The sequence below is a fragment of the Lissotriton helveticus genome, chromosome 8 (assembly GCF_964261635.1).
Source record: "Lissotriton helveticus chromosome 8, aLisHel1.1, whole genome shotgun sequence".
In the NCBI taxonomy this organism is placed as follows: domain Eukaryota; kingdom Metazoa; phylum Chordata; class Amphibia; order Caudata; family Salamandridae; genus Lissotriton; species Lissotriton helveticus.
Window position 1 is genome coordinate 1210098672 of NC_136069.1, and position 72089 is coordinate 1210170760.

Sequence of the window (72089 nt, forward strand, 5' to 3'; positions counted from 1 at the left end):
GGTACACTCCCGAGTTAAACCTCCTACGGAAGGAGTGTAAAAGAACGGAGCGCTACTGGAGGAAGGATAAATCAGTAGTCAAGAAAGAAGCCTACCGTACCTCCTTAACAAACTACAAGTTAGCCCTCCGCAATACCAAGAGCTCATTCTTTCAGGAAAGGATAGAAAATTCCTCCTGCTCCACTAAGGAAACTTATATTATTGTAAAAGAATTACTTGAAACACCAGGACCCGCACCAAAGAATCCGCCAGACCCCAAGGCAGCTGAAGAGAAATGCCTTAAACTGGCTAAATTCTTTGAGGAGAAGATTCATAAAATTCTGACGTCACTTCCACCCATTGACATCAGTGAGGAAGGTTACATTAACTCGAACCCCACCACTCCCCGTCTAATCTCTCTCGGACCAGTCACCGATGAAGAGGTTGCAACCACGCTATACACTATCAAAAGTGGATCCCCCAGGGACCCGGTTCCCCTACGCATCCTCAAGAAAGTGGCCCCCACTATCGCCCCCCCACTCACTCAGCTCATCAACGCCTCCTTGCTCCAGGGAAAAGTTCCCCCCAGCTGGAAAGCGGCTGTTGTCAAAGCACTACTTAAAAAACCCTCCCTGGACCCCTTGGACTTGGCCAATTATAGGCCAATCTCTCTCCTCCCCGGAACCAGTAAAATCGCTGAAAAGCTAGTTAATAAAAAGCTTTCGCAGTTTCTGGAGACCAACAACCTGCTCAGAAGCTCGCAAACTGGATTCCGCCCAGGGCAGGGCACTGACATCGCCCTACTGGCTGCAGTGGAGGAGGCCAGAGCCCTTTTGGACGCAGGAGGATCAGTGGCAGTGATCCTCCTGGACCTCAGTGCGGCCTTCGACACCATCAACCATCGGGCTCTAATCCAGCGACTCAAGAACATCGGTGTTGAGGGCACCGCCCTGAGCTGGTTCAAATCATTCCTTGGCCACCGCTCCTTTCAGGTCTGGGAGAATGACATCCGCTCCCCCGAAACCCCCCTCCAATGTGGCGTGCCTCAGGGCTCAGCTTTAAGCCCGACATTATTTAATGTCTACATGTCCCCATTGGAGGAGGTTGTCAACCCGTTCGGAGTGAAAATCATCAGCTACGCTGATGACACTCAATTAGTGGTGTCTCTATCCCACCCTGACCAAGAACCATCGGACCTCTACAACTGTCTTGCTGAAATTCAAGGTTGGATGAATAGCTCGTCATTAAAACTTAATGGCTCTAAAACAGACATTCTCCTCCTTGGCCAGAAGGGGCTCTCCCTCCCTCAGAATATCTGGCCCCCCTGCCTGGGTGAACCCCCTGCTCCCAAGTCTGAGATTAAGAGCTTGGGAATTTGGCTTGAAAAAGATCTGTCTTTCAAGACTCAAGCCAAAAAAACAGCTGGGACTTGCTTTGGGCTCCTCAAATCTATCAGCAAGATTTTGCCCTTACTTCCTCCTGTCTCCCGGAAACTGTTAATCCAAGGCCTCATTTTATCAAGGCTAGACTACAGCAACACCATCTATTTGGGAGCTCCCGAGGCAACCCTCAATAAACTGCAAAGAATCCAGAACGCTGCGGCCCGGATTCTAACCAACACCCCGGCTAGATCTTCAGCCAAACCAGCCCTGAAACATCTCCACTGGCTTCCAGTGAGAGAGTGAGTGAAGTTTAAAGCTCTCTGTCTGTCACACAGGCTCTTACAGGATAAAGGCCCTCCCATCTTAAAAAAATTCATCAGGCCCTACAAAGCCTCAAGATCCCTCCGATCTGACCATGAATACCTCATCACTGTTCCTAGAGTGAAGAAGGTGCGCATGGGTGGACGGCGCTTCTCTGTCAACGCTGCCCGCCTTTGGAATTCCCTTCCCCAGGATCTTAGGACGGAACCAGATTACCTCCGATTCAGGAAGCGACTGAAAACTTACCTGTTCCCCTGATCTTTTTTTCCTCCTTCTCTCCCCCTGTTACCCTCTGGTGTGTCCGGATCTTAGCGCTGGGATACTTACGGGTGACTACGCGCTTTACAAAACCTAATAATAATAATAATTTAGGGGGATATTCCTGTCAATTACATTTGTGTCACAATATTTAAGTTCTCATATTTCTGTCTCCAGATTTTTATAACATTATATTTTGTCAAAAATCAACATTTCATGTAGGTAACTGGAGGATCACATATGGTTCCCTGACATAACATCTCCTTGTCCATATATACAAATGGTATCCCAATCACAAAATATCTGCATCCTGTCAACTGTGGCATGTGGACACCTATCCGAAAAGGGGTTTTTCTTTTTTTTTCCAATGTTAATTACCTTTATTTACAAACTCTTCACCAACTCCATACAGGAGGACATAATGTTAAAAAATCAATGGCACACAAGTGTTTACTCAAACTATTATTATTATTATTATTAAGCGTTCTTATATAGCGCTTGATTACCCGTAGGCATCTCGGCGCTTGCCTTGGGAACCCGTCCTGGTTTTTCCCTGTGATGTACCCATGCAGGGCATCCCCAAGGTGAAAGCCAGGCATCCCGCCGCAGGGGGCCGTAGTGGAGATTAAGCAAGCTAATGCCCAGAGCTGCAGAGTGTGAACCTGTGACTCGAGTAGGCACCGAAACGAGAATTATCAAGTCCGTGGATATTTTGGGCTCAAGACCCTGCCGCGTCGGGAATTGAACCCTGGTCCTGGGTCTGACCTCTGCTTCAGGGTCTGCCACCTCTAACCAGTGAGCCACACTTCTCCACAAACGAGTATTAAAATTAAAATACATTGGAAGCGTGTTGATAGGCTATCAGGTTATCAGCCGTGCAATATAAACCCGACTGGCTGATTGATTGATTGGAGGCAGTTTTCTTAAAGAAAAGTTACAACATACATATACATTTTTTCAAACAACTTTATTGTCATTTTAATATTACATATGGAACATTATAAGGAATAGTCCATACAGTATCTTACTCAAAGGGTATATTCAAAGCAGATATAAGCCCATTCCATATACTATCCAGTATAATACACAGTTATATGACAAAGAATTTTTTTACACTATTTCTCAAACCCACTCCCTGTTATGAATCTCTGTTCTACTTATCTCCATATAATTTTCATATCAGCCAATATAATCCTTTAACTCCACCCTCCCCCTATTGGACATCTGCATTACCTCTTATGTCAATGTGGTCTCCGGTCTGTCCAGCTGAATTACGTATGTGAGTCTTATATGGTTCCGTGTCTCTGCAGTCCTTATCTCTATCTACATATCGGGGGAACCTGAAGTCAGCAATCATTGCTGACCATGCTCTGATATCGTCCTCTAGTTTGTTGTCTCTATGGACTTGCTTCATCCTTCTTTTTCTGCTGTTGACCACTCACACATATCCTGCAACCAACCTTCTTTCACCCTTTGGGTGTGCCAACTTCAGCCATTCAATCGCAATTCGTCTTTTTGCTATTATTAACCCCAGACACCCAAATTCCTACTCAGCTTCCAATTTTTGGGTGTGGGGAGAATTTCTAGTAGTACTGTCTGTATCTCTCTGGGGATCTCCCGTCCCGTGGCTACCCGTACTTTCTGCAATACCTCCTCCCAAAATGTTACCATCAGCAGGCATGACCACACCGCATGCAGGAAGTCAGCCTTCGCTTCCCTGCATTGGGGACACCCACTGGATTGTTCTGGATATATTTTGCCCAGTACTTAAGGAGTGAGGTAAGCTTGATGCACAAAATTATACTGGATTAGTTTAAATTGAGAGTTGAGCACCCCAATTTTGCCCCTTCATATACTCTGAGCCACTATTTCGCCGTCATGTGTTCTCCTGTTGCCTCCTCCTATCTTGCCTGAATGGGGAGTGGTTTCCATGGTGGGTCATCTCATATTGCCTGGTATAGGTGATTTATCATATGTCACCCTTGGGCCTTGTACAGCATTACTTGCAATGCTCTAGTTATGGGGGGGCTCAACTGGGAATGACTGCCATAGCTCGCTGGCCACGCCGGAAATCTTTGCGTGTTGTAAAAACTGGCCTCTGTCCAAATCAAAGGTGGCCTCCACATCTTCCCTTGTCACAAACTGGCCATTATGGTTCGAATCCCCCTTTGAAAGGCATCCCCCGTCCTTCCATTTGTGAACTGACATTGATTCAGCGATCCTTGCACATGGCGGTATTACCCACAGAGGTGCATGCGGTGCATATGGTGCATGTCTGACCACCTTTCTTACTGTGATTTCCCACACCTCAGCAAGGTGATGGATAATGTAAGGAGAGTCCCTGGGGACCCCTTTACCTCACATTAATATTTCCTGCAGGGGGCATGGCTTGAGGCACCAAGTTGGCGGTCGCACTCTAAGAGTGCTCCAGACACCTCCGTCATCCGCCTCGCATCCCGCTGTCTGCGGCTGTCATCCGTGCTCAATACCTGCTCGCAAGGATCTCCTGGAGGGCACATGTTGCTCCGGTGCACCTGGACTGTAGATTCCAGGCTTCAGGCGCCTTACTGGGATCTGGACTACACGAGACCATGGGGCCACAACATGGTAGACGCCACCAAGCTCCTCAGGTGACCGCAGGGCATTCTGCTGGGAGGTGCTGGTTGGCGTTTCACCTCCAGAACTGCGGGACTCGACAAGACGCGGTGCCTGGCACCTAAGATCTGCTCTGGCCATCTGCTGACCTTCTTGCTGCTGCTTCGGATCTTCCTCGCTGGTCGCACACCCAAGATGGCGGCCTCTGGCGCACGCTGACGGTGATCTGAGGGGCCTGCTGCCCATCCTGAGGCTCTGCATGCAAATACCCTGGCCCGTGGAAGGCGCCCGAGGTGCGGGTGGCAGCAGGCTGCAGAGCGGCATTACCGGAGCTGAATCTCTGCGCAGACTCCAGCCACTGCAACCGGCACTGAGCCTGGGGACGAGGGACTACCAAGTGAGTGGGGATGGGTCCGGGATCAGCTGCTGAGTCGGGCAGCTGGGTGGGCAGGAGGTCGTGCTAGGCCTCTCGGGCCCCCCCTTCTGTGTTACCTCTGGTGTTGTGGTGTCCCTAGGCCCAACCAGACCATGGCTCATGAACCTGTCCTGTGTCTGGAGCCCAGCCAGGTGTGGTGAGCTTGCGTAACGGGGGGTGTGGGTGCCATTCGGCTGCACAATCGGGCAGCAGGGTGACCCCCGGGTGAAACACGCCATCCTCCTTTCGCCCTCGACTTGAGATTCCTCCGTTCCCTACACTGGGTGTGCGGGAGCTGGGAAGCCAGCACGGAAGAGAAACTGACCCTGCCAGGGCCGGCAACCAACATCTAGGCCGAGAAGACGTATTCCCCAAGACCCTGTTCTGGATTCATGGGGGCTGGGTCCCCATTCTCCCTCCTTTGGCCCCCACTTCGGCGGCAGTGTAGGGTTCAGCCGGTGCACCCCTGGTCCCTCCCTATTTCCTGTAGTCACCTCTCTTGGGCGCACTCCCTATGATGACCAACACATCTTACCGAGGGGTGCCCTCATAGTCTGGGTCACCCTGCGCCCTGTCGCATCCGACAGGTGGGGCTGAGGCTGTGGCTGTAGGCCCTCTGTGCTATCAATGGTGGTAACTGGTAGGGGACACTAACCTCTTGGATGGAGGGTGGGATCGGCTGCCTTGGTCGGACAGTGGGAGATCCCAGGATCGGGCCCCCCCCATCCCGCACCTTGGAGACGTCGCCCACAGTCAGTGCCGGCCTCATAGCCCTGGTCTTCAGGAGGGCCTCATCGTGCCTCTACCCAACACTGGAACCATCATGGTGGGCACCTGTCGCCCCTGTCCTTGAGCCTGAATTTTACCTCCCACATTGGAGGGCTTTGCCGGCAACTATAGTGCCTGACATCACCCCCATCTGCCCCCCGTGGAGTGGCTTCCAATACTGCCTTGTGGCCTTCAACCCGGGTGCGGTTGCACACTCCTCTTTGAGGCATCTGACTGTCTTTGGTCTCATCCTCCTGGCTCCCAGAGCTCGAACTGGTGCGCATCCCAATGTTGACCATGGGGAGAGATAAGGCCTCTAAATCTGTGACAAGCGAAGATCAATCGGTTCACCACATCTGAACATGACCCTTCTGGGCAGATGGATGGAGTCCCCCCCTTCCGGGCAAAGACCTGGCAACCATCTTACAGGTGATCAGCGTCTCCCAGGCTTCGGTGGAAGGGAAGATCGTGGAAGTCAAGATGGACGTATCCCTCTTCCTCCGCAATGCCACAGCTTGTATAACGGAGGCTGAATCCTGCATCTCAGTGGTGGAGGATGATATCCTTCAACTGAAAGAACGAGTGCCTCCTCCATGCTCACAGACCAAGGAACTGCATTTACGGGCCAAAGATGCGGAGAACCAGGCACGCCGCAACAACCTCTGCCTAGTGGGGTTTCCTGAGGGGGTTGAGACGAACCAGGTAGCCACCTTTGTGGAGACCTGGTTAAATCATGGATGCCCAGGGAAGCCCTCTCGGCATGGTTCGTGGTGGAGAGATCGCATTGATCTCTCGCACTGAAGCAACTGTCAGGGCTCCACCTTGCTCTATTATACAGAAAATCCTTAACTTCAAGGACCGAGACGCTATATTGCGCAAGGCACGCTCCCAGGGACCTCTCAAGTTCCAAAATCACACTATTATGATTTTCCCGGATTACACTAAAGAAGTGTAAGAGCAACGTCGCTCCTACACCGAAGTTAAAAAGAAAATGCGATCCTTGGGTCTGAGATACCAGCTTCAGTTACTCACACACCTTCATGACATTTTTCAAGGAAAGTGCAGTTCTTTGACTCGCCCCAGGCAGCCTGGACCGGGCTTATGGAGGACCGTCCTCTCCTGAAGTGGAAAAACTTGTCCCCCAGGCCATCTGGCTCTCAGTCCACAAGGCCTTGGTCGCCAGGGCACCAGCGCGACAGTGCACACAATCTCGCAGGAGGCACCAGTCCCAGGTAGCGGCTTCCCAGGGGAGGGGGTAAGGGGAGGGACCGGGATAGTTTTTCCCATTGTTGTTGTTTCTTATTGTTTGGCTGTACCAGACATCACAAGACATTTTCTGATAATCTCTCATGGGGTATACAAGGCCACTTCACAAGCACCCTTCCCCATAGGTGTGAACCCCCATGTGTACCCACGACTTTGAACGCAGCTGCACACTGCCCCTATGTACACCAGCTGCCATGACTAACAGACCCATCCCAAGGGCCTCCCTTTATGTTCTGTCCTGGAAAGTCAACGGCCTCCTAGATCAACTTAATTGGATGGCTGTCTTATGATATGCGCAACTCTTCAGTATAGAGGTCCTCCTACTTCAGGAAATGCACTTGCTGGGTAATCACTGCCCCTTCCTGGCTCGCTACAGTTATGACAGAGTGTGGCACTCTGACTTAGCCCGGGGTTCCCGTGTGGTGGCTATCCTGTTGAAACACAACCTTCCCTTTGAGCTCACATGAGTTATTCATGATCCCCAAGGAATGTCGGTGGCTCGCTGGGTGGTAATCCCATGAATCTCATATCCATGTACTCACCCCCCTCGATGCACACGGCGACCATGAAACATTCCACTGACTTGCTGACCTTCTTGCCCCTGGGAGTCACTATCATTGGGGGCGACTTCAACACTTTCTCCTCTCTAGCCCTTGACACAACAAGCACCTCATCCACCCCTAGACTTGCGCAAGTGCAGCAATTAACAAACTGGTCTGAGTCACTAGGCCTCAGCGATGCATGGAATGTCGGTGGCTCGCTGGGTGGTAATACCATGAATCTCATATCCATGTACTCACCCCCCTCGATGCACACGGCGACCATGAAACATTCCACTGCCTTGCTGACCTTCCTGCGCCTGGGAGTCAATATCATTGGGGGCGACTTCAACGCTTTCTCCTCTCTAGCCCTTGACACAACAAGCACCTCATCCACCCCTAGACTTGCGCAAGTGCAGTAATTAACAAACTGGTCTGAGTCACTAGGCATCATCGATGCATGGCGTGTCTGGCACCCTCACAACAAACAATTCACTCATACCTCTGTGGCTCACCAAATGTAGGTGCGCATAGATGCGATTTCTGTCCTGTCACCTGACTGCATCATGATTCAAGTCATCCGTATTCTCCCCAGGGGTATTTCAGATCATTCTCTGGTGCTTCTTAGAATAGGCCCCCCTCCATACACAGGACATCTACCCCCTTCAATTGGCAAGGCCTCTGCAAAGAAGAGAGGCTAATGCGTCTATGCCTGGAACCCCACATAAGGTCTGTCACCAAATCCTTCAGCATTCTGAAATAACGGGCCCGTATTTTCTATAGAGAGTTTTGTAGTGCATAGAGGCATTTCGGCAGAATGCTCATCTTGGTGATCGAAACCCTGTCCATAAGGTAAAAGGGGTAAGTCCCTCCACAACTGTATGCAGCCACAGATCCCGTCCACAACCTTTCCTATAATATGCTCTAGGAATCTTTTGGCCGTATGTGACAACTTGATCCCCAGGTATTTAGGGGCCATTGACATCCAGGGTAACCCCACAGCAGGAAGCAGGTCAATTGACTGGTAAGCTATTCTCCCCATTGGCAAAAATGTTGACTTCTCTTGGTTAGCTCAGAGGCAGACACCCAGGCAAACTCTCTCAGGACCTCTAAGAGTATGAGCACCAATCTGATCAGCTGCCTGCTATACACCAACGTATCATCAGTGTATGGGGAGTGGTGTTACCCACCTTACTCCCCCATGTGCTTAGCCGATTTCTGAGCATCACTGCTAGTGGCTCCATGGCCATTGCAAATATAAGGGGTAACAGAGGGCAGCCCTGTCTGGTACCCGTTTCCAATAAGAGCGCTTCCAATATTCTGTGCCCTACTTAGACACTGGCCCGAGGAGATGTATATATATATATATATATATATATATACATTTCTTTATTCGGCTTTACACATTGGAAAACCATAAAAGCAACATTTTGATAATACACTTTCATGTTATAAGAGAGTAAAAAAGTAATCGTGTTACAGTTTAAAATTCAAACAGAGTCAAATTAATACATTTAGAATAAAAAATCGTATTATTCCATTGCATCATCTAAAACCGTATCCAGCATACATTTAACAGATTTTTCCTGTGCTTCATGATGCATTTTAAAAAGTTCAGGACGTGAAAGCACACAGATTCAGATTCTAGCATTTGGAGACGAAGCATTACAGGACGACATTGTCTAAGTCCCCAGTGCCTTAATAAAGGGAGTAGCCATATTTTCCGATGTGCAAGGTGGAATTTACAAAACAATATTGTGTGTAAGTTAGTCTGTTTTGATTCCTCGTCACAAGGACATACAGGGAGAGTTAAATCCCACCTATTTCCGTCGTAAAAAGCTACTAATCTGAAAAAGTGGTCTAGCCTGAATCTTGTCAATAACATCCTATCATACGTACTAATCTGCAATGTTAGATAGGGCTGGATAAGGTATGAAGCCTGAATCATATTGGCGTGGAGGACTGAAGGTTTTGTAGACTCAGATGTCAATCTCAAGGACTCTAGGTGGCTCAGTGCCAATTGTTTCAGCGCTCTCTTTGATAGATCAATAATGCCTTCGGGTTGGAGGTAGTACTTCTGCATGCCAAGGTCCTTAAGGAAATTTCTAATGTACCTAAGCCATGTTATTTTTATAGTTTGATCAAGAGCCATTGAATCTGCTACAATTGTCTGTGTCAGTAAGTTTTTATCGGAAGTCCAAATACGCTGCCAGAGCAGTAATGGCTGGATCTTTATGAGATCCTCTAGATAGGGGACGCCAAGTTCCAAATGGGATGCATAGATAGAAGTGCATCTCCGTGTTGCTAGGAGAAATCTAAAAAAATAATTTTCTGCCACCTGGAGGGGGCTAACATCTACATGACCCCAGACACCCGCCCCATATAGTGCAATCGCCTGACACTTTGCACTATACATTTTTAGTAACTCCACTTGTGCCCTCCTCCCCAGTCTCTGAGAGAAGCTCATCAGGGCCACTGTAGCTCTTTTAAAAAGGTGACACCTTGCCTCTACTGTAGGCCTCCAGTTCAGCTTTTTGTCAATCATAATGCCTAGATACGGGTACTGGGCAGTTACCTCAAGTTTTTGATCTTTGAGATAGATGCTCTTCACTCGTTTTTTCCCGCTGCCTGCTACCATGACAAATGTTTTTTTAACGTTCACATGTAGGTCCAGCTCGCCCATGTAGTCCGTATACCTATTCAGAGACTTCTGTAATTCACACGGAGTGCGAGCCAGAATGACAGCATCGTCTGCATAAAGTAGAGCGGGAATCAGGCACTTTTTTACCCGTGGCAGGTCCTGGGCTCCCCTCAACATCTCTTCCTCAAGGCCGTTGGTATACAATGAGAATAAGAAGGGGGCCAGGACACACCCCTGCCTGACTCCACGCTCCACACCAAACGATGCTGTCAACTCCCCCTTTACACCAAAACGCACCCTCGCAGAGGCTTTAGAGTAGAGTTCTCTCAAGAAGTCTAAGAGAGGGTGATCCACTCCCATTTGTCTCAGAACTGTCCAGAGTTTAGCGTGCGAGACACAATCAAAAGCAGCGGACAGGTCTACATACACCATATAGACCTTGTCCTTCTTCGCTTGGGTGTATTTTCCCACTATCAAGCTAAGATTAAGGGCCTGCTCCACCGTACCAAACCCCTCTCGAAATCCGAACTGGAGATCGGAGATGATGCCTTTCTCCTCGGCCCACTGCTGGAGTCGCTCGAGGACTACCCTGCCTGCAACTTTGCCCAGAGAGTCCAGCAGTGAGATGGGGCGATAGCATGTGACATCCTGGCGATCCCCTTTCTTGAAGATTGGGACCAGGATAGAATTGGTCCAAAATTCTATCAGTCCCACTTTTGCTGCTGCGCTACACACTCTAGTAAGAATGGGGGTCCAGAGGTCTAAATTGTATTTAAAAAGATCCACAGGGACCCCATCTGGACCCGGAGCTTTCCCATTTTTGCTTACTTCTAGTGCAACTAATACCTCAGAGATGTTAAAATGCAGGGATATTGGGTACTCAATCGTTGGGTGTGTGTTTTCTGTCCCGACTGATGTTACTGTGTTTCTAAAGCTTTTGGAAAAGTGGGACACCCATATATCTTCCCCTATGGCCACTTCTATCTTGGGGCTGTTATCGTCTGTTAGATAGGGAGATCTAACTGTTTGCCAAAATGCCTCACTATTTTTGGAGAGGGCACTAGTGTGGAGGTCATCCCATAGCTTCTGTTTTAGTTCTTGTACTCTTAATTTGCATGCCCTTCCATATTGCTGTCTAGAGAGTTGGATCTGGACTGTATCTCTAGGTGTTTTTTTTAGAGCTAGCTTTAAGTTGGTTAGGGCCACTGTACAGCTATGGTTAAACCATCTTTTGGTGGTTGTATTCGAACTTCTGGGATTTGCTGTAAGAAGTCCCTTAATTTTCTCCAATATTTGGATAAAATTATTTAAGACAACCTCATCCGTTTCTAGTAAATCCAAACATTTAATTATGTTTGGGTAAGCCGTTTTTACCAATTTTCCGGTAATTTCAGCCGGGTTTAGCTTCCCCCATTTTAATGTGTATCCATTTCGTTTGCCTATCTCCAGTTTGTTCTGGGCGAGGGTTTTCTCTATGGTTGTAATTGAGGGTTTGGACTTATTTAAGTGAAGATCCAGCCTCAGGGCAGAATGATCACTTAATGTGTTATTTAGGACCTTGAATGATCTAGCTATGCGTAAGAGTCCGGATGACAGGAGGATGTAATCAACTGTCGTTTGGCATCCCCTTCCCACGTAAGTTGGTTGCAAGAAGTTTGAATCTGAGCTTGATCTATTGGCTATTACGAGATCTAAGTCCGATACCATGTTGTTCACGGCAATCCCCACCTTAGTATGGACAAAATGGATTAGTGGAGCATCACGTTCGTCCACTATCCCACATTGATTTTCTCAGCATGTGGGCATGGGTGCAGATTAAAATCCCTTCCCCAAAGAAGATGGATTGCCCCTTTTCGTGTCCTAGATTGATGGAACTGAATTATTTTCTCCTGGATGTTGGAAAGAAGGGTCAAAAATTGTCCCTCTTCTAAGTTGTTATAAAGGTTAATTAGAAGAATAGGGTCCTTGTTCTTAAAAGCCAGGGAGAATAGTTGGAAATTTGGATCAGACTCGACTATCGTGACTTTTAAATGGCTCACAGTGTTTGCGATGTACGTGGTCAGCCCTCCCTTCGGTCTGCCTGCGTTGCAGGTCAGAGCTGGAATAAAGTATGTTTTGTATCCCAAGAGGAGGAGTTCCGTTGTGGACCATGTCTCCTGAAGGCAGATAATTTTCCCCTGTTCCAAAAAGTACAGAGCCGTCCCATCCTCAATTTTAGGACGGAGACACGCCGCATTCAAAAGACAATGGGTAGAGGCGGTGGTTCTAGATCAACCGCCGCTTCTTCGTTTACTGGGGACAGTGTGTTTATTTTTGGGACTACTTGGGGTGGAATGAGGTTTGTTGATTCGGTCGCCGTTAGTGGTCAATCGACCATTTCCAGGCCACTAAATCTATTCCTCGTCGGGATATTGAACCAGGTATCCCAACGAGGTGGCTCTCTGTGGGCCGTTCTCTGCGTATATGGGCCCCAATCATTCCATCCCCCTCTCCTGTAGCGTGGTCCTACTGTATGCCAGGAGCTATCATGATCATGGCGACAAGGGGCCACTGTTTGTCTTATATTGCCATGATCAAAGGGCCGGGGGGCTGCTATTTCCCAGGGAATTTCATGATCGTTAAGGGGACCGTTGCGTTGCCTTGCAGGATATAAAAAAGAGAGTGGTTTGGTGGTTATACCTCCATTTACACTCGAGTACTCCCAAGAGCAAATATAATCTACTACTCGGGGGTCTTCGAATGTAATGACAATGCAATCTCCCGGAATTGTTTTTCTGCCGTTTCCCACCCATGTAGTCCTATGTACCATTAAAATCCTAGAGGGCCAGGTTGATGGAATAGGGCGATTGATCTTTAACCAATGTTGGGCCTTATTTTGAAATGACCACGTAGGTTCTGTATTGTAATCCACCAACTCAGGGACACCTGTCATTACTACCACGAAAGGAGATGCTTCCGGTGGCATCTCCACAGGAAATCTAGCTTCGGGAGGTCCTCTCGGGCCACCTCTGTTTGATACTTGGGCCAGATGTTTTTGAGCTTGGGTTTTACAAAACGGGGTTTTAGCTGCCGGGGGTTTAGGCGCCGTAGTTTTTTGCACTGTTTTTTTGGGCGCCAATGTCTTAGGCGCCGGTGTTTTAGGCACCGGTGCTAATACTACCGGTGAGTTGCCCTGTGATAGAGTTATGACGGCGTTAGTGGGGAGTTTCGCTGGTCTGTTATTATTTGTTATTTCGGGAGCTGTTGGTTTAGATGTTAGGTTTGACGGTATGGATACGTTGTTTTGTATAGCTGGGTGGTTGGGAAGAGTCTGTTTTTTATCGTTATTTCCCCCTGTTTTTTGTGCCCCCGGGACTTGCATAGGCTTTATGTGTTTTGCAAGGTTAGATAACTGATTCTCTATATGCGCCAGTCTTGCTTCTACTGGCTCAAATAAAGATGTCAGTATGTCTGTGATGTTATTTAAAAGCTGTGAGTTAGTACTGACAGTTATTTCATTACTACAGGGTAGAGGGATGGGAGATTCTAAGCTGATGAGGTTAGAAGAGTCATGTGCTGAATGGTTTATGGTCGCAGGGACTACTATCTGTTCCGATCTGGGAGGTGCATTCTCTATCATACTAGCCGTATCTCCGATCTCAATAGTGTTGGAACTATTGTGGTCATTTTTTCTTTTGCTTATGGCACCCTCCCTTCTCCCTCTTGCTTGCCTTATTTCATCTGGTGTAATTTGGGGAGGGAGCTCTGGAGTCCTTTCTAGATCTAAGCTTATCTGGGCGTCTGTTAACTGGGAAACCGACAAGTCCACATTGTTTGGTAGGCTGTGCCTACCCTCACAAAGGATCCCTTCCCCAGGGTTGGTGTCTATTACAGGGGATCTTACATCCACTAGATAACCCATAGAAGATCTCTTAGCGTGTTCTAAGTCCAAGGACACCCTACCTTCCATTAAGGTAATACTTTGATCGATAAATAAGTCGGCCTTGGTAATAAAATCGTCATGGGTCCTAGTAGTTTCCCCCCGCCCCCTAAAACCTTGGTTTTACTTCCTCTAGTTAATACCATTATTCTTGCTAAACCGGTACTGGGAGTTTAATAACTTGTTTAAGCAGGGATCGATAAAGCTAGGTCTTTTAAAACCTTGCAGATGCAGACTCTATAGGGAGACAATACATACAATGTCCAAATGGATTACGGAAGGTGAAGATTTAGGGGGATGGCTCGGTCCGGTCTCTCTCGTCCTCGAACGGCCTCAAACGGCCCACCCTTTGCCCGGGCTTCACTCCGCGCTTCGTACCGCGCGCGTCCCACGTGCGCGGGTATGAGTCGGATTTAGATTGTGTACGCTGGGGGCGTGGCTTCCGGAGAGAGCGGGCCAGGTGTCTCCGATTGGCCTCGCAGGGACTCCTGGTCAATGGAGTCCCTGCTCTTCACGCTCGCAGCCCCGTTGAGCCGCCGCAGCCCACGCTTGCAGACTTCGTGAAGCGGGTCCCGCGAAGCGGGACCGGCGAACAGTAGCAGCAGATGAGGAGAGGTGGAGAGGGTCAAGGTGAGTCAGGAACACCTCACTCCAACCGCTCGGTGCAAAGTGCAAACAGGTCCCACCAGATGGGCTGGGGAGGGCTGGTAATCAAAGGTCCAGGGCGCTGGGGGTGTGGCTTCCGGGGAGAGCGGGCCAGGTGTCTCCGATTGGCCTTGCAGGGACTCCTGGTCAATGGAGTCCCTGCTCTTCACGCTCGCAGCCCCATTGAGCCGCCGCAGCCCACGCTTGCAGTCTTCGTGAAGCGGGTCCCGTGGGACCGGCGAATAGTAGCAGCAAATGAGGAGAGGTGGAGAGGGTCATGGTGAGTCAGGAACACCTTGCTCCAACCGCTCGGTGCAAATTTGAAACAGATGTATATAGTAATTGTATCCATTTGAGAAAACCCGGTCCCACTCCCATATTTTTGTAATGTTGCCCACACACAGGGCCAGGCAACCAAATCGAATGCTTGCTTGATGTCTGAAAGAGCTGAGGCCTGGTCCTCCTCTGCTAGTCCAGGGTTGTGCCAGACAGGTGCAAGCAGTCATAGATTAAACATGGTGCTACGGTGTGGGATGGAACCAGACTGACCCAGGTGGATCAGATATGTCATATAAGGGAGAAGTATACTCGCCAAGATGCCACTCAGTAACTTTACTTCGAGATTTAACAGCGATATCGGCCTATATGAGTTCAGCAACTGTGGGTTCTTGATTCATTTTTGAATCATTATCACCAGGGCTTATTGCATGGAAGCCATTAAACTTTGTACCTGTTGGGCTTTATTATAAACCTCCAGCACCTGATCAACTAATATTGATGCAAAGTGTTGGTATATTTCCACCTGGAAACCATTGTTCCCGGGCGATTTTCCTGCTATCAAGCATTTAATAGCCCCCAGTATCTCTTCTCTTGTGATCGGGCCACCCTAACCTCCCCACCTCCTGATCATGATGGGGTAGCTCCACTGCGGACAAGAACTCATGTATTGCCTCACTCGGAGGCACAGTGCGCTTGCTATAAACCATAGCCAGGTGTCTGGCAAGTATCCCAATAATCCCTGATTGTGTTTATTCCAGTTTCCCATCACTATTCTGAAGCTGCAAGATCGGCACTGTGGTCGTTTCCCTTTTCAGCAACCTGGCTAGCATGGCCCCAGATTTGTCCTCTTAACAATGGAGGCGTTGCCTATAAACTGTGTAATCATATTTTTCTAGGCACTTCCATGACTCCAGCAGTTCAACTCGAGCCTCACACCACTACCCCCTTTCTGTGGGGAGCTGGGTAACTCTGCCTTGAGCTTGGCCAGCCTATGCTGCTGAATATCTATATCTTTCTCTAGCTGTTTCCATACCGCCATCATATGCGCTGCTTGAGGCCGAACCCCAGTTTTCATCACAGCATTTTGCTAAAGCAATCAATACAACTGCCACAAAGGGGGGGTCCAATAGTGTCTCCGTCCTGAGCAGCCGGTTTAGGTCTATGACCCTCCAAGTTAAGCTAGACTGGTGAGAGGTGAGAAATATACAGTGCTTTATATAATATCCTCTTTGATTCAAAGGTCAGCCCTGGTGAAATCAAACAATATTCCATACTGCTAAACGTATTAGTTGCTGGTGTGTGGCATGAAAATGTTCTCTGTCCGGGGTTATGCACCTTCCATATAGCCGTGAGTTGCATGCCTAGCAAAATATTATTTAGTGTCTCAGTAATGCGTGGTTTGGTGTATAGTCGGGAAGCTCCTGATCAATTTCCCATTTAGTACACAGTTTACATCTCTCAACATTAACAGCACTGCCTTCAGGTACGGCGTAGCAGCCACCATGATGGAAGGGAAAACATTTGGACGGTCGACATTGGGAGTATAGACAGTTATATTACTCAGTTCCCTCCCTTCCAAGGTCCCATGCAGGATCACGTACCTCCCCTCTGGGTCCTCCAGATGATGCAAATGCTTGAAGGGGACACCGGGCACCACCCATATAGGAACACCCCTTTTAAATCCTGAATAAGACCAGGCATACAGATGTCCCCTCCACCTATGTCTAATACATCGAATTGAGTCCCTCCACACACGAGTTTCCTACAAGAATGCTATTGATACTTTATACTGCTTTAAGTAGGCATAAACCCTCCTACGTTTATAGAATGCTGCCAATCCCTGAACATTCCAAGTAAGAATTTTCAAATAAGTAGAAACCATTTCCAGCACATCACATTGTTCTCTCTGCCCTACTCCACCACCCCCCTTACATTCTGACTAAAAAGGTGGACCGCATGGGTCGTGGCCAAGCCGCCGACCGACATGACTGCACTGGCTTGAAGCTCCGCTGTGAACCACGCCTGATTTTCCCACCAGGGGGATCTGATTGAGATCCTGTGCCCCAGCACAGGCATGTCAAGGGGGTCAGAGGTGAATGGAGCAAGCTCCAGGTTGTCGCGGTACGGATCAGCACCGTGGTACGTCATTAACGTGGTTGCGGCCTGCGGCCATAAATGTAGCCAGGGCCTCAATTTAATGGAAGCTGTGCCATGCCCAGGCTCCTCATGAATTGGATGGCACCAGCATGTAGCGGGGTAAGGAGTGGCTGAGGGGGGTAACTGGAACATATCGCTAGCCTCTCAGGCACTCCATGGAGGCCCCGCGGTGACAGGGGCCGTGGGCGAGCCAGGGGACCAACTGTCACGCTGGGCGCTGCAGGGCGCAGATACAGGCTCCCCCCTCAGTCCCACCCCAGCAGTCACATTACAGGACCACTGCCTCATCGCACTGCACTACGTGGCAACTGAAGTCAGTGAAATACCCCCACACTTAATGAAAATAAGGCGGTGAAGCCCAGACTGTGACAGACCTTGGTGGCTTGCCCAGCAGATTTGTAGGCACAGTGACATTAGTGTGGGGGGAGATCTACGCTGCTGGTTGGACTCTGATCCTTGCCTGTGGCATGGGCCGGAAGGACCCCAAGCAGAGGACCCCCTCATTTAAACCACCACCAACTAGCAGGACAGCCCAGCAAGGAAGCATGGCAGAGGCAGTTCTCACACCTGTTCCTGGCGCTGCCGGGTTGGACACGGTGCTGACGACATTCAGGGCGGGTTTCAGGGTGCTGGTTACTCGATTCAACGCCTTGGACAGGAGTTTAGATGCCATGGGCACTTGGCTTGATAATCATGAAGGCCGCCTAAAAACAGCTGAGGGCAGGATCTCAGACCTAGAAGATGTTTCCACCCAGACAGCCAAAAAGATGGAGTGTATGGAGAACCTTCTTAAAACTGTGGCAATTAAGAATGAGGACTTGAAAACACAAGGGCAGCGGAATAATATAACTATAATGGGTGTGCCCGAGTCCACGAACACAGGGCGGCTGAACCGGTTCCTGGAAACTCCACTTAACTACTTGTTCAGGATTGAATCCTTCACCACTACCTTTGTAGTGGAGCGTACGCACCAGTTTCTTGGTCCACGGGCGAATACGGGGTGTCCTCCGAGACCGATCATAGCCTTTTGCTCAATTTCAGGGACAGGGAAACCGCCCTCAGAATGTCTGCATGGCTGAAGGTGAACATAGACGGCCATTCCAGAATATTTGACTCCCCTCATGAGGCCTGAGAATTTTGTCAGTCTTACTCTTAGTCTGGGCAGCAGCGCAGTATGTTATGTTATGTTATGTTACTATAGTTTTGTATAGCGCAAATCACCACTGGTCTCTAAGCGCTTTTCACAGAAAGAAACATAACACACTGCCACGGATGGGCAGCCCGCAACCACAGAACAGTTTAAAGTGTAGGTGTAATCTTTTTAAACAGGTGGGTCTTTAATGCTTTTCTGAAAGACAGTAGCACTGGCTCCCCTTGCAAGGTTGCTGGTAGCTCGTTCCAGATTTGCGGAAGGAGGACCGACAAAGCTCTGCCACCCTTTGATTTAAGATTAAATCTCGGTGGAGTTAGTTTGCATGCTTTGGAGGAGCGCAAGGCTCTGCCCGGGATGTACTTTTTCAGACGATCTTTAATGTAATTAGGGGCTTCTCCATAGATAGCTTTATGGGCAATGCAAAGGCACTTGAACTGCACTCAATGTTCAATGGGCAGCCAGTGCAACTTCGGTAGCAGGGGCGTCGCTCGGGTTCTCCTCGGTAGGGAGAACATCAACCTGGCCGCATCATTCTGCACTACCTGTAATTTCCTCAGAAGCTTCTGCGGAAGACCCAAGTAGAGAGCATTTCCATAGTCCAACCGCGAGATAACTGTGGCGGACACAATGGATTGCAGCGTTGGAACCAATAGAATGGGTACAAGTTTCCGGAGGCCTATGCAAGAGCCTGTCACCGCAGAAACTTGGGGGGCCATGGAAAGATCTGCATCAATTTTTAGTCCTAGGCTTTTCACTACTGTTCCCGGGGTTGGCACCTCCCCTAATTCGGGGGGCCAGAAGAGTTCACCCCAGGGGCTGTCTTGCGTAGTGATAACAAGCACCTCAGTTTTGTCTGCATTAACCTTCAGGAGATTGTTTGCCATCCAGTTAACCGTGAATCTAAGAAAATTCTTTACTGAGTCTTGCGCCTGGCAGGTGTTATCAAGTTGGACTAACAATTGAGTGTCGTCCGCATAGTTAAAAACTTGACAGTTTCTATGCGTAAGTTCCTCCACTAAAGGTTATAAATAAATAATAAATAGCAGAGGGGACAGTGCAGATCCCTGAGGTACGCCACAGGTCACAGAGCTAGCAACGGAGAGTTGATCTCCCATTTGCACTCTCTGAGTCCGGCCAGCTAAGAAGGAATGAAGCCATTTAAATGCTTGCCCCGTAATTCCCAAATTCGATACACGGTTTAGCAGGATAGCATGGCTGGCAGTATCGAAAGCTGCTGACAGATCCAAGAGAATCAGGGCACAAGGCTGTTTATTATCGGCCCTGATTCTCAGATCGTCAACAACCGAGGCCATCACCAGCTCCGAGCTGTGCGGTGATCGAAACCCTGCCTGTCTGAAATGGAGGAGTCCATGTTCCTCCAAGTAGCAGGCCAGAGTATTCAAGACCTGCTTTTCCAGGATCTTTGCTAGGAGAGGTAGTTGGGAAATGGGCCTATAGTTTTTTAAAGCCTTAGTGTCTGATCTACTTTTTTCAAAAGGGGGATGACCCTGGCTTCCTTCAGCTTCACTGGCAGGTACCCTGAATCTAATGACTCATTTAGTAAATCCAGCAGCTGCTTTTCCAGGCCGGGCAAGGCCATTTTAAATATTCTCGGCGGACAAGGGTCCATTCTGGAGCCTGATTTTAACTGATAAGCAATTGTCGCCAAGCTCCTTTTGCCAAGGAGTGGAATGCTGTTCAAGTTCCAGGCCAGAACCTGGGGCTTAGATGTCTCTAACACTCTGAGGTCAGCCGAGGCTCTGGTAATGTCCATGATGATATCCTGGACTTTCTGAAGAAAGTACTTCTGGAAGGTATCACAGTCCGGACGATCATTTATTGGATTTGTCCCCCCATCTGCGTGAGTTCCTTCAGAATAGCAAAAGTCTCCTTTTGCTTATTCCCGGCTCGGCTAATTCTGTCCTCATAGAAAGCTGCCTTCCTTAATAGGATATCAGCCTTGTATTTAGACAGGAGAGCTTTATAGGTTTCAGACTCTGCAAGACTATAGTTAAGTCTCCACCTTCTCTCTGCTTGGCGCAGAGCTTGTTTTTTCTCTCTCAGAGAGTCATTAAACCAAGGGGCTCCTTTCCCTTTCACTCTGGTCCTCTCCATCCGTTCAGGAGCTAGGGTGTTAATTACAGCCTGAAACCAGGACATTAATGCTATACTTTTTTGGTCCAGGACCCCCTCACTCAAATTTGGAGATGGCATGGAAAGAAGCATCGAGATCAGAGCTTCAGCCTCCACCCTCTTCCAAGATCTAACCTTCCTCCATAGGGGAGCTGATAAAGAGGGAAGGCAGTCACATGGGATCCCAGCATTTAATCAGAAAGTGTTCTGACCACACACAAGGGCTAATATCAGTTATCTCGACCTGAGGCATAGATGACCACATCACATCAAGGGTGTGGCCTTTAACATGGGTGGGGCCTGTGACCAATTGTGACTGGTCCAAAGATGACAGGTTGGTTTCAAACCCAGCCTCTATAGGGTCTCTAGGCGACTTATCCCAGTGATAGTTGAAGTCCCCGACCACCAGGAGATATTTATATCTAGTACCTAGATCCGTAAAGAGCTCCAGAAAGGCTTCATTAAAATCTGGGGAGCTTTTCGGAGGGCGATACGCTACTAGCAGCATAAAGCAGGAGGTTTTAAGGGAGATTTTTATTCCCAGAAGCTCTGCACTGTCACAATTTTCTGCGACAATTTGGGACACCATGAGAGTCTTTCTAAATAGGATTGCAACTCCCCCACCTCTGAGATCCCCGGAACGGTTGTACCACATTGCGTCAAATTCCAGCGGTAGTGCAGCCAGAATGTCCGGGGTAGATGATGCCCCCAGCCAGGTTTCTGTAAGGGCTAGGATATCAATATCCCCTTCCAGGAGGAGAGAGAACACTTCGAGGCCTGGTCGCCCCCACGCTCCTCTGCTGCTCTTTGCCTCCTGCTGCCGCTTCCTGATCCAGATTCCTGCTCGGGCGACCCAGCTTCTTCCCGCCACTGCCTCCCTGTGGCCCCGCCCCCCGCCAGCCCATTCGCCGCCCCGCCAACCAGCTGATCCGCCCACCCGGCTCCTTACTTATGATGCCCTCGCGTACGCGCAGCGGGCGCGCCGAATGTGCGCCGAAGGCGCGCCAAAGGTAAGCCCGTTTGCGCCCGTCCGCGCCTGGCCACGCCCAGCGCCAGGACCCCTGGCCCCCGACGGACCTACGACGCCGCCACCCTCATCGCACTCAAACCCGAGCGAACAAGAGCCTGCCACCGAGCCACCCCGAGACGCACCCACGGACCCTTCACCTGTCAAGCCTGCAAGTTCACCTGCCTCCGGACCTGCACCACAGCTACCAAGCCAAGCACCCACAACAGCCACCTCAAGTGCATCCTGCTCAACACCCGCTCCATCCACAGACACACGCCATCGAACTTTGGAACCTGCTCGACACAACCTCACCAGACGTCGCCTTCCTCACAGAAATCTGGATGAACGCCTCCTCAGCACCCGACATCGCCATCGCCATCCCAGACGGATACAAGATCATCCGGAGAGACCGCGCCAACCAGATTGGAGGAGGCATTGCCATCGTACACAAGAACACCATCCGCATCACGACCGACTCCAACGACAGCTTCGCCGCCGCCGAGCACCTCCACTTCCAGATACACACTGACCCCAAGACGACCCTCAGAGGCACCCTCATCTACAGACCCCCGGGACCATGCATACAATTCAGCGTAGACATCACGGACTTCATCAGCCCGCACGCCCTCCCCTCCGCCGAATACATCCTCCTAGGGGACCTCAACTTCCACTTGGAGAACAACAAGGACAGCAACACCACCGCCCTGTTGGTCAACCTCTCCAACCTCGGACTCAAGCAACTGGTCAACACCCCCACCCACTACGCCGGCCACACGCTTGATCCCGTCTTCTCCTCCAGCAAGCACATCTCCTTCAGCCACTCCACCGGACTCCACTGGACCGACCACAGCTGCGTCCACTTCAGCTTCAGAAGAACCACGACCCACCACCACCCGCAAAAGGTTCCTCACAGAAGCTGGAGCTCACCACCTCCCTCAGCCAGAACCCACCCGCCAGCACAACGAACCCCAACGAAGCAGCCCGCAACTTCACGCAGTGGCTGACCACCTGCGCCGATGACCTCGCGCCACTGAAGAACCCTCCCAGCAGACCCAGAAGCAAGAAGGCCTCCTGGTTCACCGACGAACTCAAGTACTCCAAGAAGAACTGCCGCACCCTCGAGAAAGCCTGGCTCCGGGACCAGACCACAGACAACATGACCGCCCTCAAACACGCCACCCGCAAGCACCACCAGCTCATCCGCACCACCAAGAAGAAATCACTGAAGGAACGACTGGACAACAATGCCCATGACAGCAAGGAACTCTTCAGCATCGTCAAGGAGTTCTCCAATCTCAGCACCGGCAACAACGACATCACTCCTTCACAAGATCTCTGCGACTCTCTCGCCTAGTACTTCCACCGCAAGATCACCGACATCCACGACAGCTTCGGAGCACCTTCCACGCACCCAACCGTTGAACCAACGCCCCCCACCACCACCCTCCGCACCTGGACCACGGTGACCACCGAAGACACAGCCCGCACGATGAACACCATCCACTCCGGATCTCCAACCGACCCCTGGCCCCACCACGTCTTCAACAAGGTCGACTCCATCATCGCACCCCAACTCCGGGACGTTATCAACTCCTCCTTCAACACCGCCACCTTCCCGGAGAGCTGGAACCATGCCGAGCTCAATGCCCTACTGAAGAAACCAACAGCGGACCCCACCGACCTCAAGAACTTCCGCCCCATCTCGCTCCTCCCTTTTCCTGCCAAAGTCATCGAGAAGACCGTCAACAGACAGCTTGCAGCCTTTCTCGAGACGAACGGATCCCTCGACCCCTCGCAGTCCGGCTTCCGAGCCAACCACAGCACCGAGACCGCCCTCATCGCAGCCACGGACAACATCCGAGCCCTGCTCGACAACGGGGAAATAGCGGCCCTCATCCTCCTGGACCTCTCTGCAGCGTTCGACACCGTCTGCCAGCGCACCCTAGTTCAACGCCTCAGCAACATCGGTATCCAAGAAAAGGCACTGGAGTGGATCATCTTGTTCCTCGCCGGAAGAACACAAAGAGTCCGCCTCCCCCCGTTCCGATCCGAGGCCACCGAAGTCATCTGCGGCGTACCGCAAGGATCATCGCTCAGCCCAACCCTCTTCAACGTCTACATGAGGCCTCTGGCAGCCATCGCACGCCAACACAACCTCAACATCATCTCCAATGCCGACGACACTGAACTGATCCTCTCCCTCACCAGAGACCCCGCCACCGCCAGAACGATCCTACATGAAGGGATGAAAGACGTCGCCGAGTGGATGAAGAACAGCCGCCTGAAACTGAACTCAGACAAGACGGAAGTCCTCATCCTGGGACCATCGCCCTCTGCCTGGAATGACTCCGGGTGACCTCCCACCCTGGGCACTGCTCGCAAGCCAACAGACCACGCACGCAACCTGGGCTTCATCCTGGACTCTTCCCTCTCGATGACCAGACAAGTCAACGCCGTCTCCTCATCGTGCTTCAACACCCTGCGTATGCTCCGAAAGATCTTCCGCTGGATCCCGACCGAAACCAGGAAGACGGTCACCCAGGCACTCGTCACCAGCCGACTGGACTACGGGAACACCCTCTACGCGGGAACCACAGCCAAGCTACAGAAAAGACTCCAGCGCATACAGAACGCCTCCGCCCGACTCATCTTGGACATCCCCCGACGCAGCCACATCTCCGGCCACCTGAGGGACCTGCACTGGCTCCCCGTCAGCAAAAGGATCACGTTCAGGCTCCTTACCCACGTACACAAGTCTCTCATCGACATGGGCCCCAAGTACCTCAACGACCGCCTGACCTTCTACACGCCCACCCGCCAGCTGCATTCTGCAAGCCTCGCCCTCACCGCCGTACCACGCATCCGAAGAGCCACCACCGGAGGAAGATCCTTCTCATACCTGGCAGCCAAGACATGGAACTCCCTCCCCATCCACCTCCGGCTGACACAAGACCATCTTGCCTTCAGGAGACAACTCAAGACCTGGCTGTTCGAGCAGTAGCGGACCCCTCCCCCAAGCGCCTTGAGACCCTTCCGGGTGAGTAGCATGCTATACAAATGCCATGATTGATTGATTGATTGAGATGGTGCTTTTGCAAGGAGCGTGTATTAAGCACAGCAATTTTCAGGCCCTGGGTCATATACATAAGGGGCCGTTTCAGGACCCGTGTAGGTCCTTCCACTCTCCTCATTAGTGACTCTTCTCTTAGCTTAGCTAGTGTGGTGTTGTCTAGCTCCTCTTCGCCCGTTCTTAAGGCCAGAAGTGTCTCATATGGGTAGATATGGAGATGAGCAGGGGTCCTGGCCCCTGGGCCCGTCCTGGCGCTGACGGGCGCAGACTGGCTTGCTACTGGCACGCCTCCGACGCGCCGGCGGCGCACCCGCTGTGTGCACGTTCTGCGCACTTGCATTCTAGATCTTTAAGTGGTGCTTGTCAGGAAACCCTGCAACAACTAGTACGCTAACCAGGATGGTGTCCTGGAAGCATGCCGGCGTCCCTGGTCCCACACCCAGGATGGCGGTCAGAAGGCGAGGGAGCGTGAGGGATCACCCAAATGGTGAGTGGTGTAAATCAAGTTTTTAAAGTGCAGGCAATGCGAATGTGACTGTACTAAAATTTGCTTTTAGATATACAGAAGCCCACTAAAACGGGCAACCCCTGAAGTGATTAACAAAATAAACATTTCAGCAGTCCTATTGAGAGACTAAATATACTATTAAAAATGCAGAAGTCAGAGCAGCATTTAAAATACACAAGCGGTGTGTCAGTACGCGGCAGCGTGATTAGCAATTTCTATGTGGGCGCGCTTGCACTCTTACTCCTTAAGTAGTGCTTGTCAGGAAACCCTGCAACAACTAGTACGCTAACCAGGACGGCGTCCTGGAAGCGTGCCGGCGTCCCTGGTCCCCCACCCAAGATGGCGGTCGAAAGGCAAGGGAGCGTGAGGGCTCACCCAAATGGTGAGTGGTGTGAATCAAGTTTTTAAAGTGCAGGCAATGCGAAGGTGAGTGTACTAAGATTTGCTTTTAGATATACAGAAGCCCACTAAAACGGGCAACACCTGAAGAGATTAACAAAATAAAAATTTCAGAAGTCCCATTGAGAGACTAAATATACTATTAAAAATGCAGAAGTCAAAGCAGCATTTAAAATACACAAACGGCGAGTCAGTACGCGGCAGCGTGATTAGTAATTTCTATGTGGGCGCGCTTGCACTCTTACTCCTTAAGTAGTGCTTGTCAGGAAACCCTGCAACAACTAGTGCGCTAACCAGGACGGCGTCCTGGAAGCGTGCCGGCGTCCCTGGTCCCACACCCAGGATGGCGGTCGGAAGGCGAGGGAGCGTGAGGGCTCACCCAAATGGTGAGTGGTGTAAATCAAGTTTTTAAAGTGCAGGCAGTGCAAATGTGAGTGTACTAACATTTGCTTTTAGATATACAGAAGCTCACTAAAACGGGCAACCCCTGAAGAGATTAACAAAATAAAAATTTCATGAGTCCCATTGAGAGACTAAATATACTATTAAAAATGCAGAAGTCAGAGCAGCATTTAAAATACACAAGCGGCGTGTCAGTACGCGGCAGCGTGATTAGCAATTTCTATGTGGGCGCGCTTGCACTCTTACTCCTTAAGTAGTGCTTGTCAGGAAACCCTGCAACAACTAGTACGCTAACCAGGACGGCGTCCTGGAAGCATGCCGGCGTCCCTGGTCCCACACCCAAGATGGCGGTCGGAAGGCAAGGGAGCGGGAGGGCTCACCAAAATGGTGAGTGGTGTAAATCATGTTTTTAAAGTGCAGGCAATGCGAAGGTGAGTGTACTAAGATTTGCTTTTAGATATACAGAAACCCACTAAAACAGGCAACACCTGAAGAGATTAAAAAAAAAAAAATTTCAGGAGTCCCATTGAGAGACTAAATATACTATTAAAAATGCAGAAGTCAGAGCAGCATTTAAAATACACAAGCGGCATGTCAGTATGCGGCAGCGTGATTAGCAATTTCTGTGTGGGTGCACTTGCACTCTTACTCCTTAAGTAGTGCTTGTCAGGAAACCCTGCAACAACTAGTACGCTAACCAGGACGGTGTCCTGGAAGCCTGCCGGCGTCCCTGGTCCCACACCCAAGATGGCGGTCGGAAGGTGAGGGAGCGTGAGGGTTCACCCAAATGGTGAGTGGTGTAAATAAAGTTTTTAAAGTGCAGGCAGTCCGAATGTGAGTGTACTAACATTTGCTTTTAGATATACAGAAGCTCACTAAAACGCGACACCCCTGAAGAGATTAACAAAATAAAAATTTCAGGAGTCCCATTGAGAGACTATATATACTATTAAAAATGCAGAAGTCAGAGCAGCATTTAAAATACACAAGCGGCGTGTTAGTACGCGGCAGCGTGATTAGCAATTTCTATGTGGGCGCGCTTGCACTCTTACTCCTTAAGTAGTGCTTGTCAGGAAACCCTGCAACAACTAGTACGCTAACCAGGACGGCGTCCCGGAAGCGTGCCGGCGTCCCTGGTCCCCCACCCAAGATGGCGGTCGGAAAGCGAGGGAGCGGGAGGGCTCACCCAAATGGTTAGTGGTGTAAATCAAGTTTTTAAAGTGCAGGCAATGCAAAGGTGAGTGTACTAAGATTTGCTTTTAGATATACAGAAGCCCACTAAAACAGGCAACACCTGAAGAGATTAACAAAATACAAATTTCAGGAGTCCCGTTGAGAGACTAAATATACTATTAAAAATGCAGAAGTAAAAGCAGCATTTAAAATACACAAGCGGCATGTTAGAAAGCGGCAGCGTGACTAGCAATTTCTATGTGGCAGTACCCCATCACCCCTATCATAGAACATCCCGGATTCATGTACCAGTGCGGATATGTTTACGGCTAGTTACGGTAGCAGATTACTCCTTTATGGTCAAATAAGCCTGGGTGTAGTGTTAGTCGCACTAGTTGGCCTAGTTCACTGCTCAATAAATAAATGGGGCAGTTAGCAACCCCCCGACTGAGACTGAACTTTTTACATATTTCATGACGCTCATGCAAATGTGGTAAAAGCAGCATGCCGTTGCCACCACCTAAGTGTGGATGCACATTTTTGTGATATCAGAATATAGATCATTGTTTTTGATTCAGTCGCAATTCAACTTTTGCAATGTGGATTGAGTTCTTCCCCCTCAGTTGGATATGGGAGGTGGGAGGGGGATGTTGGGTTGTCAAACTACACGTGACGATATGGATTAATTAATATAGTCAAATGTAGTGCAGGTCGGGCAGCTTAGATGCAGACAAGATTCACTTTCAAGCAAATGTGGTCCTCATGACGTGGAATGTTAGGGGCCTTAATAATGTCAGCAAATTTAAACTAGTAACTAACTATATGCAGCGTCATCAGGTGGACATTGCCTTCATACAGAAAACTCAGTTGGCACCCTCCGTGAAAACATCTCTGGCAGGTAACTGGGGGCTCATAGGCACTTTGCATGATATAGCACATATGCGAGAGGAGTGGCAATATTAATCCATAAGTGTGTGCCCTTCGGTTTATCATGATCCGGGGGGGGCTACTTGTTGCTAAAGGGATGTCTGGTGAAACATTCTATATTATTGGTCAACATCTATGCACCAAACGTTGACGATCCATACTTTTTCAATTTTATTCATACATATATTGAAAGCATGGGGGCAGACCAAATTTGTTTTGGTGGAGATTTTAACTTGCTACTTGATGCCACTCGTGAATGCTATTAGATATGCTTGAAAGCCAGGGACTGGTTGATGCTTGGGGGCATCAAAAACCTGATCAGGTTGGATACACACACTACTCAGCACCACCCAATACATGACCCAATTGGACTACTGGTGCCTCTCAGCTGGGGCTACACTCTGGATTAGAGATGTGGTATATTTCCTGCGCACACTATTGGACCAATCGTCTGTGGTGATGCAACTGCAAATCCTGCATGCTTGGGGGGTGGAGCATCCATGGAGGTTCTCTGATATGGCTCTGAGGGGCAGGGCATTCGTGTCTGAGCATCAGGCACAGCGATCAGCAAATATTTCACATTAAAGGAGGGCACAGTGACATACAAGGCCACGCTTAGGGAGGCATTTAAGGCTTACGCCAAGGGAGTGTGCATATCTAAAAGTGCAGGTGTGCTCCCGGATTTGAGTTGCACTATTGCACATGTAGAGGCACAACTGGCAGATCTCGATCGGCAGGCTGCTCTACCACTGAGTCCCTCCAGTGTGCAATGCCGCGTTGCCCTCCTAGATGAGTTTCGGGAAGCAGCTGACCGCGAGGCCCAGTATCTTGGAAAATTTGCGACTACCAGGTGCTGTGGGGAAGGGGAACGGCCGGGAAGGACCCTCACTAGGCTAATGCAGCCGGCCCACAGGTCGACATATATCTCTGAGCTTCTGGGGAATGAAGGGGCACGTTAAACTGGCAATGTGGGAATCCCTAATGAGGTGCTCACTAACTATAAGGAATTGTACACCACCAGGGCTTCAGTTCAACAATGCAGTTTTTTTTTTCAAACCTTGAATTGGAGGAAGTATGGCCCATTCCAGATCCTGTATTACCGGACAATTTAAGATCAGATAAACGAGGCTTGTTACTTCTGCATAATCTAAGAATTTTGGAGCTTGTAATGTTAAATGGCAGATTTAGATTTCATGGCGGTATCTTACCAACTATTTAATTTATGTACACAATTTAAGGTATTTTTTACAAGTATGAGTGATCATAGTATTTTAGCTGTTAATGTAGATATAGAGATCGAGAAGCATGAACTCTGGAATCAGAGGAATGAAAAGGTCTTCTTATACAATTGCAATAATGGGCACACCTGCTGGTCAAATAATTTGCTTCCAAATTTTAAGAGGGTCATTGAAAATACTGCTTTTATTTGTATTTAAGAAACCCCTATTCACAGGTTTGAGAGAATCTTGGTTGCAATTAGAACCTTTGGAAGAAAAAAGCAAGTTAATAGTTTTGTACCATTAGTAATTATAACAAGAGAAATATTAAAATTGAATCGTGAAATTAACACTTTAATTAGAGATCAATTTAGGCTGCCCCCGATACAAAGGCAAAGAGAAATTATTAGACTGAAACAAGGATCGTAGAAGGGTTAAAGACTCAAATTGGGTTAGACTTCGAGAGGTTGCTCTTTCTGGAGATACTAGGAAGAATTGGGCACTGATAGCAACATTTTGTGATGGGAGACAGAAGTCAAAACCTATTTTGATTCCAGAAGCAGAATGGTCTACATATATGTTTCCCAGCTGTATGCCTTAAATCCTGCAGTTGGGCAGAATCAAGAGGTTAGCTCTGACCCGACCGTGGGGAGCGATTATGTGCACCATTATGCTTAAAATAGAGGGTTACATCAAAGGGGCAAGATACTCTAGCACAGTGGGCCCAGATGACGTACCAATACCCATAATAAAACAGGATGCTGAAGTGTGGGCGAAATTTCTGCATCCGCTGTTTGTCCATTGTTATACCCATGGTGATACTCCACAATCCTGGAAGGGAAGTATAATTGTTCCACTATACAAAAAGGGTCCAAAAAATTCCCCTGCCAGTTTTAGACAGATCTCTCTCCTAGACGCAACTGGGAAATTATTTGCAAAGAGCATCCTCACTTATCTGCAAGATTGGGAATTCGGAAATAATGTCATTCCCCTAGAACAAACAGGATTTCGCAAACATAGTGACACCTTGAATAATATCACCGCCTTACAAACCTTAACTGAAAAATATCCAGTGAGTCGGGGAATGCCGTTATATGCAGCTTTTATAGATTTCTCTACAGCATTCGACAGGGTAGATCGGGGGAGGTTGGGGAGAAAATTGGTCAGCATGGGTATACCAGGGAATCTTTTAAGATTAGTTATTGCTTTCCACACAACCACTTGGACACAGGTTTTATTAGGGGGAACACAAGGCCTCTCGAGAAAAATAGTAACTAATAATGGGATGAATCAGGGGTGCCTTTTGGCCCCTTTACTTTTTTCTATATACATGAATGACTTGCCAAGAAGAGTGGGGCTCAGCAAAAAGGGGATTCACCTAAATTAGGAAACTTAAAGCTGAGCTGTGTACTATATGCAGATAATAATGGATTTAACCCAAATCGGACTATAAAGATGACTTGCTGAGTTGATCAAGTATACAGAAGAGTAATATTTCAAAATAAATATTTTAAACAGTAAAGTCATGATTTTTAGTTATCAAGGATGTAAGGTCAGAAAAAACTTGCATTGGTTTTTGGGAAAAGAGAAACTGGAAGTAGAAAAGTTTACCCGTATCTAGGAAAAATATTTAAAAACAGTTGCTCCGCTAGCAATCATATCGACCACTGTAAAGGCAAAGCTAGTTCACAAGCCTTTGCAATTAACCGTTCGTACACACACTGCGGGAAAAGACACTTCTCACATATCATATCAGTCTATAAAATAAAGATAATGTTGATCTTAAGATGTATTTTTATGTGGAACTCTTTGGAGTTCCAAATCACAATAAGTAAATTGAATTGAATTGGAAAAAAAATTATAAAGAATTGTACACCACCAGGGCTTCAGAGCACCCATCGGCATATAGTGAATATTTAGACGAGGGCTTCATGGTCTAGATGGAAAAAGCACACCAGGAATTCCTGGCGGAGCCATTCTCGGTAAAGGAAGTGTTTGAAGCATCAATGCACTGGATGGCAATGAGGCGCCTGGGTTGGATGGGTTCTTGGGATGCTTCTACAAGAAGTACAAAGATATTCTTGTTCCATATCTTATTGATGTGTATCTGGAAGCAATAGAGGCCAGTGTGTTCCCACCCACCTTAAGAGAGGCTGTCACAATCCTACTGCCAAAACCTAGGAAATATCCGCTGCTTTGCGGTTCTTATAAACCATTGTCACTTTTAAATTTTGATAACAAGATCTTAGCTAAAATGCTGGCCACTTGGCTAGCCCTCATTGTAGAAAAGCTGATCTCATCTGCCCAGTCTGGTTTTATCACCCGCAAGTCAACGTTGCACAATTGCTGCACGCTATTCACCTCCATAAATTGAATGTTGCTGTCCTACTTGATGCTGAAAAAGCTTTTGATTAGCTTGAGTAGCCTTTCCATTATGTGGTGCTGGGCTGCTTGGGAATGCCGGATCGGTTCTTGGTGGTTGATAAATTATTGTATGCTCGTCCCATGGCCTGCATGTGTCTAAAAGGCACAATGACAATGGGTTTCCAGCTGATGCGGGGCACACAGCAGGGGTGTCCACTTTCCCCCTTGTTGTTCGGATTGGCACTGGAACCACTGGTGCGCCATTTGCAGGAGAGGCATAGTCACTGGGGCCTACAGTTTAACACAGGGACGCTGCTCCTCACATTATATGCGGATGATATCATATTATATGTAAGGCAGCCAGATGATAACATGGTGCAGATTCTGCGTAAGGTGAAGTGATACAGCACTTTATCTGGCCCATGTATTAACTGGGGGAAATCAGAGGTGTTCCGACTGACAGAGGTGCCCTATGCTGAGCTGTTTGAGTTCCCCTTGAAGTGGTGTGAGGAATCTGTCAAGTACCTAGGGTTCAACATACACAGGGTGAAAGATCATATTCTTCAGTTAAATTACGGTCCAGTAATGGAAAGAGTGGGACGAAATATAGAGCAGTGGCTTACACTGCCATTGTCCATGGTGGGAAGAATAGCAATCTTCAAAATGGTAATCCTCCCTCAATTTTTATATTTGTTACAAAATATTCCCATTTTGCTCTATAACAGCTTTATCACAGCTCCTAGAACATTGTTGATAAGACTGGTCTGGGGCGGTAAACAACCCCGTGTATGTTGGGACACACTGATGTCACCCTATGAGAGAGGTGGACTGGAGGTACCGAATTTTCAAGTCTACTATCTGGTTGCGCAGGCAAGTTTTGCCAGGCACTGGTACCACTCCGGTAGGAGCATTCCCTACTTTAGGCCAGAGGCCGATGTGGGGCTGGCTGCTCCCCTCAACACCCTGCTCCCAATTGGGTTACCGCGTGAGCCACAAGAAATTCAAAAACTTTCTACAACTAGCTGGACATGGCACAAAGTGTTGAAAATAACTGGAGCATGCGTATTATACTTGCCAGCACTCCCGCTAGCGGGCAATGGCTGGGTTCCTACTGTGCAAGAGACTCTTGTGAAACATACCATAACCAGGCTCCATTTGGTAAAGTTTGGAGATTTATTTCCTCAGGGCACTTCTTTTCCCGCACTGAGGACCCCCGCTTTTGTTCTGCATAGATTGCAGAGGACACTGTTCGCTCAAGTGTTCAGTTATCAGTTAGAACCCCCTGAGTTTCCACTGTTGATTGGTATTATTAAAGTGGGAGACGGCGCACACATTGTGGCCAGAATGTATAGGGCTGCGGTCTCCCTGCTGCAGTCACGAGACACTGGGGTGCGAGCGGCCTCGGAGTTAGACCTTGTGCATCCTATTATGGGTGCACAGTGGGGTAGGTGCTGTACACAAATATGTTGGGTCTCCCCTAATCATCATCATAAGTTACTACACTTTAAATTCTTATGGCGCTCCTATAAGACTCCCAGTGCACTACAAAAGATAGATCCATCCTGATCACACCCCTGCCTGCGGTGCCAATCCCAAGATTCCCAAACAAATACTGCAGGTAATCTAAGTTGCCCATAGTCCATCTTTCAACTGCGTATACCGGTTCTGTCTGCGGCTAGTTAAGTCATTTGTTTTCCACTTTTACATGGGGCATATGTAGTACTATTGGATATCTGAAACTGCTTCTTTTGGCGAGAATTTAATATCAAAGAATATGAAACTTCATCTGCAGGTGTATAAACTCTATTTTATTTGAATGATCAATGGCCCACGTCCATGGAATAAACATAATGGGTATAATCATAACTTTTTCAATTATTATTTCTAGACTCACAGTTCAAATGTTTTGTACTTCATAGGTACAGTTTCTCAATCCTTATTTATGGTAAACTCATGTGTTTGAGTAGTTCATAAAGTTATACTTTCCTCCATATAAATACTAGATCTTGACATCAAACAGAGATGGTTGTAGCCAGCCAACATGTTTCCCGGGGACCATCCTCTTCTTCATGTCTGAAAAAAATGATTTACCACTGATCTCAATGATAGTATCCTTGTCTTTTCAACAATATGAAACCATCATTTAGTTTGACTATGGTCCATACTTGTTCATCAATATACAGTCTGTTAACAAAAGTATTGCCTGATAATGAGATCCGTGGTCACCTTTATACAGTCTCGGGGGCCCATTAGGATGTCGGGTGGATTGCCACCGCCAGGCTGGCGGTAGCCACCGCCAGCCTGGCGGGGGCAATCCGCCCGACATCCTTCCCTGAATTCCCCCCCGCCATATTAGTATGGCGGGGGGGACCACGGCGGAAGAAAACACCGCCCGCCACTTTTCAGCCCCGGTCGCCTTGCGGCCGGGGCGGAAAATGTTGAATAAGGTGGCGGTGTCTATGAGAGACCGCCAGCCATATTACAATGGGCATTTTGCAATGCTTTTCCGTGGCGGCATGCGGTGTTCACTCTGGGGGGCCCCTGTGGGCCACCAGAGTGACGGCCAAAGGGGGGCCCACGGGGGTACCCCCCTGCATTTGCATTATCGCAGCAGCAGGCACCCCGCATGCCTGCCGCTTCGATTATGCAAATGCGTGCATTTCTTTTTAACATTGTGGCGGGTGGTGCAGGGAGCACCGCCCGCCACAATTTTAAATTGAGGAATGCGCCCGCCACTGTGGCGGGCGCTTCCTAATGCCAATGTCGGGACCCCCGCCCTTTAGGCGGGCGGTCCCGATCTCCGTTAGGGTGGCGGGCGATCCTAATGGACCCCTCGGTGTCATGCATGCACACACAAAAAGACAGTCGTTTTTTGCATTAGGCTGCACCCTTATGGCAGAAGCTAAGAACATTGTGAATTTCTAACATTCATTCTAAAATGTTTAACTTTCCCCATGCTTAGAAGAATAATAGCCAATCTTAAAATTTCTATGGCAATTGAGTAGGCACACTTTTCAAAGGGGGTCATGAAATCGACAATAGTTGTCATGGAAAAAAATTGTTTGGAACAATACTCTGTTGTTTAACTGTGTTGGGGGTAGTACAACTAGAAAGCATTTTATCTTTCCTCATGTTTTACAAACATGCTTTTAAAATTTCTTCAATAAATGCCTTAAGTGTGTCACCAGTATGGTCGCCACCTCTCTCACGATTTTTGATGGCCACCACTGTGCTCAGTGGTAAAGCTGGGACAGTAGTATCAGGGACTTCTGTTCGCCTAGCTGAGCCTAGCCGTGCCGTGCCTAACCACGCCCCCCCAGACCAAGCCAAGCACAGAGATCGTCGATAGACCGAGCGGAGCGGAGTGGTGTGAGCGAAAAGCAGCGCGGGGACTCGGCGCTGGAATCTACGGAGATATTCTGCTGTGGTCACCTGCGGCAGTCGCGCAAACGCAATAACCGCAAAGATCTCCCCCCCAGCCGCGGACATCAGCGGAGCCCACGGGGGTGCGAGCTCTTGCCTGACGGCCTGACGGCATCAATAGTGAAGCGGCAAGTAAGATAACCGCCATAATCCTTCCCCCCCCGCCGCGGATAGCAGCGGAGCATACGAAGAGCTGCAGCGAGGGACGGGGGGTGCGGGAGTGGAAGCTGGAGCAGCGCGCGTTGGAGGGACACAGAAAAAACTGCTGCTGCTGCAGCTGCTGCTGAGAACGCTATCGCCCCTAGGTATAATCAGCCACCGGACTGCAGAGTCGGACAGAAAGCAGGCTCAGCAGAGCTGACAAAGACTGTATACCGCAAAACCCTGAAAAAGGAGGCTGACAACAAGGGCAGCGTAACAGACGCCTCAGACAGCACAAAGAGCATAAAGAGCATAAAGCCTAAAAACCCACAGAGAAGTGGGAGAATTTAAATTGTCCAGAGATATAAGTGGGGCAAGGCAGCAGGCAGCAGGCGGAAGGCAGCTAAGGCTGAACAGAGGTAAGTGAGCATTTTTTTTTTTAATATAAGTAATATTTAAGTGTTACCACCTTCAGTATAGCAACAGTTTTGTGCCTAGAAATGGCACCCAAAAGAGGCCAAAAATTACCGGACGAATTAGGAAAGAGTAAATCACTGGAGGGCTCAAAATCTCCAGTTGAAAGCCAGGAAAGCCATGCATCATCCATGGAAAATAGTAAAGGGAGACGAAAGAAAAGAAAAGTTAAAAGAGCAACGAAGAATCCCGTGAAGGCAAAAAGAGGATGTAACCAAATATCTAATAAACAGAAGGAGAACACGGCAGCATCAAAGTCCGTAAAAGAGTTTGTAGGTAAACACTACAAATCATCAAATCCAGCAATAACATCGGCTTTAGATGAAGATATAGTGGAAATTGGCGCAGTTAGTGGCGAAAACTTAAGCTTATCAGACGAAAAGAAGAGACGGGCAAATAAAGGTGAATCCCTGGAAGAAGCCGACCCCGATAACGATGAGGTAGGGACGATCCGCAATTCTTTGAATCAGACACTGCAGAGCCAAAACCACCAAATCTCGGCGCCACGTCTATCATCTTCACCAAAGATGTTCTCACAACTGTCAGTAGGGATTGAGGATCACAGGGGTAATGTAGACCAGAATCAGAGTGCTATCTGGGGAGGTGTACCAGACCAATTCCATCAACATCCTCCACTGCAAATACCCCCAACACAGCAAGATAGCTTAAAGGTAAGCTATCCAGCAATCCCAGCCAGAAATATGACACAGGACTCGGAGCTCGCCGAAACTCCCACGTCCTCACTGATGGAGTTAATCTTATTAATGCAGAAAGCACTCCAAGGAATCCTGGAAGTAACGCTCTCGAACAACGGAGTGTTAAAAGCGCAGAAACATCACCTAAAGAAAATTGAAGATGAACTTAGAGAAATAAAAAGCCAATTGCCAAGTATGGTAATGCTAACAGATACAGTTCAACCAACTGAGGAAAGTGACAGGATAGTTCTGGAAGAAAAAAGTGTGATATCTCTGGGAAGCCAAATGAAACTCGCAGAACAAACAGCAAAGGATTCAGTAAACACTATGGACAATGTGTACATCTCAAGAAGACCTATGCTGATAAAAAGATGCAGAGGGTATATCACACTTGGGTCCAGGAACAGGATAAGAAGAATCAGGCAAAAGAAAATAGCAGGATTAAGAAAAGAGAAAGATTCATTGAAGGGGACGAAGAAGTCAGGATTAAAAGTATCAGCCCTAACATTTACAACGCATAGACCTGTTCAGGCAGAGGTAAAACCTCCTATGCCCCCCAAAACCCAGAGGGCGTCAAGGAAAAAGAAGACGCATCGGGAGGTAATTGAGATCCCTCCCCCCACCCGCACGATAAGCCAAAGAGCAAGGCCAAGGGAAGAGCGGTCTATTAATCAAAGGACGATAAGACCACAGACACATGATGAATCCAATAGGAGAATCAAAGGTCGGAGAGGAGGGAGAACAAGCATTAACCAACAAGTGAACGAAACGAATAAAAACCTATGGGAGAGAGCAGATAACAAATGGTTATTCCTGGACCTGATAACAGCAGGGAGGAAAGGGAAGCCGATAAGAAATACAAACCCCCCGAATAGAGCACAGATTTTATCCGCATTTGCAAAATGCGGCAGCCTGAGAGGGATCGGTACTAAAGACCTCCAGCAGGTTGGTTTTGAAGAAAATAAGCAGGGAAAGGAAATAACAAAAATCACCCTATATTCAGACCTGGTAAAAAGGGCAATCCTGAAAGCCACAAATGAAATGCAACAGGGAATAAGGATTATCCCCGAGAGTGAGATAAAAACCGCGAAAGATAACAACTTTCTAAAACAGCATGCCGGGCTCCAGAAGAGACAAGTGACTCTCTATAAAGAATCAAAAGACGACCGAAGCTCGCTGAACATCGTAATCGATAACACAGGCAATGACTCTTCATGGGGTACCTGGTCGTTATATAACACCCCCGCGGGGGAAAGCATTGAAAGAAGCACCGTGGATACAGAGGATGAAGGCGGTTTGAGCGATGTCGAATAGGATGGTGGGGGTTCGCAAGAACTAGGTCTCTTATCTTGGAATATAAACGGGCTAGGCAACGAACAAAAATGGGAATATATAAAGGAATCCATAATTAAAGTAGACATTGCCTGCCTACAAGAGACCTGGTTATGCGACGATACCCCAACTCTGGTCGGTTATGCCCATATTCATCATCCTGCCATAAAGAAAAATCGCGGGAGGCCGTCTGGGGGCCTGTTGACATTGGTATCAACAAAAGTAATGAGGGAAATAAAACTGTTGAAGACAAAATGTAAATGGGTCCAATCTAGCAGGATCGAACTCATGACGGTGGAGCAAAATTATAAAATGTTGATTTTATTAAACGTATACATGCAGTGGGAAAATGGGGAGGAGTATGAAAGGGAAATGAGATTTTTTAAAGAGGATGTAGACAGTACTCTAGAAAATTATCCCGCAGACATAATAATGATTTTGGGGGACTTCAACCATAAATTGAACCCAAAAAAGGCTGACATTTGGAACAGGGAACAGTTAGAGGTATACGGTATAAACCCGGCAAGGTTCCCAGCCGGGGAAACAGCGAGACAAGACCGTGATTTAACAAATATGCTAGGAGGCAGGGGCTTCCATTGTGTAAACGGAAGAACAGAGTCTGATATACCAGCAGAAAAAACGTTTATCCTAGGGCATCAGAAGTGCCCAATTGACTATATCTTTCTACAGGCCTGGAACTTTCACCAGATTAGGCACTTCAAGGTAGCTCAGAAAGAGGTGAGCGACCACAAACTCCTACACATAGTATTAGCGGGGGGCAGGACATTACAACGAGAAACTGTGATTAACCAGGAGGCTGAGTATCCTAAACGAGTGACGACACGTTTAACAGAGGAATACTTAGAAAAACTGAAGGCCACGCAAATAAAAATGGCCCCCGAAAACTATGAGAATAAAAAACTGGAGTGGTTCATTGTAAAATTAGAAGAAGTAGTTCAATGCCTAGAGATAAAATTAAAAGGAAACAAGCCAATAAGGGCAAAACAACTAAACCGTGGTAAAGGGTTCTCGATGGCGTGCAAAAATAAGAAAAGGGAGATAAGAGCTGAACAAAGGAAACAAAAAAAGAAGTTTACACAAGAGAGACATCACTACCTAGCTAAGCTGAAAAAAGAATTCAAGCAAATGGCACGCGATGCAAAAAGGTTACATAAAGAAAAATGCTGGCTAGAACTTTTAACTGCCATAGAGAATAAAAATCTAAGGCAATTCTGGCAGCTAGTAAAAGCAGCAGCTGGAACAATAGAAGGTGAACTAAACTGTGTGGTGAGTGAGGCAGCATGGGACTCTTATATAAAAGAATTGTACGGGGCGAGGAGGCCTAGAGAGGAGATGGAGGCCAAAACATGGCAAGTTATCTCAGAAGATCTTCTAGTTAAATTCAATGAAGAACAAGTCGAGCTCACAATAAAAGAACTTAAGTTAACTCGGGCAGCAGGCCCAGACAATTTACCTGCAATAATTTTGAAGACCGAGGTTAAATGGTGGGCAAGATTCCTTGCAAAGATGTTCCAGGTAGTGTTAAAAGAAGGAGTAATACCTCCAACCTGGAAGGGGGCCATAATCAGGCCGATCCATAAGAAGGGGAGCAAGGATGCGCCAAAAAACTATCGGCTGATTAATCTCCTAGATATTGGAGAGAAAGTTTTCTCTAAAATTGTCCTAAAACAACTGAATACATGGGTTGAGGCATGCCAAATAATACCCATAGAACAGGGTGGCTTTAGACCGGGCCACTCGACAATAGACCACGGGTTTGCCCTATGGGCGTTGGCGAGGAAGTCGACGGAACAAAATGGCAAGTTATGCTGTTGTTTCGTCGACTTCAAAGCAGCCTTTGACTCTGTGGATCGGGCTAGCCTGTGGGATACATTAAAGAGGCTAAACATCCCAAAAGACCTCCTTACCATAATAACAGAACTCCATAGGGAAAACTGGGGGCAAGTAATAAAAGATACTGGGGGCTCCCTAACCCCCAAAATACCCATCGCAAATGGGCTAAGACAGGGCTGCGTGCTGGCCCCCCAGCTCTTTTCGATTTTTCTGTCAGATCTCCCGGCATACCTTGAGGTGGAGGGTAGTGCCAGCCCCAAAATGGACGGAAATAAGATACCCTGCCTATTGTACGCGGATGACCTGGTGATAGTAGATCAGACCGAGAGAGGCCTCCAAAGGAAGTTAAATGCCTTTAATACTTACTGTGCCAAGAAATTTTTAACTATTAATCTGGATAAAACTAAAACCCTATGCTTTGTGAAAAAGCCAAGCAGATTTAGTTGGTTCATAGGGGACCTCAAACTAGAGTCAGTAAATGAGTACCGTTATTTGGGTATCTGGTTTGACAGGACTTTAAATTGGAATACCCATCTGGAAATGCAAAAAGCAAAGGCACTCTCCTCCATATGTGGCCTAAAAAGGTTCAATGGGGACTATGGCGAGAAGTCACACCGACCTATGCTGAGAGCCTTTGAGGCAATGATCCCCCCGCAAGTTTTATATGGCGCAGAGATCCTTTATTTGAGCGGTAAGGGATCTTGGGACATGATAGAGGGAAACTGCATAAAAAGGCTCCTATCTCTTCCTCAATCTGCAATGATACAAGCCATCAGAACTGAAATAGGTACAAAGTCCTGGGTGATATTAACCCAGATGGCCGTGATCAGATTCTGGAAGAGACTAGAAGACCCTGAAAGTAAAAAAGTAGCATTTTGGTGTCGCAAAGAAATTCAGAAAAGCGAGTTAAAATGGGCAAAGTCCAGTAGGGAAAAATTGAAGGGAATCTGCAACTCACTTGAGATCGATTTGGATCTGAGTTCATATCAAATCCCGATTTCTAAAGGCGATCTGAAGCAAAGGGGGAAAGAGGTCTCGAAATCAACTGATATAGGTTACCTAACAATGAAAAAATCTGTGGCGCATATGCTAAATGCGTGGTCCCAGGAAAACTGGTTCCCATACCTCGATAGATTGCCCAATCGTGGCTTCAGGCAAGAGATCTTGAGGCTTCGAATTGGTATCAACCCATGGGTAATAAACAGAGACCTCAATATAAGAATGTTAGATCAGGAAGGTTATTGTAGGTGTAATTTGGGAACCAAGGGTGATCTGATGCATTTCCTGTTAGACTGTGCAGTACTTCTAGAACATAGAAAAATTTGGTTGCGCCCAGTATTTATAGATTATGAGGTAAAAACAAGGTTACAGGCGGCCAGCCTCCTAACTGAAATCCCCTATATTGATATTGTAATAGCCCTCGGGAAATTTTTAAAGGAGGCCCTGAGTGCGCTGAGGGCCAAAGAATAACTTGTAGTACTGTATGGTTTTTAGCGGAATGATTCCCTGGAGTAATAAGAATGTGTATAGGTTTTAATACATAAAATATGTTTTAAGATAACTGTAAAGGCACTGATCTTTTGTATTTTTGATAATGGTGTGTATGATATTTTTAACGGATAAGTTTTTAAAATAATAAGTGTATGATTTTATGACGCATACTCCATTCGGCGATATGCTCACTGTATTGTTTAAAGACTAAGGTCACAATAAACATATATTTTTGACTTGACTTGACTTGACCTCTCTCACGAAAAAAAACAGCCATTTGTTGAAGCTTAATGTTTCTGGTAGGGCCAGGAGCTGGAAGCTTACTAAGAATTTGTGTAGAATCATCAGTACTTTATAACGTGGCAATAATTACTATGTTTTCCTTAATAATCATTTAGTAATAAAGAGACAGCAGGCACTCAAATATTTCTTCAGGTGTTTGCTGAGTTAAATCTGTATTCCAAATATAAAAAACACAGTATTTTGTTGGTTTTCCCCGTAAAAGCTTGGCATTGTCATAAACATCCTGGACAGGTGTCGGTTGCGGGTGAATATAAACAGGAATCAATTTTTTTTTAGTTCTAGAGTTTTGTCAACAAATGTTTTTGCCCGGTTCCTTATGACAGTCCTTAAAACGGCCATGTTGTTCACTGGTTGGCTCCAAGGGGGTCTTGTAACCGAAATAATCCATTTCAACCAATGTTATCGATTCTCCTTCTGGTGTGGTCGAAGAATGGTTGCTGGGCTGTGGGGGAAGAGAAGAGGGTCCAGGTAAGTCTGTCTCATAGTGAACCTCACAGGGAATGTTACTTTCTCCTTCTGATTCACTTTTCTGGTCACATATCCATTCCCTGTTCAGGTAAAAGAGGCGTCCTTGACAAACAATCTGCTTTATCATGCTCTTTACCACTCCTATGATGCGCCTCAAATTAGAAGGGCAGAAGAGAGGAGGAGCCACCGTAGTACTGCCCATTTAATAGCGAGGCACTTTTTTCAATAGTAGTGTATTTGTGTTTGTGATGAAAAACGTACAACTTATAAACAAAATAGGTACATCCACTCCTTCATTGTTGTTTTGAGACAGAACAGCTCTAATGCCACAATCTAAGGCGGCTGTCTGGAGGAGAAATGAATTAGAGAAATCTTTGGTTGATAGGACTAGCTATTTGTGATGGGTTTTGAAGACTACCTTTTGATACCTTCTTTTTAAAAAGATCAATGAGAGGGACCACAATGTCTGAATATTGGGGAATTAATCTACAGTAGCATCCAAAAAGACCCTAAACTGCCTGTATTTCTTTACAGGTCTTGGGAAAGGGGACATCTGCTTTAGCATGAACCTTGCCTTCCTGTGGTTCCATCAACCTATTACCTAATAGATATCCTAAGTACTTCCCTTTGGTAAATCAGATTTTGGATTATATTGCGTTAATATGTAACTGAGCATTTTGTAATTCCGTAAGTATTGTGTGGAGGTGTTGTATATGTGTCTCCCAGGTGGGTCTAAAGATGACTATATCATCTAAGTATGCAGAAGAATATGGTTAATGTGCCTTTAGTACTACTTTCATCAGCCTTTGAAAAGTGGCTGGGGCTCCGTGTAGAACAAATGATAAAACTGTTAATTCAAAAAGACAGTCTGGGGTGGCAAAACCGTTTTTTCCTGACCTTATTTTTATAGAGGTACCTGCCAATACCTTTTTCTCAAATCTAAAGTGGTGATGTATTTAGCTTTTGATTAGCTTGAGTAGCCTTTCCATTATGTGGTGCTGGGCTGCTTGGGAATGCCGGATCGGTTCTTGGTGGTTGATAAATTATTGTATGCTCGTCCCATGGCCTGCATGTGTCTAAATGGCACAATGACAATGGGTTTCCAGCTGATGCGGGGCACACAGCAGGGGTGTCCACTTTCCCCCTTGTTGTTCGAATTGGCACTGGAACCACTGGTGCGCCATTTGCAGGAGAGGCATAGTCACTGGGGCCTACAGTTTAACACAGGGACGCTGCTCCTCACATTATATGCGGATGATATCATATTATATGTAAGGCAGCCAGATGATAACATGGTGCAGATTCTGCGTAAGGTGAAGTGATACAGCACTTTATCTGGCCCGTGTATTAACTGGGGGAAATAAGAGGTGTTCCGACTGACAGAGGTGCCCTATGCTGAGCTGTTTGAGTTCCCCTTGAAGTGGTGTGAGGAATCTGTCAAGTACCTAGGGTTCAACATACACAGGGTGAAAGATCATATACTTCAGTTAAATTACGGTCCAGTAATGGAAAGAGTGGGACGAAATATAGAGCAGTGGCTTACACTGCCATTGTCCATGGTGGGAAGAATAGCAATCTTCAAAATGGTAATTCTCCCTCAATTTTTATATTTGTTACAAAATATTCCCATTTTGCTCTATAACAGCTTTATCACAGCTCTTAGAACATTGTTGATAAGACTGGTCTGGGATGGTAAACAACCCCGTGTATGTTGGGACACACTGATGTCACCCTATGAGAGAGGTGGACTGGGGGTACCGAATTTTCAAGTCTACTATCTGGTTGCGCAGGCAAGTTTTGCCAGGCACTGGTACCACTCCGGTAGGAGCATTCCCTACTTTAGGCCAGAGGCCGATGTGGGGCTGGCTGCTCCCCTCAACACCCTGCTCCCAATTGGGTTACCGCGTGAGCCACAAGAAATTCAAAAACTTTCTACAACTAGCTGGACATGGCACAAAGTGTTGAAAATAACTGGAGCATGCGTCTTATACTTGGAGGCACTCCCGCTAGCGGCCAATGGCTGGGTTCCTACTGTGCAAGAGACTCTTGTGAAACATACCATAGCCAGGCTCCATTTGGTAAAGTTTGGAGATTTATTTCCTCAGGGCACTTCTTTTCCCGCACTGAGGACCCCCGCTTTTGTTCTGCATAGATTGCAGAGGACACTGTTCGCTCAAGTGTTCAGTTATCAGTTAGAACCCCCTGAGTTTCCACTGTTGATTGGTATTATTAAAGTGGGAGACGGCGTGCACATTGTGGCCAGAATGTATAGGGCTGCGGTCTCCCTGCTGCAGTCACGAGACACTGGGGTGCGAGCGGCCTTGGAGTAAGACCTTGTGCATCCTATTATGGGTGCACAGTGGGGTAGGTGCTGTACACAAATATGTTGGGTCTCCCCTAATCATCATCATAAGTTACTACACTTTAAATTCTTATGGCGCTCCTATAAGACTCCCAGTGCACTACAAAAGATAGATCCATCCTGATCACACCCCTGCCTGCGGTGCCATTCCCAAGATTCCCAAACAAATACTGCAGGTAATCTAAGTTGCCCATAGTCCATCTTTCAACTGCGTATACCGGTTCTGTCTGCGGCTAGTTAAGTCATTTGTTTTCCACTTTTACATGGGTCATATGTAGTACTATTGGATATCTGAAACTGCTTGGGGAATTAATCTACAGTAGCATCCAAAAAGACCCTAAACTGCCTGTATTTCTTTACAGGTCTTGGGAAAGGGGACATCTGCTTTAGCATGAACCTTGCCTTCCTGTGCTTCCATCAACCTATTACCTAATAGATATCCTAAGTACTTCCCTTTGGTAAATCAGATTCTGGATTATATTACGTTAATATGTAACTGAGCATTTTGTAATTCCGTAAGTATTGTGTGGAGGTGTTGTATATGTGTCTCCCAGGTGGGTCTAAAGATGACTATATCATCTAAGTATGCAGAAGAATAGGGTTAATGTGCCTTTAGTACTACTTTCATCAGCCTTTGAAAAGTGGCTGGGGCTCCGTGTAGAACAAATGATAAAACTGTTAATTCAAAAAGACAGTCTGGGGTGGCAAAACCGTTTTTTCCTGACCTTATTTGTATAGAGGTACCTGCCAATACCTTTTTCTCAAATCTAAAGTGGTGATGTATTTAGCCTCTTCTAACTCCTCAATGAGTACATCCACCCTGAGAAGAGGGTAGGCATCGCATTTTCATATTCTGTTAACTGCCCTGAAGTCTATACAGAATCAGACAGACCCATTGGGTTATAGACCTAGCACCACAGGACATGACTAATTACTTTTAGATGGCTGGATTACCCCCATTTGCAGAATTTTAGATATTTCTTCACTGATTTCCTGTTATCTGGCAGCCGGTGAAACTATAGGGTTTTTGAGAGACCACCACCCATATTTCTGTGGGACTGGCATGTTTGGCTAATCTAGTGTGGCCAGGGAGTGGCATAGTTGACAACTACTAAACAATAAGTGTTACCATGTTTGGTTCTTTGGAAGGGACCAGTCAGGTCCATTCCAATATTCTTGAAGGGTTGTCCTATTATAGGTAACATTTGGAGAGGGAATGGGGTAGGTTCATATGGGTTTTTCCATTGACAAATCTCACAACTCCTGCAATATGTTTTTATCTCCGATTGAGAAATAAAGAACAGAACAGCCAACCAAGGTCCAGCACAACCAAAACACTTGTACCATAAACAATCTTAAATTCGGTGCAAAACACTTCCCGCACTCGTCGTCCCAAGGTGCAAATCAGGTCAAAATGTACATCGAAAGGTGGAAGATGCACTCGTTGGAATCAAACGCGAACTCACTTAGTCAATAAAACAATTTTTTTCTTTATTCTGGTAATCTTTAACAGGAACGGCACACAGCCAAAGCGTCTTGTTCCCAGTAGGAACTTCGTCAGGGCTCCACATATAAATAACTAAGGTTAGGGAAGTCCAATTGTCCTAATGTCTTTTATCTCCTTTCTTTCTTTTAGGGTCGGTCCTTGCAAAGTCCCCGCCCAGCAAATCCCCAGGGAAAAAGGACAAACCCCAGGGTAAGTCCCATCTCTTTTACTCTTTTGAATAAGCATTGAATAATCAACAAGGAATAAGCCCCCCATGTTCCTGTACTTTCTTTACAAAAAAAACACCAAAGAAGGTGGGGTGGTTTTTCGCTTTCTTAAAACAAGTAATAATTTGTTAAGTCACGAGAAAAGAAATAAATAAGATTCCCTCTTAGGAACAAATAAAAAAAACTGATTCACCTTAAGAATCTGAAATGGTTTTGGTGAGGGAAGAAGAGAAAGAGAAAAAAAAAGAATTGGAAAATGTGACGAACTTGTGGAAGCTTAGGTTCGTCTTCCCTCCTGTTTTCCCCAAATCCGGCCTCGTACCTGGCTAAGCCACATTTCTCCAGAAACATAGTGGGACAACTCATCATTTTGCGGGCTCAGTCCCAGTTTTCCACTCCCTATGGAACTCAGGGAAGTCAATTCCAAGAAGTTGCCTGTCTTCTCTTCCCAGCTTTTCCAAGGGCTGCAACTCGCTATCCAGCTATGAGGTTTGGATCGCTGAAAGCCCAGGATCTTCTTCTCTGCCAACTTTGAGAAAGGAACCAGATGGGTCTGGGCTCCTGGCGGAATGGTGGAATCTTGATTTGCATCGTCTCATTTCAGGATTAGTTTCTTCTTCTTTGTCCTTTGGTTCTGGATGACGTTCCTTAAAATTACCACGTGTTTCCTGATTTATGCCAAGAGGGTTTAGTGACCAAAATGATCTGGTTTAAAATGTCCTATTCTGGTGTGGTAAAAGAATTGCAGCTGGCCTGTGGGGGAAGATAATAGGGTTCAGGTAAGTCTGTCTCATATAGAACCTCAAAGGGAATATTACTTCTTCCTTCATTCATCTGTCTTTAAAAAGTTGTTAGGGCTCCCGGTAGTCCAAACTGTTAAACGGTAAATTGAAAAAGACCATCTAGGGTGGCAAACACATTTTTAGAGGTTGCTGCCAATACCTACTTACCACATCTAAAGTGGTGATGTATTTAGCCTCTCTAAACTTCTCAATGAGTTAATCCACCCTGGGAAGAGGGTAGGTAATACCTTTAATATCCCGTTAACTGCCCTGAAGTCTATACAGAATTGGATAGACCAATCAGCTTCAGGAACTAGCACAATAGAAGATCACCAATAACTTTTGGAGGGTTTGATTACCCCAATTTACAGCATTTTAGATATTTGCTCACTAACTGCCTCTCGTCTGGCCGCCTGTAACCTATAGGGTTTTTGCCAGACCACCACCCCTTTTTCTGTTGGAATGGCTTATTTGTCTAATCTAGTGTGACCAGGTAGGTTAGAAAAGATAGAAGAAAAGGATTGCAACACTGGTTGTAGGGAGTCATTTTGTCGTTCATCAAGTTGATCATTAATAACTTTATTTTGAGGTACTGGTTAGGGAATCTCTTGGGTGGCCAACCAACACATTTTTGGGTGGGATACCTTTCCAGTTCTTAACATGTTTATATGGTAGATTTGCTCTTTTGTATATCCCTTTTTTATTTTGGAATAGGTTGTCCCAAATTTCTCAGCTATTTGATAGGGGCCCTCCATTTAGCCTTTATTTTCCTTTTTTGAACTAAGGATGAGAGCAAGATCCCAATCATTTATTTGATGTTCTCTCCTTTGCTTCCCCTCTTTTGGATGTTTTTCAGTTTGGGTGTAGGCTAATAATACATGGCCTTAATGCTTGCACATATTCTAATATATCTTAGGCTTCTGTTCTATTATTCTTCTCCCAGGATTCTCTGAATATCTTGTGCAGAGTTCTGGGTTGTCTCCCATAAAGAAGATCAATTGAAGAGCAGCCTAAATTGCTTTGAACCTGGCCTCTGATAACAAACAGAGCTAAGGAAAGGATAAGATCCCATTTCTTTCCCTCCCGCCGGAGCATTTTTCTAACGTGAGTTTGACGGTCCCACTGTACTGTTCAACTAAACCATCAGCTTGAAGCTGCACCCGCCTCAATGTTAAAGATAGAGGATGTGACCGCCACCCTGGCGGTCACATCCTAATCTTCATGGAGGGAACGCCGCTGCCCATGCGGACGTTCCCTCCTACTCTGGGGTCGCGGACGGACTCAAGTCCATCCGCGATCCTAATGAGCCCCTAAGTTAGCATGAGCTTCGCTGCCATGAGGCTGCTTTTGCGCACGTCTACCTTGCAAGTTCTTTGCTGAGCCCTGTGGTTTAGTCTGCACACGATGTTCAAGGTTAAACAGCAATGCCCCTTGTTATTCTGTTCTGATCAGTCCCTCACGCTTAGACATAACATGCTACACACAACTGCACTTCTGGAAAACGTGTACCTTAATATTACAACTGCAACCGGTTTTTGCACACTCGGAGATACACCTTTCCAGAGAGAAGACCTATGTTTGTCCTGCAATGTGAACATTGCATCTAGGCCTTGAGGTATGGGGGTCTGCTGATAAAGCGCAGAGGTCTTCGGTTTTATAATAAACTATCTCTTGTCACTGGTAGGGTGGTTAGGTCATTCAGTCCTTTTCCACAGTTTTTTATGACATGACATCTCCGTTCGTATTCTATAGTATTGTAACAATACTGACTATATTGTGTTTATGCATTCTGCTGCTACTATTGGCTCATGTACTGCACCATAGAGCGCGTTAGTTGAAATAAACATTTTAAACTATACTGCATCTCTGATTACTCACATTGTGGACAAATATGAGTGCCTAAGCAAAAGAGTGCCTGGCTCCCACAATTCCCAAGATAGAGTGCGTGTTCTGGGTTGTCTGCTCATTGGTATCTCAGCTGTAGACAGAGAATGAATGAGACACTATAGCTAGTCGGTTTGGGAGTTTGGGTACAGATGTGGTAGGTCGGTACACAACCTATTCACTGAGGTCCTGTTTTCCTGTGCATAGTTCCTTATATGTGTAGAATCTCTACAACAAAAGGATGGACATTAATTGAAATTTATCTTCAGCAACCTTGTGTAGACTGGCCACGTGCAGCTTCATAGTGTCCTTAAAGGTTTCGCAGTTCGCCTTGGTGGAAGACATTTGTCTTTTGAGGGGCCATTCGAATTTTCTCTGCCCTTGAAAAAGCAGATGTGCCTCATTCAACATTTTTATCAATGTTCTAATGTGCCCGCATTCTCCACCATTTGTCTGTTGTAGGTGAATATAAATACGATTTAAAAAAAAAAGTGAGATCCAGGGTTTATTATTACCCAATTATTTTCTCCAGAATTTCACACAGGTTTTAAATAAAGTTTGGAAAGTGTAATTGTCTTAATGTTTTTTATCTCCTTTTTTAATTATAGGGCCGGTCCAGGCAAAGTCTCCGGCTAGCATCCAAAATTCCCTAAAAATAAAGAAAAAACCCAAGGGTAAGTCACGTCTCTTTTACCCTATTGAATAAGGATAGACTAATCACCAAGAAATAAGTCATCTGTGTTCCTGTACTTGATTTTTTTTAACATCAAAGAAGGAAGGTTGGTTTGTCGCATTCTTAAAGCAAGTACTAATTTGTTATGTCAAGAGAGTAGAAATAAATAAATAAGATTCCCTCCTAGCTACAAATAAATAAAACGGATTTCGTTGAGAACCTCAAATGGTTTTGGTGAGTGAAGAAGATAAATATAAAGAAATGAATTGGAAAAGTGAGGAACTTGTGGTAGGTTATGTTCTTCTCCCCACCCGTTTTCTCCAAATCCGGCCATGTACCGGGCTAAGCCACTTTTCTCTGGAAACATGGCAGGACAACATGCCATTTTGCAGGCTTGGTCCTAGTCTTCCATTCTGTGTGGAACTTAGGGATGCTGATTCCAAGAAGGTGCTGGTATTTCCTTCACAGCTGTTACCAGGGCTGGGATTAGCTATCTGGCATCCTGCAGCTACGGGGTTTAGAATGATCACTGAAACCCTGGTTCCTTTCTCTCTGCCAACTTCGAGAAAGGAACCAGGTGGGTCTCAGCTCCTAGTGGCCTGAAGGACTCTATTGGTGTGATCCTTACTTTCTGATTAATTTCTTCTTCTTTGTCCTCTGTTTCCAGATGATGGTCCTAAAAACAACTGCGTTGTTCCCTGATAGACTCCAAGAGGGTCTTGTGAGCAAAATCATCCAGTTCAACCGATGTTATCGTTTCCGTTTCCAGTGTGTTTAAAGAATGGCAGCTGGGCTGTGAGGGAAGAGAAGAGGATTCAATTAAGTCTGTCTCATATAGAACCTCCCAGGGGATGTTACTTTCTCCTTCGTTTATAAGCTTTTGAAAAATGGCTGGGGTTCTGTGTGGTTTAAATGGTAAAACTGCATTTTTTAGAGGTACTTACCAATACCCTTTTGTCAAATCTTAAGTGGTAATGTTTTAGCCTCTTCTTGCTTCCCAATGAGTTCATCCACCCATGAGAGAGGGTAGGCATGGCACTTTGATATCTAGTTAACTGGTCTTCAGGCTATAAAGAATGGATAAACCCATCAAGTTCAGGTACTAGCACAATGGGAGATGGCCAATTACTTTGAGATGGTTGGATTAACCCCATTTACAGCATTTTAGATGTTTCTTCACTAACTGCCTCTCGTCTGGCGGCCAGTAACCTATAGGACACCACCCCTTTTTCAGTGGAAAAGGCATGTTCGGCTACTTTAGTGCTACCAAGGAGGTCAGAACAGATAGATTAAAAAGATTGCAACACTGGTTGTAGGGAGACCTTTTGTCCTTCATTAAGTTGATCATTAACAACTAATTCTTTTAAGGTACTGGTAGGGATTCTTTCGGTTGGCCAACAAACAATTTTTTGGGGTTGGGTACCTATCCATTTTTTTTGCATGGTTATATAGTAGGTTTGCTTTTTGTATATCCCTTTTTTTTAAGAGGGTGTCCCTAGTTTTTTAACTATTTGATGGGGCCCCTCCATTCAGCCTTCATGTTTTTTTTCAAGGTCAGGAGGATAACGAGAACCCAATCATTTATTTGAAATTCCCTCCATTGCTTCTCCTTATCATAAAATTGTTTTGTTTCTTCTGGCTTTTTTCTCCTAGGGTGTAGGCTAAGTCTCCTAGTTTACTAATGTGTTGCCTTAATTATTTCATATATCTAAATAGATATTGGGCTTCTGTCACATTATTCTTCTCCCATGCTTCTCTGGTTATCTCGAGTAGGATTTAGGGTGTTCTCCCATAAAGAAGTTCAAATGAGGAGCAGCCTAAACTGCCTTGAACCTGGCCTCTGATAACAAAGAGAGCTAAGGGAAGGAGAAGAGCCTAGTTCTTTCCCTCCCTCAGAATTTTTTCTTTAAATGTTAGTTTGAGGTTCCCATTGTACCATTCAACTAACCCATCGGCTTGGGGATGTTATATCGAGGTCTCAAGATGTAGTGTCACCTGGGGGTCCCAGATCTTGTGGAAATTTTTTGGGCACCCTCTGCTCCGATACATGACCTATTCAGCCCTCATGTATATGTCCATTCCCCTTGTCCATTCCTGGATGGTCGGCTTGTCGGCCACTCCCCATTTCCGGGCGATGTCTCTCTTAGCCACAGCCAGCCCCAAAGATGTAAAGATCAACTGCGTTCTAGTTATGTCCACCTACCTCGGGATCTCCAATAGCAAGAATTTGGGCTCTATTGGCAATGTTACCCCTAGGACGGGTCCCAACATCCCCAACACCTGCATCCAGAATGGTATGAAAACGGGCCATGCCCAGATCGTGTGGTAAAAATCGCCCTTTGTGGCAGTATACATCAGGCAATGTGGTGACTCCGCCCTTCCCATCTTATGTAATCTGTCTATGTCATAATATGTTCGATGCAGTATTTTAAGTTGGATAAGTCAAAGTCTTGTCTTTTAGCTACCTCACTGGGGTGCATTAATGCTGCCTCCCAAGTTCCAACCAATGTTTTCCATGGACCTCACATCTCTCTCTTATCTTGCACGAAGGCCTAGTAATCCATCAGGGATGTTGTTGTTAATGGTTTTATATGTGAGGGAGACCGCGTTATTGGTCAGTTCCTCTTGTAGGAGTCTATCCTCTAGAGGTGTGTATTCTGGCAATTGCCCACTAGGTATGTTTTCTGCCTGCTACATACAGCGCAGTTGTGGATAGTTAAGGAATTAGGACTCATTTATATTATATTCTTGTTTAAATCTTTCCCATGTTTCAAGTTCTCCTTTTTCAATGATGTCCCCTATCGTGGCGATCCCGAGAAGGTCCCAGGATTCAAACCCTGTGAGTTTGAGTAATTCTCTAAACCAGAGCGGTGTGGTCCGCGTAATCCATTTCGTCCACCCCAGGCTTTTGCTAGCCTTCTGTCACGCCAGCACAGTCAGTTGAGTCGTGGGTAGTAGATGTCAACTCCCCTTCCCTCCATAAAGGAAGTGAAGATGTGTATGCCGTTGCATCGTCTCCCTCTCGAGGCGGTATGTGGGGTGGACTCTATCCCCATTTGTTTATGAGCTGCATATGGGATGCCCAATAGTGAGCCTCTATATCGGGAAGTGTGATCCCTCAGTTGTAGGGGTTGTGCTGTAGCGTCCGAAGTGCAATTCTGGGGTGATCTGATTTTACTATCTATATCTGCAAATATGGCCCTGAGCAGGGGATGGTACGAGTTTTGAAGGACATAAGAAAATTACGGCAGTGTGATTATTTTAAAAAGAGCTGCTTGACCAAGCATGGTGAGAGGTTGATCTTTCCATCTCTCTACGTTGGCCCTGAAGTTGTCCAGGACGCCCCCCGATTTTCCTGTCTACATATCTCTGTGTGGGGGTGACATAAATACCCAGATACTTAAAGCCCCTCAGTGCCACTTACAGATTGCAGGGCAGGGAACAATCCAGTTGTGTGTTGGTCGGGCAATAGAAGTAGATTTATTCCAGTTAATTATATATCCTGAGTTTCGTCCATAGTCCGTAATCAAGTCGAAAAGGGCTGGAATGGTTGTCTCGGGCTGTGCAATGTACATCAGGATATCTTCGGCACAGAGAGAGGTATCCTCCTCCTCTGCATCCTCGGGCACAACGCGGATTACCTTTAATAAATGGGTGTATGCTAATGGCACAGGCCAGTGACTCCACAGAGAGCGCAAAGAGGGAAGTGTCCCGAACACCGGCCAGTGACTCGCATCACGTCCATTGGATGTTGGTATAAAAGTGCCACACAGCTTTGGAACTTCGGCCCAAGCCCAAATTTATCCAGGGTAGCATTGAGGAACTACCAGTTTACAGCATCAAATGCTTTTTTAGCACCTAATGATAAAAAAGCATGTGGACTTGTCCTGTTTTGCACCTCAAAAGCCAATTTGGTGTGCATCTAAGGTTTAAGTGGGTAGATCTACTGGGCATAAATCCAAACTGATCTTCGCGGAACAGACCCTTAATCACTCCCAGAAGGCGAGTTACAAAGATAGTGACCAAGATCTTGACTTCCAAGTTTGGAAGAGAAATGGGTCTTTAGGACCCACATTGATCACGTGGCTATAGGGCATTTATGAAAAGCCTATGAAGGTGGGGGCACAGGATAGCTATGTATCGCCTATAAAATTCCTCAGGCAGCCTGTTGGTGCCCGGGGCCCTCCTGAAGCGTAGCCTTTTCACTGCATCTCGAACCTCCGTCAGGGATAGGTCTTCGTCGAGGGCTTTCATGTCTATCTCTTGTAACCTAGGGGAGGCAATAGCCCCTAGGTACTCTTGAAACTCCGCCTGCGATTTTTGCCGACCTGCCTGATATAGTTCTTTGTAGTATTCAGCAAAGGCTGTGGCTACCCCAACATCCGTACTCTGTTTTTTCCCCTGGCAGTCTATCACTTCCTTTAACCATTTATCACAAGCCTCTTTCCTGCCAAGCCAAGCTAGGAGTTTCCCTGCCTTATCTCCTACCTCGTAGGTGTGATGTAGTGTCGTCAGGTGCAATTTCCTGGCATTATCAGAGGCCAGATCCTTATATTCCAGTCTCAGGAACGCAAGTTTGCAGGACATTACAGGGTCATTGTTCTGGACAACCTGCCTGTCTAAATCGTTTATTTTTTGTTCCAGGGCTGTCAGGCATTTGTCCCTTTCCTTTTTTCCCCACGCTATGTGATTGTGGGTCCTATCCTGCAGCACCATCCTATAGGCCTCCCATAGAAACACCCCAGAGGAAACAGAGTCTTTATTTTCTCACGAGTCAAATGCAAAAGCTTTAAAATGATTACATCAAGCTGTTGTTTAGCTAGTCACTTCTAGGTGTCCCTCAAGTCAAATGCTTTTGCATTTGACTCATGAGGAACACCTAGTAATGGCTAGTGGAACTGTAGCTTCATGAAAGGGTTTCAATGCTTTTGCATTGACTTGTGAGGGACACCTAGTAACGACTAGTTGAAGTGCAGTTCTTTGTAGAGTTATTTTGATATTGGATACTATAATATTCACTGCTCACTGCTAATCTCGTCCCATAATGCTTTGCATGGCCTTTGGTTGGGATTGCATTGTTGCCCATACCTGTGCCTGGGGTGGTCCTAAGAGGATGGGACCACCACCGAATCGTTCAACAAAATGTGCTCTTTGTTTTCAACGCATCTGCTTAGTTCTCTCCCTTGGTTAGGGAGGATCCCATAATCATCACCTCTCTCACTGCTTCCTAAATTTTCATATTCACTTTGTGAAATGACTATTTGCATTTTATCATGTAAAGACAGAGATATTTTTTATTTTACCAAAAGTATATGAGGTTTCTGTTTTATTAATACTCCGCCAACTACGCCCACCCTTACTCCCAACCACTGTCGCAGCTGCACAGTACTTCTGTCATCCTCCAAGAGCAAGCAGGAGAAGAGATAGGGAAAGAGGGGGGCTCCTTATGGCTGCTGACATCAGATATGAGGTCTTCCCTGCGCTTTTGGTGTGTAGAGAAGGGTTGCCTCCCTTGATCTGGCGCAGTTCTTTGTTAAATTCCTCAATATGTGACCGGGCAGGACTCGTAATGGGTAATTGCAGGCCGCTACTCCAAGGGGTGAGACAGCCTGAGTTGAGTACTCTGGGCACGGAGGACCGACCCTCCCTTTTCAGACACATGTTTCACCCTCCTTCCTCACCCAGTCACTGGCCACAAAGTATCCACGGTGACTCCGGGGGGACGCCACACACTCGGAATGCAGGATATCTCTACGGCCCGTAGAAGATCAAGTGCTGGTGGATGGAGTCTGTTTTGTCCCCCCACAGGGTGAGGGCAAGGTGGGGGGGAGCTGCTCGCCCAACCCACACCGGCTCTACAAAGTAGAGTGTTGTCCCTTGTCCTCCGTTCAGGGCGGGACTCAGTCGGGCCATCTCTATGTGTCCCAGGCACCAGAAATTATGATTAGTGGCTGCACAGGAGAGAAAGTTGTCCCTTGTCTTTCACCTGGGGCGGGACGGCCGGACCCAATAAAATTGATTTTATATGTTACGGGCCCTCTCAGGGCCTTTGGGCCTCAAATCCAAGTCTCATAGCCCGCAGGGACTCGCCGTCTATTCTGGCCACTGTCTGGATCTGCCTTCACAGGTACACACAATAGCATTTCCACCGCTCCGGGGAAGGGTATGGTGCAGCGGGGGAACACCAGGAAATCTGCTGTATGAACGTATGTGGGCAGTGACAGCACTGCACACAATGGGCCCCGCCTCTTCACCCTCAGCAGCCTGCTAATGTCTCCCTCAGGACCAGCAACGCAGCTGGCCTCTCACCGCAGGGCTGCACGGCACCCAGAGAAGCCCTCTGTATCACCACAGACCCGTGGTGAGGAAGCAGTTGTTTTGCCTGAGTCTGAATGGCTTCACCTCTCGTATCCAGGCTTCTCCTCTCAGCCGCTCATGGGAGGAGATGCAGATCCCCAGTTGGGTCTCGCACTAAAGCAGAATTTCAACTGTCTCGCCACGTGGAAGGGTGGGAAGGCACACATTTCAGCAGCCGGTCCGCCAGTGAGCTGCCCGCTCATCAGCACTGCAGGAAAGCCCCCAAGGCATATTTTTGAGGTCGCACTCAAGCCTCCTCAGCGCTGCTCCGATCAAGTCACGCCAATTCAGGTGCCTGTGAGGCCCCCACAGGACAATGGTGGGGGAAGGTGTTGCTCCGGCCATTTCTTTGGAGGTGAGTGTTGTCTTTGATTCCGCAGGATTTAGGCTGTCAACGGAAGCTCGTACTGAGCACCTCTCTCTCGGCCATAGCCTAGGCCACGGCCCCCCAATATGACATTCTTAACTTCTTTATAGGGTCTGGTACCATAAAGATTGGCTAACTGGTAGGCGGCCTGTCATTCCCCGACTAGTGATGGAGGCAGGAAAAAGTGCCATTTGTCAGGGGGCCAGGTACAAGCCCTAACAGCCCTCTCAAAGTTTTTTAAGAAAGGCATCTGAGTCTTCCCCAGGGACATATTTTGTAATGATATGTGTGGGGCTGTGGACAAGGTATGAGTGACAAAGATGTTGGACATAAGCGACTCAGTGTATACTGGCCACTTGCAAATTCATAGTGTCCTTAAAGGTTTCAAGGTCGCCTTGGCAGAAGAAATTTGTCTTTTGAGGGCCCATTCTAATGGTCCCTGCCCTTGAATGAGCAGTTGTGCCACATTCTCTATTTTTATCATAGATCTAATGTGCCCGCATTCTCCATAACTTGTCGGTTGCGGGTGAATATAAACATGCATCAAAAGAATTTGAGTTCTGGGGCTTTATTGCCACCCAATAATTTTCTCCAGAATTTCACCCAGGTTTTAACCTCAGTTAGGAAAGTCCAATTGACTTAATGTCTTTTATTTCCTTTCTTTCTTTTAGGGCCCATCGGAAAAAAGAAGAAACCCCAGGGTAAGTCACATCTCTTCACCCCTATTGAATAAGGATAGACTAATCACCAAGAAATTATCACCACTGTTCCTGTACTTTTACAAAAAAAAACAAAGAAGGAAGGGTGGTTTGTCGTTTTCTTAAAACAGGTATTCAGACAAGATATTGAGTGAGTTATGTCGACTGACACAATAATCAAGTTGCATATATCGTCATACATAAATATCAACAGCAAAAATATTGTGGAGAAGAATATCACTGTTAATATAAGTAATATTGATTTTTTTTAAATACAAGTCACTAATATAATTTGCAAAATTATAGTTGTTTAAAATATTGATTTTTAATTAATGTTATATATTTTTGTATATATATTTTAAATGTATTTGATGTATTTTTTGTATAGGTATTGTTTATGTTTTTGAATGTATGTGTTACATTTTTAGTAGTTATCAAATGTATTTTAATTACATTTTGCATTTTTTGTGTTCCGTAGCGGGTTTTGGGTTTAGAGGGGATCAGGGTAGGAAGTAATTTAATACATTTACTACTACTTATTTAATTGATATTTTATCTTGTTAAGTTTTCTTTAATTTTTTTGGGGGCCAATTGTATATGTGGGTTTACAGGGGTAAAAGGTGGAAATAATGTATTTGTAATTAATTAATAATTAGTTATGTTAATATTAATTAATTTAATTGATAATCATATATGGTAATGGTGTAATTTGTTTGTGGGTTGTGGGTTGTGTTGTTCATAGGTGTAAAGGGTGGGAAGTAATTAATTTGTTATTAATTAATAATTAGTTGATAATTAATTAACTAATAATTAATTGTGTTACCTGTTAAATTATATTTTTTTGGTGTCGTTTTTGTGTATAAGGGTTTCAAGGTGGAAAGTAATATATTTTTTAATAATTACTAAATAGTTATAAATTAATAATAAATAATGAATTAAGTTAATTGTTTAATTACCTTTTTTGAGATTGAGGTTTGGGTTTATAGGGGTTAAGGGTGGAGATTAAATTATTTTTTCCTATTTTATTTTTAGTTGGTAAACACTATTAGTTATTTAATTGAAAATCAATTTTAGTTGTGTGATTATTTTTTTAAGTTGTTTTTATGTGTGGGTTGTAGGGATTATAAGGGTAAAGCGTGGGCAGATAATTATTATGTACTTATTTTAATTTGTTTTTTAATTAGTAATATTTGGTTACCTGATAATTAATTATATTAATTGTGCAAATATGTTTTAGATGATGGTTGTGAGTTGGGAGGTGTTATAGGGTAGAAAGTAGGTAATTTAAATGTATGTAATAATTAATATGTTTGGTAATAAATCATTTCTAAAAACAAATATTTATTTGTATTAAAATTATTTTTGTATTTTATTTATTATAACATTTGTAGGTATTTGTGATATGCATTTAACATTATGGTATATTTTTACCTTTTAGTTTTTCTAAATTATATATATATATATATTTATTTTCAACATATTTATATATTTTTTATTTACTTTTTTATTAACATATTTTAATTTTGTTGATGATATTTCCTTTGTTTTTAATTTTCAACTGACTGGAGTAGGAATAGTAAATGTTACCTTTCCACAATCCAATACTTTCCCTACTGTTGCACTGACTGGAGTGAGAATAGTAAATTGTTTCCCTCCGCTATCCAACACTTTCCCTACTGTTGCACTCACTAGATTATGAATACTAATTTTTACCCCTCCCCAATACAACACTTTCCCTACTGTTGTACGAACTGGAGTGAGAATAATAAATTTGATCACTTTGCTATTCAACATTTTCCCTACTGTTGCACTTATTGGAGTGGGAATAGTAAATTTTACCCCTCTATTCTACAGTTTCTCTGATATTGTATCTGCTGGAATGGATGCCTTAAAAATTACCAATGTGCAATCTATCCCTTTTACTACTATTTTATTTTCACTCAGTCTTAATATTTATGTGTTGTGGTTAGTGGGGGTGGTACTCTTATATATTTACTTTAATACTTTGCGTAGTTTGGTTGAAATTGTAGTGGGTTTTTATGTATATTAAATGTTATAATGTATTTCGTATTGTTATAATATATAATATTATGTTTTGTTTATTTGAAATTTTACTATTTTTAATTATTAATATTTCTTATTTAAAAAATAATGTTTACTGAATATAAAGATTTTTTTTATATTTAGGGGTCGATTCCGAATTGGGAAACAAATCCGTACGAAGATTCGTATTCGTAGCTGTTTCTGTACGAATTGTAGTAATCCGTCCGAATCGCGTAGTACGGTCCGTTGGCTCAAAATATGTACGAATCATCAGGAACCGTAGGAAAGTCAATGGTGAGTCCGTACGACATAAACCCGCACAGTAAACCGTACGAATCGTAAACATGGCGTACGACCCGCCAAGTACGATCCGGACCGGGGAATGGGGACGCGATTCGTACGGATACGTCGGGTATGAGCAATTCGTACTGAGATCTACACTATTGCATAGGCACCGTACCCCTAAATTCAAGAGGAGTACGCAAGGGGTGTATGCATCATACACGTACGACCTCGGGGGTACGGACCGTGCCCCTATGCACCGTACACCTACATTCATGGGGGTACGCACGGGGACATACGTACCGTACCCCTGTAATCCAGGGGTATACGCACCGTACCCCGATGCACAGTACCCCTGCAATGATGGGGTGTATGCACTGTACACGGGAGGTCGGTTCCATACGCATTTCGAGCCGAAATCTGGTTTTCCGGACGTTTTAAACTCCCATAGCAAAAGCGTCGCACGGAGTGCTGTCGACACAAATCGTACCTGCTGGGTCAGAAAAAGCTGCTTCGAACTGTACGGACGTCACGTACTGCGTGTTCCAAATACGATTCGTTCGGATCATTGAGTCGTACGGTCTTTGGTACGAATCGTACGGAGAACTGCATTGGGTACACATCGTACTACATAGTATGTACGGGTACGGTTCTCTGTACGATTCGTATGGGAAAAAGGCTCTGTACAACAATTCGTACGGGATTTTACCGAATCGGAATCGGCCCCAGAATGTTTTAATTTAATGAGAATGGTTTGTTTTTTATAAATTTTATGCTATTGCTATATGTACATATATGAATACATTTATGTGTTATATTTGTTTATCATTTTTAAACTATAAAATTGATTAAAATTATTAGTTTAATAACTGTTTTAAAGTAAATATATGTAAATATATGTATTCATTATTATACATGTCTTGTTAACTTTTTTAAAGTAAGTGTATTTGTTATATCTGTTAAGATGTATATTACATGTAATTTATTTTTTTAATTAATGTTGGTACTTAATGTATTTAATATTTATTATTTTATGTATATATATATATATATATATTTATTCACTGAAAAAACGAGAGGTTTCAGCCACGTTATAGTTAGGAATTAGCATTTAAAAAACCTTAGAAATTCACTAAAAAATCCATAGGTTTCACACATGTTACAGTTAGCTGGACATTTCACCCATACAAAACCATTGAAATTCCCCTGTTATAATTAGTTCAGCTAACTATAACTCGTGCGCCCGCAATGCACTGCTGATGACGTCACATATTACATCACATTTTAAAAATGTTAGGTTCTATTTTTGAATGTGTGTATCAAAGGTTATATTACGGTGAGAGGAGGTCTTCCACTCTTTCACGAGGATGATGTCATCAGTGATGTCATTTGAGATGTCATCAGTGATGTCATGAGTAATGTCACTGATCATGTCATGAGTGATGTAATATGTGACGTCATCAGCAGTGCATTGTGGGCTCACGAGTTATAGCTGAACTAACTATAACGGGGGAATTTCAATGGTTTTGTATGAGGGAAATGTCCAGCTAACTAACATGTGTGAAACCTATGGTTTTTTCAGTGAAGTTCTAGGGTTTTTTAAATGCTAATTCCTAACTATACCGTGGTTGAAACATATGGTTTTTTCAGTGAATTTCATAGGTTTTGTAAATGACAATTTTTAAATGTATTAATTGTCATATTTATTTTTTTGACACTGATTTACTACATTTTTAATAATTATTATTTTTAGCTATTTTTAAATTCAAAAAAGATTTTTGTTTATATTACATATTTTTTCAATATATTAAAATTAATTTCTATATATTGTTTTTCATTTATTTTGTGGTAAACGTAGGGTACGTGTACCATCCTCGCACACTCCTGCGCATCAGTAATCGTACTGTACGTGTACCCGTGCATACATCACAAATACATTTTGATGTTATGCATTGCATTGGCGCTTCCACGGGATTTCATATGCGTTTGTAAGGCGCACAGAACGCGTACCCCGCATTTTTTTTTATGTTTAAAAAGATATATCTATGTATTTAATGTCAATATTAAGGCAAGACAATATCTGAGGTAATCATGAAAACAGTATTCATTTAGTTTTAATAAGCGTATATTACTTTTAAAAGCAATTACGCGAATCGCGGGTTACGTCGTACGAACGCGCACTGTAAGAGCAGCCTACGTGTACCCCATGTGACTTCAAAACAATAGATTTGATTGGTTCATATTACTTCCTTTTCTAACTGTTGAAGGACCCCACCCATTTTAATCATTCTTCTTTTATATTCACTGAAGAAACATCTTTTTGTGAAGCTGCTGTGTTTTTCAAGAGATCTTCAATATGGCTCCACACCAGGAAGAAGATTTCTCTAAACACTCTTCAGAAGAAGAATTTGTTGCTGAGGATACAGTCCCCAAGAGGAAGGTAGCACTTATATGGAAGTTTTTTTCCTTTCCTGACTGAGAAAAAAAAGTAAATGCAGCAAAGGTGACCTGTAAGGTGTGTGCGACAGTGCTTTCCAGAGGTAATCCTAATAAGAAATATTCTTTTGGAACTGCCATCATGGTGAAGCATGTCAAAACACAACATCCCCGCAATTATGCCAGAGCTGCAGGCAACAGGCTTCGAGAAGAAACTCCACCAGCTGTAGCCAGCATTTCCACAGGACCATCAAGTCCTCATCTGGACATCCGTCCAGATTTTGCAGACCTAATTATTTTATGTAAATTTTGTAAAGAAACTCTATCCATAGATTTAATTTGCAGGCGCAAACAAGAGCACCATTGCTCCCACCGTAAAATTTTTATTGCTTATTTTTTCCAGTTCCAGACTGTTTTGTTTCTGCAGTTCCCATTTTTCCTTATAAAAAAACAACAAAAAATTGTTCAAAAAATCCCCAAAAAATAAAAAACAACAAAAAAGACCAAAAAAAGTAATTTTAATAACTAACTTCACTGGTCAAATAAAGAGCTATATTAGTATGATAGTGTAAAAGATTTTTTGAATGAATGTGTATTTCATAATTGAATGAAAGAATACATTGGTAGTGTATGGTGAATGTGAAAGTGCAGAACTATAAGGAGGTGCTACAACATAACTCTATAAGGTGTTTACTTGCAGTATACTGTAGTAATTCCGAAGCACATTAATGTAACATATAATTACATAAATATGTTACAAGTCTATGCTTCCCTCTGCACTGCTGGTGAAATTGCCTGGGTGAATTTATAAGTGTTTGTGTTTTAATGCAGTGAATGGATTAGTACATACTGATGAATGGGGCACTACAACAGTGCAACAGCAGTGACAGAGTGCTTGGTTAAAGTGTAAGGATACAGACTGGGGAATTGAATGTGTGAAAGACAAGTGAGCAGGTGGATGCAAGACTGGATGCATTGTGCATACAGGTTTGAAGCAGTCCATGTCCTAGAACCTACTTTGGTGCATGAGTCTTTGGTTACTGACTGAATGATTACAGTTCTACAAGGACAGTGCCTGACTGAATTTATAAGTGCTTGAATTTCAGCGCAGTGAATGGATAAGCACATACTGCTGAATGGGTCACTACAATAGTGCAACAGCAGCGACAGAGTGTTTGGTGTAAGTGTAAGGATACAGAGTGGAGAAATGAAGATGTGAAATACAAGTGTGCAGGTGGATAGAAGACTGCATGTATAGTGCATAGGGGTTTGAAGCAGTCCATGTCCTAAGGCCTACTTCACTGCATAAGTACTTGGGTACTGACTGAATGATTAGAGTACTGCAAGGAGAGTGTGTAAGTGAATATATAAGTGCTTGAGTTTTAGTGGAGTAAATAGATTAGTACATACCGCTGAATGGGTCACTACAACAGTGAAAGGGCAATGACAGAGTGTTTGGTGGAAGTGTAAGAATATAGAGTGGAGAATTGAAGATGTGAAACAAAAGTGTACACATGGATAGAACACTGCATGCATGCAGCATACAGGTTTAAAGCATTCCTTCTCCTGAGCCCTACTTCACTGTATAACTACTTGGATACTGACTGAATGATTACAGTTCTGTAAGCACAGTGCCTGACTAAATGCATAAATGCTTGAGTTTTAACACAGTGACTGCATTAGCACATACTGCTGAATAGGTCACTACAATAGTGCAACAGCAGTGAAAGAGTGTTTGGTGGAAGTGTAAGGATACAGAGTGGAGAATTGAAGATGTGAAAGACAAGTGTGTACATGGATAGAAGACTGCATGTATAGTGCATAGGGGTTTGAAGCAGTTCACGTCCTAAGGCCTACTTTTCTGCATGAGTACTAGGGGACTGACTGAATGATTAGAGTACTGTAAGGAGAGTGTCTAAGAGAATATATAAGTACTTGAGTTTTAGTGCAGCAAATAGATTAGTACATAATGTTGAATGAGTCACTACAACAGTGCAAGGGCAATGACAGAGTATTTGGTGGAACTGTAAGGATACAGACTGGGGAATTGAACATGTGAAAGACAAGTATGCAGGTGGATAGAACACTACATGTATAGTGTATAGGGGTTTGAAGCAGTTCGTGTTCTAATGACGCAAAAGCCGCGCAAGGGGCTTGTAAATCCGTCCCTTATTGCCCCGGGGAGGTGGTGGACATATACTGTGGGGGGCCATGAGCCCCCCCACATATTTAACCAAAGCCCCAGGGAGTGGCAGTCCCCGATGATGTGGGGGGGGGCGTCAGCCCCCCTACAGATATTTTTAAAAATGCCCCAGTGGTGGCAGTCCCCAGGGCTTGGGGGGCCTTTCAGCCCCACCATACATTTACATATGCTACGGGGGCCGTGAGCCCTCCGACCATATACAACCAAATCCCCATGGGGTGGCGGTCCCTGGGGCATCGGGGGGCCATGTGAGCCCCCACATATATTTAAAAAAAACCTGGGGGTGGCGGTCCCCATGGCGAGGGGCCCCCCATTATAATAAACCACATTGCCCCCGGGACTTGGCCCCCCAGGGTCTAACTAGCACTAAAGCGACCTTCGGTTTTTTTTAATTCACGCAATACCCGTATCCTACGCGCATTCAGCGTTTTTTTTTTTTTTTAAAGAATCCATTTAGCCCTTGGGGGTCCTTGTGGTACACCCTGAGCAGGCCTAGGGGGTCAGGAAGTCCTATGGCAAATAGCAAACTTCCCCTCTCCATCTACACACTCAATCTACACACTGTAATGGTTTCCAAACTGGTTCCGCAGGAGCGTCAGGAACTTGGAGAGTAGTCCTCAGTCGTCCCCCACGTGCCCTCTCACTCTAATAGATTCTAGAGTATCGGTTGGCACGCCAGGAGAAAACAGGGAAACAAAACAAGGAAAGGTTGGGGGAAAAGATAGTAGATCCTGAAAGTGGCACCTCCGTGTGGAATCGGGATGAGGAGACAGGCTGTAAGGAAAGAATAAGGTTACAACCTATACTCTGCTACATGTTTGTGTATATCTCAAATGCATATATAACACCTACCACAGTAATAGTCTGAGTTTTGGAATGTCAAAGGTGGGTAAGTCTGGTGTTGACTAACCCTGGGCGTAGTGTGCGGAGTGGGGCTCCGCGGAGCTACGCGAAGTAGGCACACAACTACGCTCACCCGCGCACTCTGCGTAGCCCCACTCCGTGCCGCCCGCCTCCCTCCCGCCCTCCCTAAATACATCAATAAAAGTATAAAAAGCTATTAAAAACACTTACCTTGTCTGCCGCGTCCCCGGGGCTCCCTCTCGCCGTCCCGCGATTCGCGCCGCCACCGACCCGGATACTAATGCGCATGCGCGGGCGGCTGCGCATGCGCATTCCTCATGAGAAATGCGCATGCGCGGCCGCCCGCGCATGCGCATTAGGACCCGAAATGGCGGCGAGAATCGCGGGACGGCGAGAGGGAGCCCCGGGGACGCGGCAGACAAGGTAAGTGTTTTTAATAGCTTTTCATACTTTTATTAATGTATTTAGGGAGGGCGGGAGGGAGGAGGGTGGCGGCCGGCTACGCTCCGTCTGCGGAGCGCGCGTAGTGCCGCCTGGCTACGCCCGCTACGCAAAATGCGTAGGAGACGGCACTCTGTGCACTCCGTGCACGGAGCGTAGCTGGCCGCCCACCCTTAGTGTTGACTCCCTGTGCAATAAAAAAGGCAAAGATTATGACATTCATCCTCAAACATAGGCTAGTATGTGTAAGAATATTTCTGTAAATCTCACCACGTGAATTTTGAGGAACACTTGGCTTGGACCTCACCCTATTCCAATGTATATACACAGCGTACCTGCCAAAAGTGTCACAACCTTGTTACATCCATCAAACACCACAGATAGGAATATAAGAGAGGCAGCGCTACGCGCTGTTACTGTGATTCTGGTAGCTGAGAAGCACAACACACCAAACACTGGTCCACGCAAGTGCCCCGAAGGAAGGATCACAGTAAACGGCCAAAGGGAAGGCTAAATAGGGAGGTTCACTAAACGGGAGGCAGCTCCGGCCAGTGAACCTAATTCGAATGTGCAGCAAGCAGTACCCTGACAGGCGACGGGGTAAGACCCGGCCGTCGGGCGGAGCAGCAAGTCAAAAGAGTATAGAGAAGGCAGCACCCGGCCGGACTACGGAGTGAGACCCAGCAGTCAGGCGGAGCACCAGGATAGGGGAGAGTGGAAGAAGCAGCACCCAGCCGGACTACGGAGTGAGACCCGGCAGCCAGGCGGAGCACCGAGAAATCCCTCGAGGGAAATCACCAAAAGGCCCCACACAAAACGCGGTAATTAGAACCGCCAGGGATAGTACGGGCTTCGGAGGAGCCAAACGCCGGTACGAAGGATGGGATGCTCAGGGCCAGAAACACCAGACACACACAACCGGAATTCAGGCAACCGCTATGGGGACGGAAGAACAGGAAATGAGCTCAATGCTAGAACGCAAATCGGCGTTCTGGTGCATCGATGCGCCTTAAATAGAAACCAAGGCCATTAGCAGGTAAAGGAACACCAGGCGCCTCGATGGGGACCTCGGGGCATGACAGCACACTCCCCCCACAATGTCCCCCCCTGGTTTGGGTTTGTCAGGATGCTCCTGATTGAATAACCGAACCAACCGTGGGGCGTGCACGTTGCTAGCGGGCTTCCAGGTGCGTTCCTCGACTCCATAACCTCTCCAATGTATCAAGTACTGAAGGTCTCTCTTCACTTTACGTGAATCCAATATGGACTCAACTTCGTATTCCTGAGCATCCTGGATGGTTATGGGGGCAGGTTTCTTTGGCAGTTTGGTGCCCCGTTCAACCGGTTTTAACAAGGAAACATGGAATACAGGGTAAATTCGGAAAGAAGCTGGTAACTCCAGCTTCATGGCCACTGGGTTAATCATTTTTATCACCCTGTAAGGACCTATACATTTGGGGTTGAACTTGCGTGGAACACTAAGTGCTATGTATTTCGTGGACAGCCACACCTGATCCCCTGGTGTATAGATAGGTTCTAATCTCCTGTGTAGATTCGCCCCCTCCGTGTATCTTACTTTACCCATCTCTAGGTTTTCTAGGGCCCTTTTATGTACCTCCTGTAATTTCCCAACCATATCAGCTGCAGCTGGGGTTGGACTGTTCACTGGGATTCCTGAAGGTAGTAATTTAGGGTGAAAACCGTAGGAGCAAAAGAAAGGTGTGGTGTCTATGGAGGAATGTGAGCTGTTGTTGTACGAAATTTCAGCCACCCAGACTAGCTCACCCCAATCAACCAAGGAATGTAGGAATTGGTTCCTGATGTACTGTTCGAAACACTGATTGACTCTCTCTGTCTGCCCAGCTGATTGAGGGTGGTGGCTAGAGGATAGTCTAACATCTATCTGGAGTACAGAACATACATTCCTCCAAAAACGAGACACAAATTGGGCCCCGCTATCTGAAATCAAGACAGAAGGTAACCCATGGAGGCGGACTACCTGCTGCAGAAACACAGAAGCCAATTCAACAGCTGTGGGTAAACCCCCCAAAGGAACAAAGTGAGCCATTTTCGTGAACAAGTCTACAATAACTAGCAAGGTATTGTTCTTCTTCTTGGTGAGTGGCAACTCCACTATAAAATCAAGTGATACTGTATGCCAAGGGCCTGGTGGAGAAGCTAAGGACATAAGCAACCCTACCGGGATTTGGTGAGATACTTTGCTTTGTGCACATACATGACAAGTTTTCACAAAGGATTCTAATTCTTTAAGCATAGTAGGCCACCAGAACCGTTCACAAACTGCTTTCATTGTCCTTTTAATTCCTGGATGGCCTGCCACAGGATGTGCATGATACCACTCTAATACCTGCTCTTGCAATTCATGGGTAGGCAATACCACTCCACCCTGCACGCAAACATAACCCTCTTTGGCTGTTGTAACTTGAGAACCCACTATGTCATGCATGTCCACTGAGGCTTGGCTTGACCTGACCTGATCCATAAAACCCTCCTAGGTGAGTATCCCTCCTATGACCTTCTCTCTGGGAATGATATTGGGTGTATCAACTACTTCCGCCACGTGTTCAAATCCAAGTCGAGACAATGCGGCCGCCTTACCATTTCTTCTCCCTGGCCTGTAGTGGACGGTAAAGTCATACTCGCTGAAGAATTGGGACCAGCGTAATTGTCTCATGGACAAAGCTTTGGCTGACTTAATATACTGGAGGTTACGATGGTCCGTGTACACTAAGGCTGGGTATCGAGCGCCTAGTAAGTATTGCCTCCACTCCTCAAATGCCTTTTTTTTCACTAGAAGCTCCTTGTCCCCCAGTGCATAGTTGAATTCAGCCGGGGTAAACTTATGGGAGTAGTAGGCAACAGGGTGACATTCTCCTGACACTGAATCCACCTGCGATAAAACACCTCCCACTGCCACTTGGGAGGCGTCCACCTCCACCACAAAAGGCAAGCCTGGATTCGGATGACACAACACAGGAGCATGCGTAAAGGCATCCCTCAGTAGCTGAAAAGAACGATCGGCCTCACAGGACAATACAAAAGGAACACCCTTCCGTAACAAGGCAGTAATGGGGGCAACCAAGTCCGAAAGTCCCTGAATAAACTGCCTATAGAAATTGGCTAGGCCCAGGAAACTCTGAATCTCTTTAACAGTACGGGGAGCTGGCCATGAAAGAACAGCCCTAACCTTAGCGGGATCCATGCTGAGGCCCCAAGGAGAGACAACAAAACCCAGAAAAGGGACCTCCTGTGTATGAAAAGTGCACTTTTCTAATTTGCAATACAGATGATTGTCAAGTAGGCGATCCAGCACATTCTGCACATGTTGCACCTGCTCTGTCATAGTAGAAGAGAAAATTAACAGATCATCAATGTACGCAATCACGTATACATCAAGCATATCCTTGAGCACTTCATTTATAAAAAATTGAAACGCTGCAGGGGCATTGCAAAGCCCAAAGGGCATCACAAGGTACTCAAAAAGACCGTACTTTGTACAAAAAGCCGTCTTCCACTCGTCTCCCTCCCTGACACGTACCAGATGGTAGGCACCACGCAGGTCCAGTTTGGTAAAAAACTGGGCACTGTGCACTCTGTCAAGGAGGGAGGCGATGAGAGGCAAAGGATAACGGTTCTTGATGGTGACATCATTCAACCTTCTGTAGTCAATACAACAGCGAAGACCCCCTTCTCTTTTGGGTATAAAAAACAAAGAAGAAGAAGCTGGGGAGCGCGAAGGTCTAATAAAGCCGTTCTCAAGCATAGCGTCTAAGTAGTCCCTCAAATACAAATTCTCTTTTTCGGTAAGAGCATAAACCCTACTGCATGGGATTCCTGCTCCTATCTCAAGGTCAATGCGACAGTCGTAGACCCTATGCGGAGGTAGAACCTCCGCTTCCTTGGCGTCAAAGACTGACTGTAGATCCTGATAACAGGAAGGCAATATAGGCACAAGATTGTCCTCCTTCTCGGTATTAGCAACTATTCCAACCACTGCCACTAAAGGCTTTGGACACATTATCTGAGGAATTGTCAGAGTAGAATTCTCCCAATCAATGTTGGGATTGTGAGTCCTCAACCAAGGGATGCCCAGCAGAACCAGGAATTGCGGAGAACAGATTAGATCGAAGGCTATATCTTCATGATGATTAGGGTCTATCTTCATGTGAAGCTGTACTGTACGATGGGTTACAGGCCCAGAGACAAGAGAGCTTACCTCCTTCTCTATACAGGGTATCATGTTTTCTTTTGCCCAATCCATATCCATGTAATTTCCAGAGGCCCCTGAATCTATCATCACAGAAACATGCAGCCCAAGCTGCCCATGTGTAAGATATGTCGAAACATATAAATGATTAGTGGGACTTATCATAAAATCAGAAGAAGAGACTGTAAGTCCAGACCAACCCGGGATTCTCGTCTCACAGGACCCCGGGCTTTCTAGTTTCCCTTTCTCTCTCTTTCTTTCCTGTAACCGGTGTTCTATCTTAACCACTAGATCAATGAGATCTGTGCAGGACTCAGGTAAATCAACTATCTGGGACAAGGCATCCTTTAAGTCGTCCCTCAGTCCCCTGTAAAACAGAGTACTACGTTTCTCTTCAGGCCAGTTGGATTCCACCACCAGTCTTCTAAACGAGGTTATGTATGCGACAAGCTCTTGAGTACCTTGTTTAAGTCCTAATAGCTCAGTATCAGAGGAATGGGTATACATATGCCTGTCAAAAAGTTTACGGAATTCCCTTTTAAAAGCTGGCAAACTACGCAACAGCAGGTCGTCTCTGTCTACCAAAGGAATGGCCCAATCAGCGGCAGAACCGCTAAGGTATGATATAACAAAAGCTATTTGAGACTGGTCAGATGGAAAACAAGCAGCCTTACAAGAAAAATGCAGCTGGCATTGACTAAGGAATGCCGCACATCGAGCCGCGTCCCCCGAAAACCTCTCAGGAGGAGCTAACGGAATGGATGGAGGTGTAGTAACATGTACTACTGGCGTCGCAACATTAGATCCCCCACCCGAAGCTCCTGTCGTCTGTTGGAGCTGGAGTGCATCTACTCTGTTAGCTGAGGTCTGTGTCTCTGCCTGCAGGTTACCTAACATACTAGCAATATCTGCCAGAGAGACCGATCCCAATTGAATGACGCTCAGGCAGAACACACCACTTGGGCTTTGGGTTCTGTAATGGTTTCCAGACTGGTTCCGCAGGAGCGTCAGGAACTTGGAGAGTAGTCCTCAGTCGTCCCCCACGTGCCCTCCGACTCTAATAGATTCTAGAGTATCGGGTGGCACGCCAGGGGAAAACAGGGAAACAAAACAAGGAAAGGTTGGGGGAAAAGATAGTAGATCCTGAAAGTGGCACCTCCATGTGGACTCGGGATGAGGAGACAGGCTGTAAGGAAAGAATAAGGTTACAACCTATACTCTGCTACATGTTTGTGTATATCTCAAATATATATATAACACCTACCACAGTAATAGTCTGAGTTTTGGAATGTCAAAGGTGGGTAAGTCTGGTGTTGACTCCCTGTGCAATAAAAAAGGCAAAGATTATGACATTCGTCCTCAAACATAGGCTAGTATGTGTAAGAATATTTCTGTAAATCTCACCACGTGAATTTTGAGGAACACTTGGCTTGGACCTCACCCTATTCCAATGTATGTACACAGCGTACCTGCCAAACGTGTCACAACCTTGTTACATCCATCTAACACCACAGATAGGAATATAAGAGAGGCAGCGCTACGCGCTTTACCGTGATTCTGGTAGCTGAGAAGCACAACACACCAAACACTGGTCCACGCAAGTGCCCCGAAGGAAGGATCACAGCAAACGGCCAAAGGGAAGGCTAAATAGGGAGGTTCACTAAACGGGAGGCAGCTCCGGCCAGTGAACCTAATTCGAATGTGCAGCAAGCAGTACCCGGCCAGGCGACGGGGTAAGACCCGGCCGTCGGGCGGAGCAGCAAGGCAAAAGAGTATGGAGAAGGCAGCACCCAGCCGGACTACGGAGTGAGTCCCGGCAGCCAGGCAGAGCAACGGGGCAGTGGGGAAAAAACGGGAGAAAACAATAGTGCAACGAACACGAATTACAGAAATCCCTCGAGGGAAATCACCAAAAGGCCCCACACAAAACACGGTAATTAGAACCGCCAGGGAAAGTACGGGCTTCGGAGGAGCCGAACGCCGGTACGAAGGATGGGACGCTCAGGGCCGGAAACACCACACACACACAACCGGAAGTCAGGCAACCGCTACGGGGACGGAAGAACAGGAAATGAGGTCAACGCTAGAACGCAAAGCGGCGTTTGGGTGCATCGATGTGCCTTAAATAGAAACCAAGGCCATTAGCATGTAAAGGAACTCCATGCGCCTCGATGGGGACTTCGGGGAATGACACACACATATACATTTAAATAACAAATCACATTTCTTCCTACAATAATTCAAAACCAAACACACATTTCTATTGCTTGAACTTTTGAATCTTTTCCAACTGACATAACTTTACAACCTACCCCTATTCTGCCTTCTGCCTGTTACCATAGAAACACCTCATGAAACACTTAACTGAGCACACAGGTCAAAAGTTCATCACACAATGTTGCTAATCAAAACAGCAAGTGTGCTTGACTTTTCAACATATCAGCTTATCTTTTGTAACGTACCTTTCAATCTGTTTTTGTTAACTAATAAGAATCATGCTTTTAAAAAACAGAAACATGCACCCTAGTTTTCAGTGTAGAATGTTGTCAAACAACCAGTCATTGCTTTACTTTTTTCAAAACTGCATCTTATCCACCGTTTTAGAAAAATCTTACTTTTCAAAGTGCCATTTCATTCACAGAGACCATCTGAGTGCATCCAGACCTCGTTTCAAGATGCTTAGAATGTGGATTGTGGGACACAGCTATATTTTCTGGAGCCAAATGTATGCAGAACAGAAAGGAATTCACAAAGACCTACGTTTACCAAATGTAGACATTAAATGAATTGGACAGAGAGGGTTAAAGTGGCACCAATTGATGCCATTGGTTAAATCCTTTTTGCATCTCCAACACCCTGACCTCATAATTGTGCACTGTGGTGGCAATGACCTAAGCACTTTGACTGGGGTAGGTCTGGAAATGTAAATGTAAATGTACAGGAATTTATATAGCGCAAATCACCGAGCGGTTTCTAAGCGCTTGCTTAGGGAACCCGTCCTGGTATTCCCCTGTCAGATAACCCCGGCAGGGTATCCGCAAGGTGAAAGCCAGGCA